The following is a 72,089-nucleotide window of genomic DNA, read 5'->3' on the forward strand; positions in this document are numbered from 1 at the left end:
TTGAACCAGTTATCTGTGTACTTTCACAAAGTATGTACGATCAAAATGCTATAATTTGATTGCAATAAATCATTGAAATATCTCTTTCTAGCCATCCTAAAACCTGGAATGAGCTGTGACTTGGAATGAATGCTAAGGTGACCCAAAAAGCCTTTGTTTCCTCGTGTTGTGGGAAAGAGGACAATCTCAAAGCATATCACTGCTCCAGGTTAATGAAATTAGGATACTCATCTGGACTACATGTTGGGGAGATCCTACAGTTGAAGTTGGCCTTCACTAATAGAGGGTGTATAAAAATCATGAATATTTAATAACTCCTTTATTATTTGTTTTTAATGTACAGGACCATAGCATCATATACAACATATATAGGAAGTGAATTTACATTGTGTGTGAAAAATCAAGTCTCATAAATGGTGAAAAAGAAAGAAAAAATAACTTCAAAAAGTTATTAAAACATCGGACCCCTTCATGACTTTGGCCCACCCCGTACATACGATTATTGACCCACCCTCCATCCTACATATGAGCATAAGGGGTATTATTATCCCCATTTTAGAGAGGAGAAAACTGACATTCATTAAGGTTGAGTGATCTGCTTATGGTCACACAGTTACTAAGTGTCAGAGGCAGAATTCAAACATGAATCTACCTGATTCTCATTGAAACGTTTAACCTTTCTTCTCTCACGAAGGATTCCTGTGAGTAAAGGCTCAAGTTCCCTTACATATTTTGCTGATGCACTCAGTGAATCATGCTCAAAAGTGGCCAAAAAACCTTTTATTTGATGGGCAATAGATAAACAATCTTTCCAGCCACTGAACACAAGACAAGTACAAAAGGTGGATTCGTGACAAATAAAAAGAAATGGCAAGAAAGGAGGGTCACATAGTCAGGCAGTGGAAGAGGTGAGATACAAGTCCAGGCCACTCTTCCTCTTTCCTTTGTACCAGACTGTCTCTTGTGCTCCAAATGGAAGGGACCTTCAGAGACCATCCAGTCAAAGAATCAGAGAATTTGAAAGGCATCATTGGCCACCCAGTACAAGCCAAATAGGAAATGGATCTTCATAATAATATGACTAATGATAATAATAATGATGATGAGTGTTTGTCTCCCCCTTGCTAGAATATCTCGCAGAAGAAAGAACTGACCACTTCCCAAGGTAGCCCATTCCCCTTAGGGACAGCTCTAATTGTTAAGGCTATCCTTGGAAAGACACAAGTCCAATGTCCTCATTTTACAGATGGGAAAATTAAGGCCCAGAGAGGGGAAGGAACTTGCTTGGGATGACCCGGAAAGTAACTGGCAGGGCCTGGACTCCAACCTATGCATCTGGATTCTAAGTCTCAGGATTACTGACTTCTCCAACTCTTCTGATAGTTACCACAGATGCTTTTTCTGATTCCTAGGGCCAAAATTAAAGAATAGGATGAGATGAGTGCATCTCTAGGGGAAAGAAATCACCAGCTAGAATGACCACCACAATGCCAATGACTTCATTCTTCCAAATCTGGGTTTCCACAATGAAACAACATGAAGCCAAAATGCAGCTGATCCCATGGGAACCATAGTCTCTAAGTCTGCACGTCCTCAGGGACTGTTTTGTCTTAATCTTCATCTTCCCAGTACCTAGCACAATGGTAGGTTCTTGATAAATGTTGGTTCCATTAAATTGAGTTAGAAAACTTAAAGTGGCCTGTTCCCCTTAGTTTAGGGGGCTTTAGTATAAACACCTTTCTTCATTTTGTTTCAAACATAGTTTAACAAGGAGAAAATTCTTTTCATTTGTATAGGCTCTAATTACAAATATGTACACTCATATTCTTAGTTATCATTTACAACTGTATTCCTCTCCCACACCTCTCCCATGACAATGGGAGCAGCATGGAATCCAGTGGATGGAGAATGAATGAGAGGCTGGTCTTCAGGAACCTGATCTGAAGCAGAGGAACAACTGAATCTATGCAAAGTAAGCATGGCAGAAGACAGCCACAGTAAGAAGAATGATCCCATTGATGTTGACAATATTCTTCCACAAGGGTTTCTCTGATGTGTCTGTGAGCTTCATCTTGAGGGCAGCCTCCTCCTCCTTGGTCAGCTTGGGCCCCTTCTGCTGGTCCAGTCCACAGAATAAGTCATAGGCCTTCCTGAAGCAGCTCTTATCCTCTTGAGGGGCTTCTGTGTCAAAGAAGCACAAGAGAATTATAGGACATGGGGGTGGGGAAGGCTGAAAATAGCAAAGAGATAGTAAATCTCCTATTAAGAAGGCCACTTCCTCTTTGGTCACCAGCTATCCCAAGGTTGGCTTCCACGGAAATGATATAAAATGTTTTCAGGAATATGATCAACTTGTCACAGTGAGGAGTTTCCCAAAGAGGAATGAAAATAGCCTGAGTTTTTGGACCAGCATCCTTGGGCTCCAGTATAGGTAATGATACTTACACTTCTTTTGGGTTTTGTTTTGTTTGGGTTTTTTGGCAGGGCAATGAGGGTTAAGTGACTTGCCCAGGGTCACACAGCTAGTAAGTGTCAAGTGTCTGAGGCTGGATTTGAACTCAGGTCCTCCTGAATCCAGGGCCGGTACCTTATCCACTGTGCCACCTAGCTGCCCCAATACACTTCTAATGAGAAAATGGAATACTAATAATGAGAGTCAACATTTCTATAGAGATTTAGGGTTTTTGAACTGCTTTATTTTTTTTTTCGCTCTATGCTAACAGTAACCCTGTGAAGTAGCTACTATTATCACTATTTTGCAAATGAGGAAACTGAGGCTCAATTGCCCATAATGACACAGCAGATAAAATTGAGAGGCAGTATTTGAACCAGGTCTCTTGACTCCAATTCAAGCACATATGTGAAAAGGTATTTTGCAGCCATAAAAAACTTTGTAAATGTTTTAGGGCTTTTTCTATTTGTTTCCAGATGTGTGATTTCATTTATGTAGTCAACCCCCAGTGAGGAAATGCCTCTACCAATGAATATTAGAACTTGTCCTACAACTTATGGTTTTAGGGAATTGTTCAGAGCACTGAGATGTTAAGTGACTCATGTAAGGGGCTAAAATTCTAGCTATGCTATCTAAAATCTAATGAGTGGTTGCCAATAAATTATAAGCTTTAGCAAGAGTACTTAAGTGTTTAAGTATTTATTACAGAGCATTAGGATCAAAGAGAAAGGTAAAAATTTAACTATTTCTAAGAGACCCCATCATCTGACCCACCACAGTGAGGTCAGGAACCAAAAGAGAAAGAACCCCTCCACCAGCATCTGCTTCCTACTTCATGTCCTCCTCCCAGAAATGAGTGGCTCCTCAAGTTGATTGGCTGGTAGACTTGATAGATAATACCCACGAGCAAACGTCACTTCCTGACACCAAGGACCTTGACTACATGGCTTGCCCTCAGAGGCCTTCTTCTCATGGCAGAGCTTTTCTACAGTAAGTCTCCAGCAGGTGGCATCATTCCAATCGTTACACTCATCAAGGGTCACACCACCAGCATGAGACAGAGGCAAGGCTTGAACCTAGATTGTCCTGGTGCCAAGGATGGCCCTTTATGCCCTACACTATCACTGATTTTCCTATAGAAGTTAGTACTAATGACTTCTTTATTCCTTCAATAATGTGTTACTCTTGTAGCACATTGGGGCTTGGATGTGACCCTGGGCTCTCAAAGGCTATTATAATGGTGTATAAGCTCTGAAAATTCCTTCCAAGCTGGAGAAGATGAGGGTTGCTAGGTTTGGAAAGATTCCCCAAACCAGAGGGTCCCAAAAGCCTCTTTCAACACTAAAACCTGAGAGACTCAGATGCCTTCAATTACTTTGTGAGATGTTGGCAAAATTGGCTGTAACTCCTGGAAAGTGCTTGAAAGTGCCTGAGAAGCTGTCCATGGTTCTGAAACCAGACCACTGGTCTCCCAGAACCAGCAAGGTTATGCAGAGTCCTCAGGGTGATGGATTTACAAGTGAAAAGTTTGGAGGGGGGTTCAACTTTTCTAAAATACATGTATATGATAATTTGTGATATTAATCACTCTTCTCTGGCTCCTTCATTTAGACTGAATTTATATTATTAGCTGTGTAACCCTGGGTAAGTCACTTAACGTCTCTTGGCCTCAGCTTCCTTGTATATAAAATAAGGATAATCACAGTACCTATCTCATAGGGTTGTTGTGAGGATTAAGTTATATGATATATATATATATATATATATATATATATATATATATAAATGCTTGCTATTTTTTGTTTGTTTTGGGGGGGGAGGTTTGTGGGGCAATGGAGTTTAAGTGACTTGCCCAGGGTCATGCAGCTAGAGTCAAGTGTCTGAGGCCAAATTTGAACTCAGGTCCTCCCGAATCCAGGGCCCGTGATTTATGCACTGTACCACCCAGCTGCCCCAATGCTTGCTATTTTTGTTATTTTTCCCTCTCCTACCCACAGAAGCTCCTTGAGGACAGGAACTCTTTTCTTTGTCCCTTTGTAAGATTCCTGGTGCCTGACACAGGGTCGGCACTTAATAAATTCCTGTTGAAGGGATGGATGCATGCACACATAGATGGATTCTCTGTAAATGTCAAAACTGACAGCCTCTCCAAGCCACCTGAACGTCATTTTGACAAATACTCCTGATAAATGCACTGGGATAAAAAGGGTTATTCTATAGGCACAGTTACAGGGATATGTGCCATTCAACTGGGCCTGGTCTTCCAGTGATAGCTCATTGAGACTGGGGTATTTCAAGGTCTGGTCTTGTCCCAAATCAATAGACTTGATCTTGCCACCTCAGGAATCAGATTCTCTCTTCTGGGACTCCTTATCCACCCTCTGCTTCTCCAGAGAGGATGGGGGGAGAGCCATGCCCACAAAACTGAGTGAGTCCTGCAGTAGGAAGTAGGAGACTAGGGTTCTCCTCTCTAATCTCTCACTCACTAATAAATTAGACAAACTTGGGCAAACTTCTCCCCCTCTCTGGGCCTTCTTTTTCTCACTGAAAAATAAGCAGTATACCCATTTTCCCAACTACCATGTAAGGCCACTGTAAAGACCATATTATACAAACTCATTTTTCATAGGAGAAAACTGAGGCCCAGGGAGGAGAAATGACTTTACCAGGATGACACAATAAGTCAATGGCAGAGCTGGAGCTAGACTCGAGATTCCTCTTCTTAACTAACAAAATATGTAAAGGGAGTTGAAAGGGCTATGACTGCATAGCTAAGCAGCATGTTTCTGACTCTACCTCTGCTCTGATTCTGACCCCACACTCCAATCCAGGCTGAACCACACAGGAAAAAATGGATTTGATTCAAGTGGTCTTACTCTCACTGTAGGAGAAAATAATTGAAGGGGTGTAAAAAGGACTTGGGTCCTAACTCACCTATTTCCAAGTTGTCTTCAGGATCTTCTGGGTCTTCCTTCTCATCAAGTGTATCCAGATCAATACGCTCTTCCTTGCTGTTTCTCAAAGTCCAACATAGGCGATAAAGCTGAGGGGATAGGAAAAAAAGAAGCAGATTAGCAAAGAAAAACAAACAGTACCACTTACCACACAGTTTAGGACATAGCTGTTGGGTTATCTACCATTCCCAAAAGGGATATATCATATCCTAGTGAAGGAGAGATCTTTCTAGGGGCAAGATTTAGTGCCAACTAGATTGTGGGAAATCAGGCATATTGATTCACTGTTGACTGGCAATACTTAATTGTACAAAAATATTCAGTACAGGTAGGGAACACGGTGGATAGAGTTCTGGGCCTGAATTCAGAAAGATTCATCTTCCTGAATTCAAATCTGACCCAGACACTTACTAGTTGTGTGACTCTGGACAAGTTACTTTACCGTGTTTGCCTCAGTTCTTCACTTTAAAATGAGCTGGAAAAGTGAATGGCAAAACACTCCACTATCTTTGCCAAGAAAACCCCAAATGGAGTCACAAAAAGTAAATATTCATAGCAGTATTATTTGTAATGGCAAAAAGTTGGAAACAAACAATATTCCCAACAATTAAGGAATGTCTGAGTCAGTTGTGCTATGTGAAGAAAATGGATCATTATTGCATCATAATAAACAACCTATATTAAGAAATCAAGAAAATATCACAAATATTATAGGAAGTAATGAAGAGTGAATAAAGTACATATACTATATATGGTACACAAATTGACCATAACCATGTAAACAAAGACAATTTTAAACAACAAGAAAACAGCCTCAGTTTCCTCAGCTGTAAAATGTATATAATATGGTCATCCACCTCCCAAGGTCATTGAGGGCCTCAAATTAGATCATATATGTATGTGCATATATATGTACAGATATACAGGTATGTGTGTATACATCTATCTGTAGAGTGCCTTTCAAACCTTAAAGTGATATATCAATATGAGCTATTGCTATTACCAGACTATACTTAAAAGTGTATGACTGAGGGGCCCCTAGGTGGCACAGTGGATAAAGCACTGGCCCTGGATTCAGGAGGACCTGAGTTCAAATCCAGCCTCAGACACTTGACACTTACTAGCTGTGTGACCCTGGGCAAGTCACTTAACCCCAATTGCCTTGCCCCACAAAAAAGTGTATGACCTTCCTTCAAAAAGAATAAAGTACAAAAGAATGAAGTTAAGTGAAGAACCATCCCAGTCACTGTTCAGGATTGTTGTTGTTTTCAGGGAATATATATATACATACATACATATATATATATACATATATATATACATATATATACACACTCTATATATTGTGTGTATATGTGTGTATATACATGTATGTGTGTATATGTATAAATACACATACAAATATATAGCGATTTTACATATATATGGTGATTTGATTGCGTGATGTGATTTCCTTATCTACTTGGTTTTTTTAATTGCCACAAAAATGAAGAAGAAGAACTTTCCATTCATGTCATGAAAGTGTCTGTTCAGTCACTCACTGAGAGACCAAGTGATGTCACAGAAAAAAAAAACCCCTCAGCTTGGAGTCAGAAAAGACCTGGGTTCAAGTCCCACTTATAACATTAACTAACCACCTAGTTTTGTCACTAAAGGCAGATCAATTCATCACTCTGAGCCTCAGTTTACTCATCTGTAAAATGAGGAGTAGAATGCCTGGGCCATCTATCTCACAGTGTGGATATGAGGCTCAAATGAAATATTTTGCAAGGTGTGAAGCACCATAAAAGGTCCCTTACTATCCACAGCTGTCCCCTTTTGGACAGCTCTCACAAGTAAGCAGTTATGCCAGGGGTTCTATTGTGTGAAGAAGAAGCTTCGAAGGACATGGTATAGGTGATGTGTCAGAAACAACTAAGGAACATGAAATAACATAGGACACTGACCCTGCCAGCCCTCTCAGGGATCAGTCTCTCCCAGGTTCAGAATGTTAGCCTTGGTACACAAGGGGTCAGCACCATGGCTAGGGAAGACAGCTGCTGGCTCGGGCATTACAAAGGCTCGGGGTACTTTAAGGCTTGCAAAGTGTTCCATTATCTCACTTGATCCTCACAAGGATCCTGGGAGGTAGGTGCCATTATTATATCCATTTTACAGAAAAGGAAACTCCAGGGTCATATCTCTAGGAAAGGTCTGACCCCAAGTCAATAACTCTATCCACTACAACTCCTCAATGACTTGCTACAATGTCCCTGGGTGGCCTGGGGTCAGAGTCGATTTCTTGTGAAGGCATGCATCTGTGATGAGATCTTTCAGAGACATGTCAGACTGCATTGCTTGATGTGAGATTCTGTCCCATTAACCTCACAGTGTTCAGGAGAGTCTAGATGTTTTGTTAATGCTTCCCTCTCCTCCAATCACTTTGACTTTACTGAGCTGTGTACATGTGGTATCTCCCCTGCAGAATGCGAAGCCTTTGAGGAAAAGATTGTTAAGTTTTTGTCTCTGTATCCCCAGTGCCTAGAGCAGCACATTGAACAAAAGATATATTTAATCATTAGTTGGTGAATTCAATGGAATGGAGTGGAAATAAACTAGAGTGGAGAATCAGATTGAGTGTCTTTAGGACCCTGCTCCAACTCTCCAATAGTTATGTGTTCTCATCATGTAGGCACTCCATCTAACTATGGTCATAAGTCACCCATGCCTGCCCATTTCTTTAAAAGCTGAGTAGATAGAGGCAGCTAGGTGGTGCAGTGGATAGAGCACCAGTCCTGGAGTCAGGAGGACTTGAGGTCAAATCCGGCCTCAGACACGTAACGTTTACTAGCTGTGTGACCCTGGGCAAGTCACTTAACCCCAGTTGCCTCACCAAAAGAAAAAAAAAGCTGAGTAGATCAAAAACTAATGTTGTTGAATTACAAAGAACAAGAGAAATGAGAAGACATCCCCTACTCCTTTGCAGAAATGTGGAGTACGGGGGAGCACAACACTGCATATGTTGTCAGATTTCCCAAAGTAGTGATTAATATGGCTGTTTTTTTCTGTTCTTCCTTTTTTCTTTAAAAATTCTTGGATATATCAAATATCTCTCTGGGAGGAGAGGAGGAGTGATATGCATAGGGGAGATTTAGATGATGTAAAAAAATATAGAAATAAAACATATTTTTTAAAATTGAGCTGGCCCAGGATCATGGCTGAAAGGTTAACCACTGGCACTACAAGTGTAGCTCAATTTTCCAACCAGGAATCTGATGCTATGGTTCTTCGTCAATTACTTTAAGGAATAGACACTAAGGTTAGGAATTCCTTGGGGATATGGCAGGAATACTTTGTGTTTCTAATAGATTCCATAGGTCTTTGTGGAGTAGAAACAAGTATCAATGGAAGACTCTGGCAAAAGAGCTAATACTTACATGCACATCTGGGATGGGCTTGGTCAAGAAGGAGACGATTAAAATGGTGATGACAGATACGACAAACAGAATAATGGCAAAGTAGAGGTAATGAATACCACAAATGATCGTTGGACAGTTACTGGGCTCCATACAGCTGCCTGTTCCATAGGCAAACTCTGCAATCATTCGAGACAGTCCTATCAGGAGTCCAAGAACCAACCCCCAAAAGGCACCCTGCAAAAGAAGGACAAAGAAGCCATGTTTACTGTGAAGATAGACTTGTTTCCTGGGCAGTCATGTTTCAAAGATTGAGGAGGTGGCTTAATGTCATGGATAGCACTAGATTTGAAGTCAAAAGATTGAGATTTGAGTTCTGGCTTCAGGTGAGTCATGGAACCACTCTGGACCTCAGTTTCCTCATCTGTAAAATAGAAATGATGACACTCTAATATGTACTTCACTTTAGTGCGATATATATTTAAGTCTTGTCTTCTTAATGAACTGGAAAGCTCCTCGAGAGAAAAGAAACAAAGTATGTCTTACACTTTTGTAAAGAACAATTAACTTATAGGTGTGATGGTGATCTTGGATGAAGAAGACTTACTAGTCTCAAGTGCTTACTCTGACACTAACTAGTCAGGTGATCCTGGATAAATCACTCAATCTCCCTAAGTTTCTAGTTTCCTCATTTGTATGTGATTTGTCATCACAAAATCTCAGAGCTGGAGGAAACTAGCTGAGCATGAATCCCTCCTGACACAACCCTGATCACCAGCCTCTGCTTGAAACTCACTGGTGAGGAGACTCCCAATCTCTCCCCAGATAGCCCATTTGATTTTTTGATATTTATGATTTTTAGAAAGGTTTTTTTCTTACATCAAACTTGTCTCTGAAACATCCATGCAGTGTTCCTAGGTCTGCCGTCTGAGGCCATGCACAATGAATCTAATCCCTCATACATTTAACAACCCTTCAAGTATTTGCTGACTCGCCTCAATGAATACTGCCCCGAGATCATTGCTGTTGTTGTTGTTGTTGTTGTTGTTGTTGTTGTTTCAGAAGACTGGACAATGGCTATGGTTATGTATCCAATGGTTTTGTCTATTTTGATACAGTGAGGTTTGATTCTAGCCAAAGACACTCCTACACCAAGTTGGTGCCAGAAGCTGTTGGGGATCAGAAAGTCCTCCAGGAGGGAAGAGACCTGAGTATTTTAGCAGATCGATTTTAAGTGAGAGACCCCATCCAAATGGCTTTGCTCTCTAGAAAGCTTCCAAGCCTGGAGAGTCATCCTGGGAACATCCTGGGAGAAAGAGCCATCCTGGCTGGCACATTGAGGGTTCCGCCATGGCTGAGACTATTCTGGGAGCTTTGATGGACATCCATGCAAGAGTGTTTGACCAGTCAGGGGCATACTTTGAAAATTAGATACTTCCTTTACACCAGTCCCTTAACCATCGCAGGCTGTAAAATGTCAAAATCTTTCTAAAAAATTTCATCACCATCAAGGACACCTCGAAAAACCATTCAGCAGGCCAGCTATGCTTGGCGTTTCTAATGCACTCTTGGAAGGATACACTAGGTCACTCAAGCAACACCATGGAGTCTGACATTTAGTACGAGAGATTTAGGAATGAGTTTTTCTTAAATGTTAAGAACATTCTTGGGGCAGCTAGGTGGCGCAGTGGATAGAGCACCGGCCCTGGAGTCAGGAGTACCTGAGTTCAAATCCGGCCTCAGACACTTAATACTTACTAACTGTGTGACCCTGGGCAAGTCACTTAACCCCAATTGCCTCACTAAAAAATAAAATAAAATAAAAAATAAAAAAAGAACATTCTTCATGCCCCTGCTGATGTGATGGCCCAGTTTGAGAAATGGAAAAATTAGGAGCTCAAGTTGAACAAAGTTTTTTATAACAAGAAGACAATGATTCACGAAGCCCTCAATGATAATTATGACATACAGTCATAGAGGAAATGCGAGCTCAGGTCAGCCAAAGCAATCTCTGCTGCCCAGAAATCCTCTGGAAAACTGCCAAATCATGGTAAGCTGGAAAACATCAGCACTTACATCACCCACATGCTGAAGATCTTTGATGCCATAGAAAGGGAGGATACACCGGGCTTTCCACCTGGTATGCACCTAGAGTCAACAGCGATGCCTTAAGGAGTACAGAAAATCATCCGAGGTGCTCCGCCCTACAAAAACCCCCCTGAGATTGGAGTGTGACTGGAAGACCCTGAAGGCCTTGGACCAGGGTTAAATTGGTGGACAGAGACACCTTATTAAAGGAGAGAGAAGGAGAAAGAAGGCTAAAGAAGAGAAAAAGAAAGAGGACACAGCTGGGAAGAAGCAGGAGCAGGAAGTGGCGAAACTTGGAAAGATGAAGATTCCACCAAGCAAAATGTTTCTGTCAGAAAATGATAAATACTCCAATTTTTTTTGGTGGGGCAATGAGGGTTAAGTGACTTGCCCAGGGTCACACAGCTAGTAAGTGTCAAGTGTCTGAGGCCGGATTTGAACTCAGGTCCTCCTGAATCCAGGGCCGATGCTCTACCCACTGCGCCACCTAGCTGCCCCAATACTCCAATTTTGATGAAAATGGATTTCCTACCCATGATATGGAAGGCAAAGAACTCAGCAAAGGACAAATAAAGAAGCTAAAGAAACTTTCTGAAGGAAAGGAAAAAACTCCATAAGGTGTATTTACAGCTGATTCCAAATGGCAGCTTAAAATGAGAAGAGAAGGCAGATTTTCTTGAAATAATCCAAGGTGAAGGAGTTATTCCTCTGTGCCTGCCAACAACTATACAGACCACCTCCTGGAGCTTTTGTTGTGGTAACTATTTCTCTGGTGGTCAAGACTGGGAGTTTAGCACAGATACCCATCATGCACTGTCCACTGTAGAATTTTAGAAATAAAATGTCCCTAAGACCCCTGAAACTGAGCTAGCTTTCCTCTCCCACATTTCCTGTGTGGCAGTCCCAGATGATGATGCTCTGTCAGCAGCTCCAGATAAGGGAACTCCTGAGTGTGACCACTTCAGCCAGCTGAGAAAACTGTCTCCCATGCTGATTGTTATCCAGCTAATCTCAGCTTCAGTCTGAGGACATCCATCTGAGAGATGTGAGGAGGCGAATAAAATGTGCAACAATTGTATAGCAGAACTGACCAAGACATCCTAAACAAAGTTTTCCCTTTCCAATCATAATGAAAAAATCCTTCACCACTAAAAAACACACACACACACAAAAACAAAAACAAAAACAAAACCACCAGACTGCCGATTCAACCTGGATCCAGGGCTGACAACTGTCTCCCCTGCAGCAGCTAGGTGGTGCAGTGGGGTGTGGGAACTCATATTCCTGAGTTCAAATCTGACCTAAGGCACTTACTAGCTGTGTGACCTTGGGCAAGTCATTTTACCTTTTGGTCTCAGTTTCCTTATCTGTAAAATGATCTGGAGAGGGAAAGGACAAACCACTCCAGTATCTCTGCCAAGAAAACTCCAAAGGGGGCCACCAAGAGTTGGACATGACTGGAATGACTCAACAACATCAATCTTCATGCCATCAATCCCCAGTTCCTTCAATTGATGCTCATATGGGGTGATCTATGAGACTGGCAATATCCAGGTTGACTTCTAGATACTGCTTATCTAATCTGTGTCTTTCCTAAAATATGGTCCCCAGGACTTAGCAGATGCAGCCTGACCAGGACCAGATACAATGAAACTATTACCCCCTTGTTCCTGGACTCTAGGCCTTTTTATTTTTTTATTTTTTGACAGGGCAATGAGGGTTAAATGACTTGCCCAGGGTCACACAGCCAGTAAGTGTCGAGTGTCTGACGCCGGATTTGAACTCAGGTCCTCCTGAATCCAGGGCCAGTGCTCTATTCACTGCACCACTAGCTGCCCCCTCTAGGCCTTTTTTAATGTAGTTAAACAGAGCATTGACTTAGGAGCCGCCAAATCACACATCGACTTGTATTGAGCCTGGGTTACACCTAAACCACTAGAAGTTGTTTGTTTGTTTGTTTTCAGACAAATGTAACCACACCTCCCCTAAGCTGGGCATGGGGACATTGATGTATTGAACTTGTCAAATGTTTTAACTTTATCCCTATGAAATTTCATCTTATTAGGTGTGGCCCAAAGTTATAGCTGTTAAAATCTTTTTGAATTCTGAATTGAACAAATTAACTATCCCTTCCCATTTCCTATCATTAACATACATCACGTTTGATGAGTAAATGATCTAATCACCCATACAGTCACTAATGAAGATGTTTAAAAATACAGGAGCGGGGAGCAGCTAGGTGGTGCAATGGATAGAGCACCAGCCCTGGATTCAAATCCAGCATCAGACACTTGACACTTACTAGCTGTGTGACCCTGGGCAAGTCACTTAACCCCCATTGCCTCGCCAAAAAAATAAAAATAAAAAATACAGGAGCAAGTACAGATCCTTGGAGCATTTCAATGGAGACCTCCTTTTGAGTTGGCATTGAACCATTATTCATTGTATAATGTTGTATAGCCCATGTCTCACCATATTTCACACACACACACACACACACACACACGCAAGAATTTTGGAAGACACTTTGCTAAAATCTAGGTAAACAGTAACCACAACATTCTCCTGATTCAAGTCTAATTGTTTTGTTTTTGACTGGTACCTGTGTTTATATCAGTGGGGTTACCTTGTCAAAAAATGGAAATTAGAGGATTTTAGCACACTCTGTTTATGGTGAGGCTATGCGGGCTCAAATGCTGCTTTTTATGTATATGTGACTTATCTCCTCAAGACTCCACCAGTCTTATTTCCATGAGACTGTAAGTAAAAATAATGCTTTAAACTTCTATTGTATCTCTCCCAGTGCCTAATATCGGCTCACTCAACACAACAGAACAGATGCTCACTCAACACTTCTTTGATCCAAGTCTCAGATGAGGTCATTCTGGTGCCCCCTTTATTGGACTTTCATAGATATTTGAAACTGGCTCTTACAAGATCACCAAGGGATCTGAGGCCATGAAAAGTCGTTTCAGGGTATTTGTTGAGTGCAGGGCACTCAATATTGGGTGGGAAGACACAAAGAGCTCATAGGATCCTACAGTTTTAGAACTGAAGGAGACCTCAAGGTTCAACCACCTGATTTTGCAGATGAAGAAATTGAGGCCAAGAGAGAAGTGACTTTGGCCAAGATCACAGAGCTATTAAATAATAGAGCCCAGACAGAATTGGGTCTGTGAGTCTTTCCTTACACAATATCCTGTCCCTGATTGTGGTTGCTTCACTTACAGTCTCTAAGAGTGGTTCTTCTTAATCCTTCACCACAGCTTATAGCTAAGAATTCTGGGGATGGTCACAACCTTGACAAATGCCCCACTGGCATAGGGAGAGATCTGGGTTCAAGGGAAAAGGTCCAAAATTTCTGAGTATAATGACATTTCTCCAAGGTTTGTACACACCGGCTCATTGACTCTCTTGCAGAAAATGGCAAGCAGGAAAACGGCACCGATGGGTGGCCCCAGGTAACTGGTGATCGACTGGATATAGTCAAAGAGCTGCCCACTCTGAGCTGACTGCACGATAGGCACCCAGGCAATGCTGATGCCAAGTAGTGCCAGCATGAACACCCTGCAAATGAAACCAGTACACAAAAGTCAGGAGACGTAATCATCTTAATGAAGCAATCAAAATGTGTTCAAGTATTCGAGGACACAGAGGCACCTAACGTTGGCAGTAGAGATGAATAATGAGCAAGTCTATTAATGAGCAGCCTGCTGTCCTGACTGTTTCCAAGGCTAATCACTTGTTTTGAATGAAATGTTCTGCCTCTTTGGAAGTCATATGTGCCTTTAGTAAATGAATATGTGTTTAACTTTCCCCAATAACCATAGTTTCTTGCAGGAACTCAGGCTCAGTGATTGCTGGCCGGTGCAGCCAAGGCACGGAATCTTAAGTTAATTAACTATTAACCTTCACGGAGGGAGTTCTTTGTCTCATGCCTTTCTACCTCTACTGAGATCATGTGATACAACTCTCTCATTTTACAGATGAAGAAACTGAGACACAGAAAGTGGAAGTGGCAGAGATCCCACAATCGAACATCAACTTCAAGGAGATCAAAGACAGAAAGATGGGTCCCATACATATGAATATATATCATAGCAGCGCTTTCTGTGACAATAAAGAACTGGGGGGGGGGAAGAATATGCCCATTCATTGGGGAAAGACTAAACAAATTTCAATACATGAATGAATGGAATATTGCTGCACCAAAAGACATTCTGAATATTAAAAATACATAGAAGCATAAGAAGATTTACATGAACTGATGTAGAGTGAAGTAAGTACAGTGAGGACAGTAATCTATACAATGAGTAGAACAATGAGGCTTGGGGGAAGAATCTGAAACTGAAAGCTATGTGATTATAATGACCACGTTTGGTCTTGTAAAAGAAATGAGAAAATGCATCTCCTCTCTACTTTGCAGGTGGGATATTATGAGTGTGGAACATTGCATATGCCATCGGCGTTGGTTAATGTTTGGTTTTGGCTTTGCTGAAATGGGATTTTTTTCTAGTCTTATTTTAGGGACAGCTCTTTGGGGAAGGGAGGGATGAAGGGCATCATTAGAAATGAAGAAAGCAATACAACTTTCATTTAAGTCATAAAAGGAATGGACTACCTCAGGAGGTAAGGATTTCTCCATCAATGGAGGTCTTCTAGCAAAGGCTGGATGACCCCATGCTGGAGATGTTATGCCTGTCCTGGTATAATATATAACATACAACACATAACATAATAGTCATCCTTGGGTTGCCCTGGGCACTTTCTAAGTTCCCTTCAAACCCTGAGGTTCTAGAATTCTATTAAATGGATTAAAAAGGACATTGTGGAGCAGTGGGAAAAATACAGGGCAAGGAGCAGTGTGGTACAATAGTAATAGCTGATATTTATCAAGCACTTTCTATGTGCCAGGCAATTGTGCTAACTGCTTTACAATGATCACTTCATTTGGATCCTCAGGAGAACCCTGGCAGGTAGATGCTATTATTATTTTCATTTAACAGATGATGAAACTGAGGCAGGCAAAGGTTACATGACTTGTCCAGAATCACACAGCTAGTGTCTGAGGCTGAGAGCCCTAGATCTGGAGGCAGAGGACACAGGTTTGAAATGATACTACCTGGACGATCTTGGGCAAATGATTTCTTCTAATTAACCTCATGGGTTTATTGTAAGGAAATCTCTCTTTAAAGTACTATATAAATGTAGTTTACTATAAAAAATTGATGAGCAGGATGCTATCAGAAAAATCTGGAATGACCTACATGAGCTGATGCAAAGTGAAATGTACTGTATACAAAATACCAGCAATATTGTAAGATGAACTGCTGTGAATGATTTGGTTATTTTCAGCAATGCAATGATCCAAGACAACTCTGAAGGTCTTATGAAAAATGCAACCCATCTACAGAGAGCGAACTGATGGTATTTGAAAACAGATTGAAACATAATTTTTGTTAGTTCCTTTATCTGAAGTCTTGGTTTTTGTCTGTTTTCTTTCACAACCTGGCTAATGTGGAAATGTTTAGTATAACTGCTCATGTACAGCTTAAATTGAATTACTTGAGTTCTTGGGGGACGGAAGGAAGGAGGAAGAGAATTTGGAATGCAAAGTTGTTTTGGTTTTTTTTGTCGTTTTTTTTGTTTTGTTTTTTTAGTGAGGCAATTGGGCTTAAGTGACTTGCCTAGGGTCACACAGCTAGTAAGTGTTAAGTGTCTGAGGCCGGATTTGAACTCAGGTACTCCTGACTCCAGGGCCGGTGCTCTATCCACTGCACCATCTAGCTGCCCCCAAAGTTGTTTTATTAATTGATGTGGAAATTTGTATTTTACGTGCAATTTGGGAAAATAAAATTCTAAATATTGAAAAGTAAATTATTTCTTCTCTCTGGGTCCCCATTGCTCACTTATACAGTAAGGCATTTGGACATGGAGTAGAAATAGGCATGGAGTATGAAGATTTGTGTGAAGTCTTAGCTATGACACCTACTAGGTGCAGGTCCCAGCACTTTTGTGCTTCAGTTTCTTCATATGAAAAATAAGAGCAATGCACTAGCTGCTCTCCAAGAAGCCATTCAAATGTATTTTTATTCTATGACTACATGCCCCCTTCTACCTCTAGACCCAATGAGCTCTAAGAACCTGGGCTATAGCCCTGACTCTGCTACTAAATTATCATATGACCTTGAAACCTTCCCTCTCTGGGTCTCATCTTTTTATCTGTAAAATGGGGTTGGGGTGGTTGATGAATGAGTGATTTCTGAGTTTATTTTTTCCTCTAGAATTCTATGACTTGGCCTAAGCTGTGAGGTTGAAAGTAACTCCAGAAGGATGCCTTCAAAATGTCCACATAAAAGCAATGTTCAAGGAAGGACCAAAAGTAGCCCCAGAGGGACACTCATGTTCCACACAAGCCCTGCCCAGGATGGGAGACAAGGGTATGAGAAGTGAGTGGTTGTGGGTCTATCTGGGTATACCTAGTTTTAAGGTCCCTCTTAACCCTGGTTTGCTGTCCATCAATAAATATGAACTAAGCCCCTACTATGTGCCAGTCACTGTTCTAAAATGCTGGGGATATGAAGAGAGACAAAAGACAATCCCTGCCCTTGAGGAGCTCACAATTTGACAACGTGCAAACAGCTATGTACCAATTAACTATAGAAGGATAAATGGGAAATCACCAATGGAGGGAGGGGCCTAGAATGGAGGGCTTGGGAAAGGCTTCCTGTAGACAGTAGGACTTTAGCTGGCACCCAAAGGAAACCAGGAAAGCCACTAGATGCAGATGAGGTGGGAAAGCATTCCAGGCATGAGGAATGCCAATGAAAATGCCTGGAGGGGAGAGATGGAGGGTTTTGTTCAAGGATGGCCCAGAGCTCTGTGTCACTGGATCAAAGAGTAGGGTAGAGTAGGAGGAAGTATAAAACTTGAAGGGGAGGAGGGGGTGGAAGGGCTTTGAATATCAAATAGAGGATTTTGTATTTGATGCTAGAAGTGACAGGGAGTGACTGAGTTGGGAGGGGAGGGTGACATGGTCAGACATGTGTGATGGGAATATCACTTTGGAGATGAGTAGAGTATGTATTGCAGTGGTGATATACTTGAGGCAGGCAGGACCACACCCCCAGTAGCTATTGGAATAGCCCAGGGGTGAGGTGATGAGGTTCTGCACCAGGGTGGGGGCAGTGTCAGAACAGAGATGGGAGCTTATCTGAGAGATGTCACAAAGATGAAATGAATGGGTCTGGGAAGCAGCATGGCTATGGGGAGTGAGGAAAAGTAAGGAGCCTGAGATGACTCCTAGGTTGGGAGCCCTTGGTAGTAATAGGGAAGTTTGGAAATGGGAAGGGTTTGGGGGAAAAGATAATAACTTCAGTTTTTGAATAAGGTTTCTTCCAGCTCACTCTGCATTTTCAGGCATGAAAGTAATCCATGTTTTGACTTTTTTTGTTGTTTTCAGGACCCTTCCAGCTCACACCTTCAATGTTCTAAGGTCCTTCCTCACTCCAACATTCTACAGTCCATCCAGGTCCTGACCTAGTCTTGTTCTAAGATCCTTCCCAGCTCTGACAATTCATGTTCTAAGCCCTCTTCCAACTCTAACATTCTATGTTCTAAGGTCCCTCTCAGTTCTGAGAATGCTGACATTTTATGTCCTGAGCCATGCCCCATCACCTTCCCCCAACCAGTTCTGACATCCCCTGTTCCAAAGCTCCTCCAACTTCTGACATTCCATTTTCTAAGGCTCCCAGCTCAGACATTCTGTTCTAAGGTCCTTCCCATCTCAGACTGTTTGGATTCTAAGGTGCCTCCTAGTTCTTATATTCTCTGTCCTTCCCATCTCAGTCTATTTGGGCTCCAAGGGTCCCCCTGGCTCTGACACTGTGACCTGTTAGATTTATGACTCAGACAAGAAAAGCAGACAGTCTCACCTTCCAGCTATCATAAGCTCCTTCTCAGATGCCTTCTTCCGGATTTTGGTGTAGATGTCCATGGTGAACAGAGTGCTGGCACTATTGAAGATGGAGGTGAGGGAGCTCATAAGGGAGGCCAGCATGACAGACAGCATCAGGCCACGAAGACCTAGAACACAAAGGAGGCTCCTGAGGTGGGGTCCGGGAGAAGCTGCTATGAGAGGCTGGTCACACAGCTGAGAAGGGTCCAGCTCATCACTTTCCCCTCATCCCCCTTCCTCTTCTCTTCCTCTTCCCCCACCCTGCCATGTTTGTTGCTGTTCCTGTAGCTGCCTAATGATACCACCTTGAGTGCTCTGTGCTCTCACCCGGAGGAGGCCCCTGGGATTTAGATACCAGAAGTCCACCTGTGTAGTTCTCCAACCACATCACCACCACAAGTGCCCAAGTCCAGTCCTGCCTTGGCTACTACTTCACTGAATAATAAGTAAGTAAATTGTTATTGACTGACTGATTTTAAGAAAAACACTTCCCCTGTCTGGGCCTCAGTTTCTTCATGTGTATAATCATACCATCTGATCCCTAAAGTCCCTTCTATATACCTTCTGTGTTCTGTGGTCCAATGTCTCTCCCAGCATTGGCATTCTATTATCTAATTTCCCTCTAAGGTCCCTCCCAGATCTCACAATCCATGTTCAATCTCTCCCAGCTCTGAGGCTTGTCCCAGCTCTGTCATCCACTATTCTAAAGCCCTTCCTAGATCAAAGATTCTCTGTTCTAAGGGCAATTCCAGCTTTGGCATTCTGTGTTCTAAGGACCCTCCCAAATCTCTCAATGCAGCACAGTCCCTCCCTCAATGAGCTTACAGTCTAATGGGGGAAACTTAACCTATGTAACCTTTGTGTCCCCCCCCCCCCACTAGAAGGCAAGCACCCTGCAAGCAAGGCACCTATATCCCATTCAGCATTCCCCAGCACAGTAGCTGCTCAACAGGCTTTCTGATGAGCAATTATGTTTGCAGTACCCCTCAGGAGAGTGTCCTTGAGGGTGACCTCATCCAAGGGGTCGAAGCCAGGTTTGGTAGAAATATGCCCAGACTGGGGGACCAGGAGACCCAGAGGAAAGCTAGGGCTCTGCCCCTGTGTAAGTGGTCTGGAGAGGGCAATGACTTCTCTAAGGTCACACAGGGAGTACAGCTCTAACCACTATACCACACAGCCAGTGCTCCTTACTCCCAGCTCTATGGCTTTCCACTGCCCCACAGCATGTGCTGACCAATGGCTATCTTCACTTGAAGCCTTAGTTCCTAGCATGGCTTCCCAAAACAACTCCTTTCACTTTGTGCCTCACTTTCCTCATCTGTAAAATGGAGATGGTAAACCTTGCCCTGTCTACTTTAGGAGGATATGATAAAGTTAAAAATCAGGTCATGCATCCAAGCCATCCCCAAGTATGGATTAGCCACCTATGGTGATTGAGGCAATGTAGGGAACCTAGGGCATGGGAGAAAGCTTAAAGGGAAGGGAGGGCTTAGCATCTTCCATCAATCCAGGTAAACCCACAGTACATGGAAAGAGCCTTGGATCTTGAATCAGAGGTCCTGGGTTCCAATCCTGACATTCCATCTCTATGTGATTTGGTAGGAAGTTGTAACTCCAGCCCAGGCACTTTTCCCCAGGGTAAGAAACAACAGAGGGGTTATCACCTTGGGGGATAGTTTCTTCCCTCCCCCATGGCCCTCCCCACCCCCATCCCCACTGATAGCATCAGCCTTGTTGAATTCTAGAAGGGACCTCAAAGGCCGAGTCCAACCCCTACTTTTTACAAATAAGGAAACTGAGGCCCAAAGATGGGAAGGGCCTCACCCCAGGTCACACAGATAAGGAAGGACTAGACTCTGGAACCAATGTTCTTCCTACTATACTCCACTGCCTCATACCAAACCATTCCAGTGCCCGTTCGGATACCATCACCCACATTCTTGGCCAATAGGCAGCAGCTGATCTACATGGAGATCACTGTAGCCCTAACTGGGACCCACACAGGCACTTTTTGTTACTTATGGAGCTAAATCAACAGGCAACCACAGTGATTAATGATTACCTCTAGCTGTTATAGCATTATAATGGCTTGCCCAAGGTCATGAATGACATCTATGTGGAAACACTACATGTTCTTCCCTCCCAAGCCCAGGCAGAATGTGCCAGGCCAGTGTGTTGAGTCAATAACTCCCAGTAAGACCTTCAGTAAGTTCCTTTCCCTGTCCTGAGCCTTACTTGAGTACAAACAAGCACAAGATGAAAGAGGCATGGTTAAATAGCAGTATGTCTGAAGACGATCTCAGGACCTTAAGGGACTCCAAGTTCAATATGAATCAGCAGAGTGATGCAGGGACCAGAAGAGGAAAAAGTAATGGAATGTTGGTTTTCATTCAGAGAAGCCAAGTTTCCAAGAACAAAGAGGTGACAGCCCCACTGTCCTCTGCTCTGTTCAGAGCTTGTCTCAAGTCTTCACTTCAACTCTGGGTGACACAATTAAAGGATGTGAATAAGCCAGGCCAAAGAAGGGCCTTGAGACCATATTCTAGAAGGATCTGAAGGAAGTGGGACTGTTTAGGCTGGAGAAGAAAATACTCTGAGGGGGGAGATATGGAAGTTTAATACAAGCACTGAAGGGCTTCATGTGGAGCAGAGGTTATATTTGTTGTGTTTGGCCACAGAGGGCAGAGCCAGGAAATGGCCCAGGAGCCAATTCAGGCTTGATGTCAGGAAAAACTCATGATCCAGGAGATCTGCCCCAAAGCAGCAGGGACCAGCAGAGATACTGAGTGCATCCTCCTTGGAGGTATTCAAGCAGAGGCAAAATAACCTCTTGTCACTGGGCATCATTTCCATGTGAGTCTACATTGGACTAGACGGCCGTTGAGGCCCCTTCCAACTCTGAAGCACTGACCCCATGAGTCTTCTTACTCTTATGTGACCTTGGGCAAACCAGTTAAACTCTGGGTCTCATTCCCTCATCCATAAAATGAGGTCATTGGACTTGACAGCTGGTAATGGACGCTCCAGTCCCAAATCTGGGATCTAGAGCAGGGTGGTCTCTGGTGTCCCTTTGATGTCCAGACTCTATAGATTCTTGGCCCTGGTAGCCCCGACCAAATGCAAACACCCCCATGGAAAATCCCTGGGGACCCAGTCCCTCCAACAGCCCTTCCTTCCCAAGATCCCACTGCCACCTGCTCTCCCAGAACTGGCCCTCCCAGCCAAACCGGGTCCTTACCATTTGGCATGAGTTCCACCACCAGGGTTGGGTAGGCAATGTTGGTACAGCCTACTTTGGTCCCACAATAGGCTTCACATTCTGAGGGGACGACACAGGCCACCTTATCTGAAAAGAGAAGCAGCATGGCAGGGATGAGCACTTGTCCCTGGAACTCCTACCCCACTGGGACCTCTTCAGATCATTCACTCCCCTACTCAGAAACCTGCCTTGGGTCCCCACCCCAAGATCCAACCAACCCCTGTGCCTGGCATCCTTGGGCCCCCACAATCTCCCTGCATCTTCCTCAAAGATCCAGCCACCCCTATGCCCATCCCAAACCTTGGATGAGAGCAAATTTAGCTCCTGGGCAGGGGCAGAGGGAGAGAAAGGATTGAAGGTGGAGTTGGGGAGGTGTCCTACACCTCTTTGCTGTGGGGACAATTGTCTCATTTCTCCTGAGAAATGCAATCCAGAAAATCAATCCAACAAACATTGCTACATACAAAGGCCAAGAGATGCAAAGATGAGCAATGACAAAGTCCCTGGCCTCAAGGACATTCTATCCCCTGAAGTGCCCATCCCACCCCTGTCACTTCCACCTGTTGAAGTCCCCTCTCTTCTTCAAAATCCTCCACAATCTGGCTCCCACCTGTCTTCCTGATCTTATCCCCTTTTATTCCTCTTCATTCACTCTCTCTGTCCCTGTCCACTTGGCTGGCTGCCTATTTCCTATACAGAACATGCTCATCTCCCACCTCTGTGACTTTGCACAGTATTTTCTCCACTCCTAGAGTGCCATCACTTCCACAAAAATCCTTGGCTTCCACACAGGTGTCACCTCCTACACTACAGGAACCTTCCCTCCTCTGTCCAGGTGTTAGCACTCTCTCCTCCTTAAAACTGTTTTGTATTGATCTTGTGTAGAGTGGTGTGTATAACATTTGCCTACATTCTATAGCCCCCTGTAGAATGTAAATGGTTTAAAAGCCAGGATTGGCTCATTCGTGTCTTTGTATCCCCAGTGCTAATGACAGTCCCTGGCACAAAGCAGGTGATTAATGTCAATTAATTGGTGGATCTAATCTAGTCTCCCCTTGAGGACAGGGACTGATTCATCTTTTGTCTTTGTATCTCAAGGCCTTGCATACATAGGAATAAGCCTGCCCTCTTAGAAGATGGGAAAAGGATCTACTGGAAAAGTCAATTTATGGCACATTTAATTTGCTATGAAAACAAAGGAGAATAATAGGCATTTTCAAAACCACATGTTTGTTGACTACAGGTGCATTGCATTGGCTTACAGGCCCCCACAGATGGGGGTTCCTCTGAGCAGACAGACTTCTTTGACCCCTTCCTTTCCATTTCCAAATGATCACTTCCTCCTGGAACGTCTCAGAGAGCTTTGACTTTTTTCCTTCTCCCTGGACTCCCATCAAATCTCCCCCTGCATCAGACTTATCTCAGGCATGGATCACCTTTCCCTATAAGAAGGTCAAGTTTCATGGGGACCAAATGATGGGTAGGAGAGAGGAGACAGGAACAATTCTGGGCTCCTGCCAGGAAAAAGTGTCCAAGTGTGGGGCTAGCCAGCCTCACTTGGGAACCAAGTCAAGAAAGAAGGAGGCCAAGGAAGAGCAGAGGAGAAGGGGCCAAGATTCCTTGCAGGTGGACCTGGTGCTAGAGGGGCTGGGTACCTGTGTAGAGTATCCGACTGACCATGCCAGTCATCACCATAAGGAACATGGGCGTGAGCTTCAGATAGCCACACATGATGCATCCGGCCTTCACGTGGGACATGTTCTTGGCTGAGAGGCACCGCTGCACAATGACCTGCCAGGAAAGACCAGAGGATGAGGAGCACACGCCAGGGACCACACCCCCCAACCACCACTCCTGCCACCTCCACAGCTGAAGCCTTTTGGGACCTCCATGGAGAGGAAGGTCATCCAATGGCTTCTCAGCAGCAGAGGGAAAATGACTGCACTCAACCCAAAGAATAGTTAGTTTGTGTAGGACTACCAGGTGCTGCTTCCATCTTCCCACAGCTGCTCATCACCCCTACAGTTCAGGCCACTTGACCCAGAAGCAAACACTGCTAACCATCTTCTAGCCATCTTGTGAATCCCTACATCTATATCTGTCTCTCCCATTAAGAATGGAAGCTTCTTGCTAAACTAAAGGATGGACAGACCTCTGAAGTAAGGGAGATGAGCCCATTAGGCGTGGCTGCTGCCTGATTGGTGCCAGGGGACAGAGATAACTCCAGAAGTCGGAACCATCACCCCTCACTCAAGCTTTCTCCAGCCCAAAGGGAACTTTCCATAGTCAGGTGGATACCCCATCAGTCCTGTCCCCCCTCACCCATCCTTTATAAAGGCTTTGACCTCCCTTCAGTTAGAGAAAGTTTTCCCAGAGAACCATGTCTCTAAGACACCTCATCCCCTTAAGGTGAAGTCTTTGATTTCCCTCTTGGTCACTTTCTCTAAGCACCCAAGTAAAAGACCGTTTTATTATTTGTTTTCCTGTGTGTGTGTGTGTGTGTGTGTGTGTGTGTGTGTGTGTGTGTGTGCTCGCCACGCGTGAATGATGGTTAAGTGACTTGCCCATGGTCACACAACTAATAAGTGTCAAGGGCCTGAGGCCAGATTTGAAATCAGGTCCTCCTGAATCCAGGGCCGGTATGCCACCTAACTGCCCCCCAAGACCATTTTATTCTTTAAAAAAAAGAAAATAAGAAGAATGTAAGCTCCTTGAGGGCAGGGTGTGTTTCCATTTGTTGGTCCTTGCAGCCCCAGTTCCTAGTTCAGTGCCTGGCACAAAATAGGAACCAATGTAGGGAATTCTCTTCTGCCAACACAACTCTACTCCTTGCCTGTTGCCCTGAAAAGTGCCCAGTCACCCAGTCAGTCCATGGTAGTGTTGGGCTTAAGCACTTGTCTTCCTGACATGGAGAGTGGCTCTCTAGTCACTGTACCAGGCTCTCTCTGTTAAGTGTCCATAAGTAGTAAAGTCTACTTAATAAGCATTAATTAAGCAAATATTAAATGATAAGCTTTGGGGATGCAAAAAAAAAAAGGCTTTTTAAAAAAACCTTACTTGTTCTCAATGAGTTATGGAAACCACATGCAGATGACTCTGGACAAGCAAGATAAAAATAGGGAAATGGGGAATAGGGAAATAATCCACAAAGGGAAGGGAATAATCTTCAAGGAGAGTCAGAAAGGCTTCTTGTAACAGGTGGGATATTTGCAGGGAGTTGAAGGAAGCCAGGGAATGCAGGAGGTGGAGACAAGGAGTGAGAGTATTCCAGGCATGGGGCACAGCCAAGGAAAATACCTGGAGTCTGGAGATGGAGGGACTTGTTGCAAATCAGTGCCCATGGATAGAGGAATATGTGGATGAGGGGAGTGAAAGGCATAGGAAGACTAGAAAGATGAGGACAAGTTATGAAAGGCCTTGAATGCCAAACAGAGGACCTTATGTTTGATCCTGCAGGTCATAGGGAGACAGTGTAGCATATTGACATGTTCAGACCTGCACTTTTTGATTTCACAGTTGAGTGGAGGATGGGCTGGAGTGGGGAGAAAGAAACTCAGGACAGGGATGGGCACCACTTAACAAATGCTTGCTGATTAGCTGACTGTCTAGGTTATGTATGTCCCTACATAGATACATATTATCTGTCTCAGAATGTAAGCTCCCTGAGGTCAGGGACTGATCCCTTTCTGTCTCCAGCATCTACCTCAATAAATAAATGCTAATTGATTGATTGATTGATTGATTGATTGCTGCTCAGACCATCACCATCGCCACAGCTCTTAGGCTCTGTTCCATGAGACCTTAGGAGTCTAACTCCAGAGCTGGAAGGAACCTCAGAATCCATTGAGACCCATCCCCTCCTTTTACAGGAGCCCAAAGTCACCCAGGTAGTGTCTGAAGCAGGACTGAACTCTGCTCTTCCTGACTCCAAACCCAGCACTCTATTCATTAAACCAGTGTTTCTCAAAGTGTGGGCTGGGGACCCCTGGAAAACTCTGACATCCTTCTGGGGGGGGTCCTTGGGGTCAAAACTATATTTATAATAATACTAGGGTGTTTCAATTCCTAATCTCGCAAATATTGACAGACATAACCCATGGAAACAAAAGCTCTCGTTGTGGGGCTCAATCATTTTGAAGACACTAATGGGTTCCAGGGACCAAAAAGTTTGAGGACTACTAGATTATCCCATACTTCCCCTTAAGGGAATCTCAATTCTTTTGATGATTTGTTTTTCCCATTATAAACCTGACATTCTCAAACAATAATTAATAATTGATATCACATTGCAACTGAAGCTGTAAAAATGCACACTGTTTGAATATACAGAGTATGTGTTTTAATAGGAGAACAATGGTGAGAGGCAACGTAGCATGAGGGAGAACCAGACTCAGTCAGAAAGACCTGGGTTCAAATCCCACCTCAGACAGTCACTATGTGAACCTGGGCAAATCAGAGAACCCCACTCAGCCTCAGTTTCCTCATTTGTAAAATGAGGGGGTTCGACTCGGTGACCTTGATATCCCTTTCTAGACTTAAACCCTGTGGTCCTACTATTGTCCACCAGGGAAAGAAATCAGGACGGAGCCACTGACTTTCATACTGATCTGGGCCATTGCAGGAGTCTTGGGAGAGGGCCCAGAATGCAGCTTGCTAAGAGATCCCCAACCAAGCCATTGGCTGGGCAGCATTGAAACACACACACACACACACACACACACACACTCACTCACTCACACACACACACTCACACACACACTCACTCACACACACACTCACACTCACACACACACTCACACACACACACACACACACACACACTCACTCACTGGAGCCTCTTACCTGATCAGTGCACCAATACCACAAGGCTAGGATGCCCAAGCCGAAGATAAGACCTGGCCAGGGGATGTCCCCAGTTATGGGATCACGAAAGATGTGAAAGGAGTCTGCCCTTGGGGTGTAGCATGTGGCGCTGATGGTGATGTTGTCGCCGGAGACTTTGCTTGGAATAGCATTCATGTACTTTTCCACAAAGGCATCATAGCCCCCAATCTCATTAAAGGCTTAAGAAAAAATCACAAAACTCTGGTGAGCAGTCAGCCCCCCACAGCAATCCATTAACATCCAAGGAATACCAAAGAGGAAAGGGAACTTGAGCAGAACACAGATAATAGGCAAAACTATGGGAAACCTGAGCTTCAGTCCTGAATGGGCAAATCTTCTAACCTCACTGGGCCTCAGTTTCCCTATCTGTAGGATTGAATTGCATTGTCTTTTAGGCCTCCTTTCAGCACTGGCATTCAAAGTTCTGTAGGTCTCTGGTGAGGAGAGGGTGCCTACATTTAGGGAAGACCTTGGTAAACAGGAAAGGATCCAAGGGAGGGCAACCAGAATGGGGAGAGAGTTGGGGAAACATGCCATATGAGCCCAGGTGGTAGGAAATGGGGAAGTTTAGTGAGACTCATGGCAGGATGTAACAAGTGATCTTATCATGGAGAAAGGGTTCAACTTATTCTTCTTGGAGTCACAGGGCTGAGCTAAAAGCAGTGGGTAGAAGCTGGGGAGGCAAATTTAGGCTTGATTTTTTAAAAAAATAGTATTTAAAGCACTGTCCCAGAGTGGGACAGACCATCTTGGGAGGCAGCGAATCTCCCCCTTGCTGGAGTTCTCCCAGTAAAGCCTGGATGACCACTTATTCCATGGAGGGAGAACCTTGGTCAGGACCCAGTTGGACTAGGTGACTTGGAGGGGCCTTTCCAACTGAGGTTCTGACAACAGGAAAATCTAGGCTGTTCTCTGGACTAGTCCCATCCTGAGCCCTGATGACCCAAACTTCAACCATGAGAAAAGGTGTCTCTGTCCCTACATGACTAATTATTCACTCAGTTTTGTATATAAAAGACGAGGTCATCTTCCTTCTTGGCATTAAAAGGGATGTGTACTTCTTTTTTTTTTTTTTTTTTTGCAGGGCAATGGGGGTTAAGTGACTCGCCCAGGGTCACACAGCTAGTAAGTGTCAAGTGTCTGAGGCCGGATTTGAACTCAGGTACTCCTGAATCCATGGCCGGTGCTTTATCCACTGCGCCACCTAGCCGCCCCCGGGATGTGTACTTCTGAAGTTTCTTTCTTGTTGTTTTTTTCTGAGAAGGGAACACTGAACCATCCCATTCCCTTGTCTCACTCTTTGTGTCCCTAGGGGACAAGTAGCCTGCCGAGGGATCAAACCCACAAGATCATGAGTCCCACAGCCCATCTTGCCCTACTCTATCTTCAGTCTGTCCCCACATACAAATCCCAATTCATAAGTGACCAGTGTGTTCAGGATTTCCCTCCCCCTGAAACCTTCTCCAACCTCACTTACCAAAGGCTGTCAGGATTATAGACCCCACCATCATGATCGCAGTCTGTAAGGCGTCTGTATAGATCACAGCAGCCAGGCCCCCTGTTGAGCAGAAGGAAATAAAATTAAACCCCATCAGAGGACTTTTTCCTAGAGCCCTGGTCTTGGAGTCAGGACAACCTCCACAAATCATATCAAAGCCAGCTGTGTAACCCTGGTTTTCACCTCAGTCTCTTCATCTCTAAAATGGAGAGAATAATAGCACCTACTTCACAGGGTTGTTCTGAGGATCAAATCAGTGTCCCCTTGGCTATTAGGGACAAGTTTGGAGACAATGGAAATGAACAAATAAGTAGAGTCAGGGAAGAAGAAGAAGAAGAAAAATAAGAAGTAGGAGGAGAAGGAGAAGAGGAGGAGGAGGAAGAAGAAGAAGAAGAAGAAGAAGAAGAAGAAGAAGAAGAAGAAGAAGAAGAAGAAGAAAGAGGAGAAGAAGAGGAAGATGCTGTGTGCCAGGCACTATACTAGGCACTTGACAAATATTATCTCATTTGATCTTCACAACAACACTGGGAGGTTGGTGCTATTGATATATCTATTTTATAAATGAGATATGGTAGAGAAAACACTTAGCAAACCTTAAAGAGCCACATAAATTAGAGTCATCATTATGATGGCATAACAGCCAGAGAGGGAGCTGCAGAATCTGTCTGACACATGCTAGGTAGCTAGGTGGTGCAGTGGTTGGAGCACCCAGTATGGAGTCAGAAAGACCTAAATTCAAATCCAGCCTCAGACATTTACTAGCTGTATGATCCTGGACAAGTCACTTAGCCTCTATTGGCCTCAGTTTCCTCCACTATAAAATGTGGATAATAATAGCACCTCCCTTCTAGGGTACTGGTGAATTTCAAATGAGATAATAATTGTAAAGCACTTAACACAGTCAGGCACCTAGCAAGTGCAATGTAAATGTTAGCTGTCATTATTATTAGCTGTGTGACAGTAGGCAAATCACTTAACCTCTCAGTACCCAAGGCAACTCTTTAAAGGTGCAAGGTACAAACCAGTCTGACCTGCATCTGCTTTAGTGAAGATAGTTTCCATCCATACTGGGAATCCCCTACATCAATTAAATCATAGATCAGGACTCTCCCCCCCATATATACATACATATATACATACATACATACAGATAAATAGATAGATAGATAGATAGATAGATAGATAGATAGATAGATAGATAGATAGATAGATAGATAGATAGATAGATAGATAGATAGATAAATAGAAAGATAGAAAGATAGATTGGAAGCAACACAGATGGAGGCAAAGCCAAGATGGTGGAGAAGTTGGAATCCATAGAACTAACTAAACCTCTCTCAGTAAAACTCCAAACAGATCTAAAAAAATACACCAGACCAAACACTGATGGGAAAACCTGGAAGCAATGGGGGACAGTGGAGACAACCCTTACTGCAATCAGAGGGCCTGGCTTCAAATTCTAATTATGCCATGTGCTACCCAGTGACCTAGGGTGATTCACTTATCCTCTCAATGCCTCAGTTCCTCATATCACCTCTAACATTACCTGTGTGACCTTGGGTGAGTCCCTTCCCTTCCACCTCAGTTTCCTCCTTTGTAAATTTTGTGGATTGGACTAGATGGCCTCTGTCTGATTAGTTCACTATCCTTCTAACCCCTCAGCTTCTGCTTTCCCCTAGAAAAGGCTTCAAGACCACTGGTGTGGGGGGCAGAGAATAAGGAAATTGGATCTATTCTAGAGGGTTCCTCAGCTCTCCCTCACCACCACCACCATGCTTGCCTCCAGGCAACCCACCACTCTTTGAAGGAAAGACTGCATTAACGGCTTGGCCACAAGAGGGAGCTCATGTGTAAACAAAGTGATAAGATTCGTCTGTTGATCAGGGACCATTGTCCATCTATGGGATCAAAGGGCTCATACAGGAGCATAGATCTTATGTCAAGGGGACCTTAAAGGCTATCTGGCCCAACCCCACATTTGTCAAATGAGGAAAGTGAGGTCCAGAAATATTGAGTGACTTGCCCAAGGTCACACAACTACTAATAGTTAAAGGCAGGGGCAGCTAGGTGGCGCAGTGGATAGAGTACCGGCCCTGGAGTTGAGTACCTGAGTTCAAATCCAGCCTCAGACGCTTAACACTTACTGGCTGTGTGACCCTGGGCAAGTCACTTAACCCCAATTGTCTCACCAAAAAAAAAAAAAAAAAGAGTTAAAGGCAAAATTTGGACCCAGTTCCTCTAACTATAAATCCAACATTCTTTCCACTCAGTCTCATTTTATAGATGGGTAAACTAAGGATATGACTGAACGATGAACAGGTTGCTTAGAATGTAGTAAATCTCCCTTCCCCTCCCCCAAAAGAAATTCTTTAAGCAGAGATCGGATGCTGTTGTTGTTATTATTATTAGTTGTTGTTGTTGTTTAACCATGTCAGTCATGTCCACCTCTTCATGGCCCATTTGGGGTCTTCAAGGCAAAGACAGTGGAGGTTTGCCATTTTCTTCTCCAGCTCATTTCACAAGATGAGGAAACTCAGGGTATAACTAACTGCTGAACAGGTTGCCTTAGAATGTAGCGAATCTCCCTTCCCCCTACACCTAACAAGGGTTAGATGGCATAGAGGGGATCCAATTAAAGTCTGGATTCAACTCAGTGGCCCCTTCCACATGGGACACTGCTCCTTGTCTATCTCCTTTGCTGAATCTTCATCCAGGTCATTCCCACTAACAGTGGGAGCCCCCAAGGCTCCATTCTGGACAATCTGATTCTCCTATGATCTCCTTTGGTCATCTGTTTCCATGGGTTCCATGATCACCTCTGTGCCAATGCTTCCTAGGTCACTATATCCAACTCTAATCTCCAGAGCCCCATGCCACCAAGTGTCTATTACCCATCTCAAACTGGATGTCCCACAGTCAGCTCAAACTCAACATGCCCCAAACTGAGCGCATTCTGTTCCGGCCAAATCCAAACTTCCCTAATACTGATGAGGACACCCCCTTTCTCCTAGTCACTGAGGCTCCCAACCTCAGGGTCATCCTCACTCCTCACTCTCATACGTCCCCCAGATTCGATCTGTCATCCAATCTTGTCATTTCTATACCCACATCTTTGACATTTATCCCCCTCTCCTCTGACACTGTCCCCACCCTGGTGCAGACCCTCATCATCTCACACCTAGACTACTGCAATAGCTGCTGGGGGTTGGGAGAGCCTCTGCCCATCCCACCCACCCTCCATTCGACTACTAACGGTATGACCACGTCATCCCCTCCTCTTCAGTAAAATCTAGATGCTCTGTAGCCTCCAGTATCAAATATAGAATCCTTTGTCTGACAGGTTGTTTCACCTTCCCAGTCTTCTCATACCTCTGAACTCTTGGTGATCCAGCTGCATTGGTTTACAGGCTATTCCTCAAACACAACACTCCATCTCCCATCTTTGGGCCTTTGCACTGGCTCTGTCCCCTGTCTGAAGTGCCCTCCCTCCTCCTCTCATCTCCTGGCCTCCTTCAAGACAGCTCAAATCCCACCTTCTGCAGGAGGCTTGTCTTGGATCTCCTAACTGCTCATGCCTTCCCCTCTGAGATTACCTCCCATTTGCACTGGGTAAAACTTGTATGCCCTTCTTTATTTGTGTGTCATCCCTCTCCTTAGACTGTGAGCTCCTTGAGGGCAAGCACTATTTTTTGCCTTCCTCTGGATCCCTGGCTGCCAATTCTAGTAATATATACTTAATAAATACTCGTTGACTGGCCCAATGGTGGGAGTTCTGAGATTCAGAAGTGCCCAGCCCCAGGTTACAAATGAAAGTGACAGAGCCAGGAGTGGTACCATGGAGAGAGCATTGGGCTTGGAGTTTATATCTCACATCCTATCCAACCTCAGACACTTGACACTAGCTGTGTGACCCTGGGCAAGTCACTTAACCCCAGTTGCCTCACCAAAAAAGTAATTAATTAATTAAATATTATGGTTATTAACTCATTAATAATTAATCACCTGGGGGCAGCTAGGTGGCACATTGGATAAGGCACCGGCCCTGGATTCAGAAGGACCTGAATTCAAATCGGGCCTCAGACACTTGACACTTACTAGCTATGTGACCCTGGGAAAGTCACTTAACCCTCATTGCTCCATGCAAAAAAAATAATAATAATAATAATAATAATAATAATAATAATAATTAATCATCTGTAAAATGGGGGTGATGAGAGCACCCACCTTCCAGGGTTTTCTAGAAATAATATAACAATTGTAAGATGCTCTGAAAACTTTGAGGTGCCATATAAATGTTGGCCGTGATCTTTGCTGATTGCTACCTGGCATCTGCTTCTGACACCAGGTAAACTTGGCCAATGCCGGTCTCATCCAGGCTTGCTGTCTCATTCTAGTTTCCCCAGTCCACAGTTACCTCTTCCTTCACTGCCTTTAGGCACGTGGCCTCTGGGTACCTTCCAGACATTCAGCTTAGGCCTTGTCTTATGTCAGTGCCTAATGACTTTTTAGAGGTAAGCTTTCTCTTTCCAACCAGCCCTTGCTCATTAAGAACAGAAAGTGTGTCTCCCACTCCTCTATGGCTCTCCTAAATGCCTGGCATGGAGCTGGTCACACACAGCCAACTCCTAGGCTGCAACTCCTCCTCCTCCCCATGTCTCACCTGTGATGGTATAAATGCCCGTGATAACCAGGAGGAGAAAGATGGCCAGGTACAAGTTGAGCCCCAAGGCCAAATTAATGAATATGGCTCCTGAGAAAATATCAGCCTGAAAAAGAGAAAGGACCATTAGAGTGAACATATACACAAAAGAACTCCCAGTATTTTGGCGCCATCCCAACACCAGACTCATCCATTTCACTTGATGGAGCTACCATTTTTTCCCAGGCGCCCACGCTCACCCCCTCAGGGTTCTCCTGGGATCTTCCTTCTCTGTTGTCACCTAGTCTGTCATCAAGCTTTGTTGGCTCCCCCTCCACACCATCTCTCTCATCCTCACCATTCTCTCTGCTCACACTGCCTCCAACTGAGTTGAGATAGCTTGGGTGCATCCTCCCACCTGCATAGCGCCTCCCTCGACTCCCCCAAGTAATCATCTCTATTTTGTATATGAGAAACAATGTTAGGTAGCAGCCAGGAAGACCTGGCTTTGTGTCCTCCTCTGACATCCTGACTGTGTGACCCTGGGTAAATCACTTATCTTTCAGAATGATAGCCGGTTTGGGGGCAGCTAGGTGACAAAGTGGATGAACCACCAGCCCTGGATTCAGAAGGACCTGAGTTCAAATCTGGCCTCAGATACTTGACACTTACTAGCTGTGTGACCTTGGGCAAGTCACTTAACCCTCATTGCCCTGGGGAAAAAAAAAACAAAAAAAGAGAATAATAGCCAATTCTCTTCTCTTATAAGTTGGGGAGGGCACACTGATTTGCATTGGTCCGGAGTTTCCTCATCCAGGAGGTCCCTAGGCCAATGAAATCGTTAATCCAGGCTATATTCTTGTCCTCATACTTAGGAACAAGTTGGAGTATACAAGTTGTACACCTCAGCATAAAGTGAGTATTCTGAGGGCAGGAACAATCTCATCTTGTTCTTTATGTCCTTAGCATCTAGAACAGTACTTGGCTCATCACAGGTCTTTCATAAATGCTTGTTGAAAAGATGGCTCTTGGGCAGCTAAGGGGTTCAGTGGATAAAGCACCAGCCCTGGATTCAGGAGGACCTGAGCTGAAATCCAGCCCTAAACACTTGACACTTACTAGCTGTGTGACCCTGAGCAAATCACTTAACCCTCATTGCCCCTCAAAAAAAAAGAAAAGAAAAAGAAAGAAAAGATGGCTCTCATTCCTGGGACCCAGGTGTTGCCAGGAATCACTCAAGTGCACCTGTGGAACTGGGATGATTGATTATAGAGCCCCCTAAGGTTTCAGGTCATTTCTTCTCTACCCCCACAAATCAACAATGCACCCCCACCTGCTCCTTAGCTAAGATGTCATGATTACATTTTTTTTAATAAAAGTATTTTATTATTTTCCAGTTACATGTAAAGATAGTTTTCAACTTTTGTTTTTATAAGATTTCCAATTTCAAATTTTTCTCCCTCCCTCCCCCCCTCCCCTAGACAGCAGGTAATCCGATATGGGTTTTTTATATATATACATTAAACCTATTTCTGTATTAGTCATGTTATAAGAGAAGAATCAAAACAAAAAGGAAAAACCTCAAAAAATAAAAACAAAAGAAATAGCATGGTTCAATCAGCATCCATATTCCACAGTTCTTTTTTTTTCCTAGATTTGGAGAACTTTTTCCATGATGAGTCCTTTGGAACTTTCTTGTACCATTGTATTGGTGAGAAGAATCTAATCTATCACAGTTGATCAACACATAATGTTGTGTGTGTACAATGTTCTTCTGGTTCTGCTCATCTCACTCAATGATTTGATATGTCTTCACAGAATTATCACCTAGCAGAGCTGGAAGCTGCCTTGGGTCATCAAGTACAATTTTTTGCCTGATAATGGAATCTAGATCATGGGAAGCATGTGCTTGAAGACCCCAGTGATAGGGAACTCACTACCTTCTAAGCCAGCTCATTCTACTATAGACAACTCTCATTGCTGAGAAACAGTCCCCGATAACTAGGTGAAATCCATGTCTTTGCAACATTCATCTAAAGGTCCTGCTTCTGCCCTCTGGGGCCAAACAGAAGACCTTTCTTGCTTCTACAAGGTAATGCTCCAAATGCTTGAAAGCAGCTCTCAGGCAGCCCCACCAGCAGCATCACTCAGAGTCCTCTCTTCTCCAAACTAAATGTTTTTATCTGCCAGGCTGTGCCTTTCCATCCACTCTATACCTGAGCCATCTTTATGTGTTTGTGAAAACACAAACTAGCTCCCTGTGATGATTTTTACCCCCAGCACTTAGTGCAGTGTTTGGCACATAGTAAGCACCTGATAAATTCATTCAATCTTTCAACTTCTGTTGAAATCATTCTTTTCAATCAAGGCCCCAGCTCAGTTGCCAATCCCTCAAAGAAATAACTCACTCTCTCTCTGTCTCTCTGTCTCTCTCTCCCCCTCCCTCCCTCCCTCTTTCTCTCTCCTCACTCTCACTCCTCTCTTCTCTCTCTCACTCTCATTCCCGCTGTCTTTCTCAGTTGTCCTAAAGGACTTTGTCAGACTTTCTCCTTTGTACCTTTTGTTGTTCAGTCATTTTCAGATGTGTCTGACCCTTCATGACCCCATTAGGGGTTTTCTTGGCAAAGATACTGGAGCGTTTGCCATTTCCTTCTCCAGCTCATTTGACAAATGAGAAAACTGAGGCAAACACGATTAAGTGACTTGCCCAGGGTCACACAGAGAGAAAGTGTCTGAACCAGATTTCAACACAGGAAGAGGAGTCTTCCTGACTCGGGCCAGCACTCTATGCACTATGGTGCCATCTATCTGCCCCACGTTTTACCATATTTATCTGTGTATGAGTCACAGATCAGTTAATCACCAGCATTTATTAAGCACCAACCATGTACCAAGCCTTGTGCTAGGCACTGGAGAAACAAAAGCAAATGTGGGATAGTCTCTGCCCTCAGGGAGCCTACATTCTATCAAGGGAAAGTGTCCACATATAAATACCCACAATAGCTAGAAATCCCTTGGGGATGCATGGGAGGGTGGCGCTTCTCATATCAGTCATGATGATTCATTTAATTTTTTGCTCTATCTGTGGTCATTAACATTCAGTCCTTGCCCTCCTCTCCAGCCTTGAGGCATAAGGATGACTATGAATTCCAGAGAGCCATGGGGCAGAGATACCCTGCCCTCCCCCAGGCTGGCCTGGGAACCCATGGCCTCCCAGACAAGCCAATACCTCCTGTTTGTGCCTCCTTTCCTTTAGCAGAAGGCTTTAATAGACCTTGAAAGGTAACTGGCATCTTCCCCCTTCCCAGGTCCACAAGCAGTGGGGTATGGATTATCAAAGCAGTTGTAAAGGCAGAGGCAGCAGCATCAGTCTGAACACTAGGGTAAAAGAGTCTCCCACAAAGGGAAAACACACCAGAAAGCAGGGGCCACTTGGCATTTATCGACTGAATTCACTGAAGGTGAAATATAAAAGGGTTAGTGAGCACCCCACTGCAAGGATCCAAGCAAGGCTTCTGAACCGCCTCTCAATGGATGATGATTCTTTAATATTTAGCATCCCCTCTCTGTGTGGGAATAAAACTGCCCCTTAAGGCACTGGCTGACCCCTAATGTTTCTTCCAGCTTGAAACTGACGATCCTAGGAGCCCAATGCATTGTGGTTCATCTTTGCCTCCCCAGGCTTGAACATGGGGTGTCACACATAGTGAATGTTTGTTGAATTGGCATGGAGTAGACTAAGTATCCCCCACTCACTGTAGTGAACTGGAAAGACAAGAGATCTCATCTTTCCTCTGCCACCCTTGGGTTGCTGAGGACCATCCCTTCCAAGACTCTGCCCCCAAAGTGCAGTGATCTCAGTTTTTTTGTAGCATAACACACACACACACACACACACACACACACACACCTACAACTCCCCATTATGGCGGAGTGCTGAGCATGGAATGTCCTTAATTGCCTCTGTTGTTGATTTCCTAAATTAATCAATAAGGGAAACATCAGCTTAAAACAATAACAGAGCTACTACACCAGAGTGCTGAGCGGCTTGTTGCCAAGTTGTTCATTGTTAAAGTTTTAGGAGGACTTAGTGTATCTCCAGCTTGGGCTTTCCCTTTCATTTTTTTCCTGGAGTCTCTAATCACCAACAGGTGCCTCCCAGCTCTTATAAATACCCACGCAGGGAGTGGGAGCCTCAGGGATACACTGTCTTCAGAAGGCTCTATCTTTTGCTGATAGGAGTCAATAATTTGTTCTAAGAAGAACCTCTCCCTCTTGTGACTTGGGGAACCCGGGAACAAATTCTTCCTTCCTTGACTCACACTGTGTGCTCCAAGGACAGCATCTGACCTTGGACTTCCCAGTATTCAAAATACACAGAGGGCAATGAGTGGCGTTGGGAAACGATTCCAGTAAGAGCTGGAAGGGAATTAAAAGGTGAAGTCCAGCCTCCTGCCTTTGTATAATTGGTTTTCCAACCCCTTCCCTCTTCATTTTAATAGAGGAAGAAACTGAGCCCCAAGGAAGGGAAAGGACTTGTACAAAGTCACACAGAGAGGAGGTGGCAGAACCAGAATTCAAACCCAGAGCCTCTAAGTCCATAAGCAAAGATCTTTCTACTACATTGCTATTATCACCGCCACCCCTGCAGACTGAGATTTTTCTCCTTAAGAATTCTAGCCAAGATATGTCATGATGCCCTAAGGGAACTGAATATTCCAGGAAGGAGAGTTTTTCACATGTCTTTTAGCCTCTGATGGTCTGCCACCTGTTTCTCAACTAAGTCATTTCTTAATTCAATGATAAATTTGCTACATGTTGACTGGAGATATACTCATTTCACAGAATCTCAGAAATAAAAGGAGACTTGGAAACCAACTAGTTCAACCAACCCACCCAATCTAAAAAAAAAAAAAAATTCATCTACAACATCCCCGGAAAGTGGTCACCAGCCTTTACATGAAGGTCTTGGTTTGGGGAAGCTCACAATCACTACCCCAACCCTTTACACTGGGGCAGCCCATTTCTCTTTTGAACAACTGTGTTAAAAAGTTTTTCCTGACACCAAGACAAAGCCTACCTCAACAATGTCTTCCCCAGTTGCTCCTGATTCTGCCCTTTGGGACCAAACAGACCAAGTCCAATCCATCTTTCCCCATAGCAGCCCTTCAAATACTTTAAGACAACTGTTGCATTCTGACTGATCCCACCTTCTTCTCTTCTCTTCTCTTCTCTTCTCTTCTCTTCTCTTCTCTTCTCCAGCATAAACATTGCCAGTCCTTTCAACCAATCATCATGATGTAGGATTTCTTCCCATAACACATTAGACTCATAGGATCTCAGGGTTGAAAAAGAACTCAGGGAGCATCTAGTTTGATGTCCCACCCACCTGCTACTGAACAGTTCTAGTGACCAAGAGATATCCAAGGAACCTCATCCTGGACAGCTCCAATTTTAGAAATTCTTCCTCTATAAGATATCTTCTTCCAACTTTCCTCTGGTTCTAGTCCCTCCTTCTTCTCCTCTAAACTTAGACAAGATTAGTCTGCTCCCTTACAGACCCACAAAGATGCGGGTAGTTTCAAGTCTTCTGGACCCTAATTTCCACATCTGAAAAAATATGATCCCAGAATCACAGAAAGAAACCTGAGGAGCCATCTACCCCCAATACTTGTCTTGAAGAGAAATCCCCTCTCCATCATCCTTAACAAGTGGCCATCCAGTCTCTGATTGAAGACTTTCAGTGACAGGGAGCTCACTACCCCTCCAAGGTAGTTCACTGCACTTTCAAATACCTCAAAATGATAGTGTTTTCTAATATCAAGCCTAAATTCCTCTCTTTGAGACTTTTTCCAATGCTCCCAATTCTGCCTTTCGAGGTCAGAGAGTACAAACCTAATCCTTCTTCTATATGAGTCTATCAACTGTCTTTCAAGACAGCTAGTGTGTCTGAGTCTCTCCAAGCATGATCCTACATGCCTTCATTCTCCTAGCTTCCCTCCTGTGAATCCTTTCTAGTCTATCAATGTCCTTCCTGAAATATGTCACCCAGAACAAACACAGCCCCCCAAATATGTTCTGATGAGGATAGAATACTGGGTAGGTACACTCTGCCTCTCTTAATAAAACCTACAGTCACATTAGCTTTTGGGAGGTAGCCATATCACTATTAACTTAAATTTCACTTGTGATCTACTCATACCCTCAGATCTTTTTCAGATAAATTGCTATTCAGCCATAGCTCTCCCATTGTATTTGGGAAATTGAGTTATGGAATCCAAAGCTGTCATTCCTATAGTCATCTCTTTAGCCCAGGCAGAGGATGAATGAATAGCTTAAGAGTCAAGGCTCTTGAGGACTCAAAGTGTTCACTATGGACATTGTAAAAGTTTATAGTGGCTATGATTGCTGATAACAGTTGTAGGAAGCCCCACTAGTGCCATTTGAACATCACATGCAATTGATAAAATTATAGGCTGAATCATCATTGACCTGTGCCCCCAGGTCTATGGAAAGAACCCACTCGTGTGAATGTTTCCTGGGAAAGCTGGGACAATTCAGGGATTTAGTCAATAAGTCAATCAATAAACATTTATTAAGTATCTCTTATGTGCCAGGAACCATGCTAAGCATTTAGTTTATGCCATACTTCCCAGGGGCAAACAAAGCAATATTTTAAGAACATTACAGATATAGGATAAACACTTCAAAGAACAGGAATGTCTGCATACTGGGCAGCCACACCCAGGAGGCAGTGTGCCATAGTGAACAGAAGGCCAGACCAGGAATCAAGAAGACCTGCATTCTAATTCTACCTCTGATACTTAGTAGCTGTGTGACCCTAGACAAGTCCTTTCTCATCTCTGAGCCTCAGTCTTTTCATCCATAATAAAGTAATAATAATAATATCATATGGTTGATGTGGGCAGCTAGGTGATGCTGTGGATAAAGTACTGGAGTGAGGAAGACTCATCTTCTTGAGTTCAAATCTGGCCTTAGACATTTACTAGCTTGTGACCTTGGGGAAGTCACTTAACCCTGTCTGCCTCAGTTTCCTTATCTGGTCATTCGGGCTGTGACCCCCTACCTTTCACCAGCCAACCAAGTCCCCAACTCTCTCACTAGGCAGACACTGCCTGAGATGCCATAAATCTTCCAATAAATCTTCCCAAATGGACCACAGATTCACAGTATTGGAGAGTTGGAAGAGACCTTGGTGGCTATGAAGTCTGACCCATCCATGAAAGGAGAAAAGAAAGAAGAAAAGGGGATCAGAAAAAACCTGTTGCTTCCTCATTCTTCATCTAAAAAACACTCAACCTTGGCCTGGGTGGGATGTAAGTATCTTATTTTCTTGATTCACTCATGTTATTCTTCTGATGAAAAAAATGGGGATTCCTAACCCTCCTAAGACAGAAAGGACTTCCTAAGGAGGTAGTGAGCGCCCCATTGTTGCAGATGTTTCAAAAACAAGATGGCCACTTGAAAAGGATGCTATAGAGGGGGCTGCTCTTCAGATATGGGTTGTCCAATGCCCCTTGTAGAATCTCAGGGGCCCACCAGGAACCTCAGACTCCATCTAGTCCAATCCGGGCCTGAACAGAAAAAAATCCTTTCTACAACAACCCTGACAAGTAGGCATCCAGCATGCTCTGGAAATCCTCCCATAACCTCCTGAGGCAGCCCATGCTAGGGCTGATTATCTAGAAGTTTCCCTTTCCATCAAGCCTAAATCTGCCTCCCTAACTCCTACTTGATGTTCCTACCTCTGTCCCCAGGGGCCAAGCAGCAACAGCTTAATCCCTCTTGGATCTGACATCAAATACTTAGAAGCAGCTTTCCCGTACTGTCCTGAGTCTTCTCCAGGCTGAATATGCCCAGTTTGTTTCAATGATCCTCATCTGGCATGATGCTAAGCCCCTCCATCATCTTGGCTTCCTTCCTCTGCAGCCTTACCATCTTATCCATGTCCTGCATAAAACATATCTCCTAGAATTAAAACCCAGCCCTCCAGAGCAGGGCATCAAAATTCACTTTGGGGGGACATCAGCCTTTTCTTTCTGTGTCCCTGTCCCCTAACTTCCCCACTCCTTTGGGTAGCCAAGGTCCTCCTATTCATTTTCTCACTGTCTCTGTCTCTATCCAATCTCTCTCTCCCCTCCCCTATCCTCTCTTCACCCCCCCCTCTCTCTCTACCCCCCCCTCCTTTTTATCTGGAACATTGATATTGAGCTGGGATCACTCAGCCATAGAATTCAGAACTGACTCTTCCTCCCTTCTCTGTAGAGGTGGGGAGCTATAGGTATAGAGCACAGAATACAGTGTCGGACACACTTGACAGCTTGGTTGGTTTTATTGATGAATTTTCTCTTTATTTTTTATTCTTTTTTTGATAAGAGATGGTTCTCTGGGTGGGAGAAGAAATATATTGCGAAATAAATGTATTCTTTTTTAAAATAATAAATACAAATAAGATTTTTAAAGAATTTAGAGACAAAAGTGGGTCCCAAGGATTGAGTCCAACTCTTTCATCTTACAGAAAAGGGAAATTGAGGCCCATAAAGGAGAAGTAATGTCCAGAACTCTAGCCCTGTCCATGAAATTTCAGGCTCTGATAGTAATCATGGAAGGGGTGCTTTTGTGGGTCCCCTGGATCCCATGAAGAGGAGCCAGAGGGGGGTAAGCAGAATAGTGAAGGATATCAAGTCCAAACCATGAGGACTGATTGAAGAAGGTGAGGGTGATTAGCTTGGAAAAGAGAAGACTCAGGCATGGGCAGAAATGATAGCTCCTTCAAGCACTTGAAGGCCTATCTTGTGAAAGAGAAACTAGCTTTGTTCTGCTCGGCTACAGAGAGAGAAACCAAGAGCAGAGAAGGAAGAAGGATAGGCTGGACAGTTAGGGGGGCCAGAGTGCACCGAGTACTAGAAATTGAGGCAGAAAAACTCATGTTCCTGAGTTCAAATCTGACCTCAGACACTTCCTAGCTATGTGACCTTGGACAAGTCCCTTCACCCTGTTTCCCTCAGTTTCCTCATCTGTAAAATGAGCTAGAGAAGGAAATGGTAAACCCTTCAAGTATCTCTGCCAAGAAAACCCCAAATTGGGTCACAGAGAGTCGTACACTACTGAAAATTTACTGAACAAAAAAACCAGGATAGACTTCCTGGCAATAAGAACTGTCTAAAAGTGGCTGCCCTGGATGTGTGTGTGTGTGTGTGTGTGTGTGTGTGTGTGTGTGATTACTTACCATTTTAAGAGGGGAGGGGAGGTAGGGAGGGAGAAAAATCTGGAACTCTAAATCTTGTAAAAATGAATGCTAAAACTACCCTTACATGTAACTGGAAAAAAACTAAATAAATTTTTGTTGCACACACACTCAAAAACTGCCAAAGGAGTCCATGAGCTGAAAAGGGACAAAAGATTTGTACATGATACCCTTCAATCAGAATTTCACAAAAAGTTCACGGAGACATATATCAAGTAGTACATTTTTATGTGTTTAATTATTTTAAAATGACTCATTCAAAAACAAAAACAAAAAAAAGAATGCTAAAACTGTTGGTGGAGCTGTGAACTGATCCAACCATTCTGAAGAGCAATTTGGAACCATGCCCAAAAGGCTTTAAAACTGTGCATACCCTTTGACCCAGCAATACCACTACTAGGTCTGTATCCCAAAGAGATAATAAACAAGGGAAAATGACCCACAAGTACAAAAATATTTATAACTGCTCTGTTTTGTGGCGGCAAAGAATTGGAAATTCAGGGGATGCCCATCAATTGGGGAAGGGCTAAACAAGTTGTGGTATATGAATGTAATGGAATACTATTGTGCTGTAAGAAACAATGAGCAGGTGGATTTCAGAGAAACCTGGAAGAACTTACATGAATTGATGCTGAGTGAGATGAGCAGAACCAGGAGAACATTGTACACAGTATCAACAACATTGTGTGATGATCAGCTGATAGAATCAGCTCTTTTCAGCAATACAATAATCCAAGATGTGCCAAAAGACTTATCATAGAAAATGCTCTTCACATCCAGAAAAAAAAAAAACTGGAATCTGAATGCAGATTGAAGCATACTTTTTTCACTTTTGTTGTTGCTTTCTTGTTATTTTTTCTTGTTTATTCTTGCATGTTTTTTCCTTTCTGTTCTGATCCTTCTCTTATAACATGACTAATGTGAAAATGTGTTTAAGATGATTGTAATGTACAACCTATATCAGATTGCTAGCTGACCTCAGGAAAGGAGAGGGAAGGGAGGGTAGGAGAAAAATTTGGAACTCAAAAAAAATATATCTTTACATGTAATTTGAAAAAAAATAAAATAATTTAAATGAATGATAAAAATTACATATGATTCGGGGGAAATAAAATACTATTTTTTTTTTGGCAGGGCAATGGGGGTTAAGTGACTTGCCCAGGGTCACACAGCTAGTAAATGTCAAGTGTCTGAGGCCAGATTTGAACTCAGGTACTCCAGAATGCAGGGCCGGTGCTTTATCCACTGCGCCACCTAGCCGCCCCCAATAAAATACTATTTTTTAAAATATGGCTGCGCTGGGAGGCAACAAGGGCTGGGTGACCAGTTGTCAGGAGTATAGTAGAGGGGATTATTGTTTAGATACGGGTTGGACTAGATGTCTCTAAGGGTCCTCACAACTCAGAGAATGTGACATTGTGTGAAATCCCACTAGGAGGGCAGTCACCCACACCAACCACCTTGAGGATGGCACCATTAGCATCCCAGTCTTCATCAAACCCAGAGGACAAACCCATGTGCATCCAGATAGTCTTTACCAACATCCAAGCCTGGGCTAGCCCTACAGGTGGTTCGAGGTGCTCCAGGGCGACCAGCTTAATCAGTAACCAGAAGAAAGGGGTTGGAAGGAGGGAGGTGAGAAAGGCCAGTACTTTTAGGTTAATTTCTATTCTTATCCCAAGCACAGGCTCAGAGGGCAAAGAATGGTCTGCCATGGCAACTGTGACTCACAGCCCCTCATCACCAGCTGAACTGTGGACTTGGTGGTTTCAGAGAAGGGTTGAGCCCAGCTGCCCTCCTACAACGTGCTTGTTACACACGCATCAGTAAGCAGATCGAGCCAGGGCCGTTCTCGTGCTACCTCATAGAAGATCCGCGCTGGAAGGGATCTCCAAGCCCATTGAATCCAACCCTTTCATTTTAAAGGTGGGGACACTGAGCCCCAGAGAGGGGAAGCAACTTGGCTAAGGCCACACAGCACAGAGATCTGAACCCTAATGCTCTGAGTCCAGATCTAGTTTCTCTCCTTTCTTTCTCTATTGATTTCCATATTTCCATATATGCATGCAGTCTCTCCCATTAGACTGGAACTTCTGGAGAGCAGGGATTCATGGGGGTTTTTTGTCCTTTTTATATCCCCAATTCTTAGCAAAATTCTTGGCACATATTAGAACCTTAATAAATGTTTGTTGACTATTGACTGACTTTTAGAGGTGTGATCCTATGATTAGTGCCCATATTAGGCCATTAGTAAATATTTAATTGAATTGAATTGGATAAGATTGAATTGAATTGAGCTTGTACAGAGGCCAAAGCAGAAGAAGCAGGTGAAAAGACGATGAAATGTCAAGGCTTCAGTCTCTAGCCCCAAAAGGAAAACCTCTCAACTGTTTTCATAGCCCCAAATGCTGCCTTGCCCCCTGTTTGGTCATCCTAAATCAACAATAAGGGACAGGGTTCTCCAAGGTCTTGGATTCAAATCCTGCCTCTCCTATTTACTGGTTGGGTAGTTTCAAGCAAGCCAATTCAGTTGCTCTAGGCTTCCATTTTCTCATCGGAAAAATAACAGGCTTGAACTAGATGATTGCCAAGGGCCCTCTGAACTCTGAGACTGAGAGGGGCTGGTTTCTGAATCACTGGAGAAAACCCTCACATCCATAAAGTCACAGACCTGTTCAAATTCTGAAGAAGAACAGATCCTATATCCATACATTTGTGGAAATCCTTTTCATCTCCATTTATAGTTTTAGCCTATGACATTCTAAGGAGATAATGAATGAATAAATAAATGGATGGATGGATGGATAAATGATAAATTCTATCTCTCAACTCCTCTCCTTGTAAGGCAGAATTTTATATTTTTATCTTGCTGAATCCAAGTTCATAGCACTGGGCAAAATTCTTTCTTTTCCCTTCCCTAGAGGAGAGGTAACAATACGGTATAGTAGGAGTCAGGTCACCTGAGTTGGAGGCCCAGATCCCACACTCATTCCTGAGTAATTGGTGCTCATGGTCCACTTGAAGAAATGGATTAGGTACAGGGAAGTCATGACACCTGCATCTCAGTTTTTTCAACAGTAAGATAAGCACAATAATTCTTCCATTATGGGGTTGTCAATGAAGAAAGGACCTTGTAAACTTTAATGTATTCTAGAAATGTATTCAAGAATTAAGGAAGGGGGATGGGAAGGAGAGGAAGGAAAAGAAGGGGAGTAGAGGAAAAGGAAATACTACAAGACTGTAGTTATCATAGATGATCCTAGGACTAGCCCCAGGTCAAAAGAACTCTATGAATCTTCACTCCTAAATTATATAGCTCATGAGCCCCCACCAGTGTGTGGCTTAATTCCCATAAACCAGGGGATACAATTAGCCTAAAACAAAGACATTCACTGAAATGGCATAGTCAGGGAAGAGGAACTCACCGAGATCTTGGTAAAAATATAAATGAACAAAGAAAGGACAGACAGATAGATTTGTATCCGCTTCCCACCAAATCGCTTCCTCAGGTATTCTGGCATTGTCACCACCTGTAATGCATGCAAGATATTTGATCAGTACTAGATAGGGTCACATAGAAATCTAAAAAAAATAGAAAATTCCCTTTATTGGAGGTGGCATCAATCCATAATTCTGAGGTCCCACGTCCTAATTTAGGCATGGCAGGGAGAGAGTCAGTTCTGACTTTTTTGTCTGAGACTGAGGTTTCCCAGTGGCCTGCTTACCTAAAGAGAAATATAATGTGTGTGTGTGTGTGATAAAGATAATATAATAAAAAAACAAGTTTCTTTCATCAGTGCATGTATGGAAATCCACTCTGAATCCTGGGAACCCTGAAGAGCAAAGTATTTCACATACATTTCCCCAAATCCCACAATAACCACTTCCAGCTTCAGGGAGAGGAGCAAAAGCAGAAAGAAAAACTTAAGCTGAATAAGCAGAAAAAGGACATTGTGATCCAAGGGTGGATTGACTTGCAAAGAAGAACAGAGATCGAACTTGGGAAAGAGAAATTTGAGAGACCTGGAGTAGAGACCAAAGGAAAACAACTTACATGAAAGGAGACAGAGGGATCCACCTAAAGGAGCAAAAGGATTTAGAGGGAAAGGTCCTGAAGAGTAGAATGTAGGGAAAGGAGGAGGTAGTTGGTGAGGCAAGTACAACTGGTAAGTAAAACAACTAGGTGGAGCAACCAAACATTTAGTAAGAGAAGAGAAAGGACAACCATACAGCTGGGGAGAGAAAGGAAAGTTGTATCTCACACATTTACACTCCAGCTTTCGAGCATATGCCCAGAATCTCTCACACACATGTAAAACTTCTGAAACCAGCGCTTAGGTGCACATTTACACAAACATACACACATTTACACAATTGTGGAGAAACACCTACACATTCACACACATCCCCACTTGTAGGGACACTCTCCCACACATTTCCACATTATATGCACATACATGGAACTCTTGCACACATTCCCAAAAACACTTGTGTGCATAACACCTCTCTCATGCACACACATCCACTTTCTCACTCATTTGTAGCTTTCCCCACACTGGAAGCAGAGACCAGGTGAACATTCCCCAAGTGTGATGTAGAAGGATTTCTCATCCAGGTATAAGTTGGACTGGATGGCTTCTAAGGTCCTTTCCATCAATGAAATCCTTTAGTTCTGGGTTAGTCAGCACCTTGGGAACCCAGGGCCAAAGGGCAGAAGCCAAGCTTTTTCTACTTCCTTGGAAGGAGAAGTCAACTGTGTTTCCCAGAATGCTATCAGCTCACCTTCAACATTTGCAGGTAGGTAACCAAGTAATAAAGTAAAAATACTCACCCCGGCTTTGACGTATATTGGTACAAACACCCAGCCCAGGACAACCACAAGTATCAGGGCCTGAAACCAAGAAGGAATCTTTTAGAAAACAGCACAATCTCTCTCCCCTCCTGACCTATGCAAGTCCAAAGACTTCAGAGAGTTTTTACTAAGGATACTGATGACCCAGAGATGTCTTTTGTCATCCAGTACAACATAATTCAGCTTTTCCTCCCCTTTGACCATAAAGAACCTTAGGGATAGAATTTCTTGGACAGCAAAATTAGGCTGGAGGGCTCCCCACTCGATGGCCCCAGTGGGGAAAGGACTTAGCAGGGAATGCAGGACTCAGAGGGTTCCACATTCTCAGTAGAGACCCAAGGCTAGCAACATCTCTCCACCATCCTCTGACCTTTAGATGAGGCTACATCCTTGCCTTTGAAAGATAATCTAATGAAAAATTTTAATGTGGGAAGTGCCATATCACTGATGAGAACTGACAGGGTGGATTTGTGGGGTCAAAAGGAAGAAAGAAGGAGCAGTGATATTACTGCAAATTTGCAATATGACAAAGGCCAGGTCATTTCTTCTCTCTGTGCCTTAATTTCCTCCTCTGTAAAATGAGGAGCTTGATCTAAATAAGTTCCCTTCTCCACTCTGACTTTCTCTGTTCTAAAGCCCCTCCCAGCTCTGATATATCCTGTTCTAAGGCCTTCCCTGCTCTGACATTCTCTATTCTCTATTGGAGATGTTCCTCCTAACTCCAATGTTCCATGTCTTCGTTTTACTTACATTCCATTCAAAGCCTCCCATGGCAATGCCTGATGCTGCTCCAGTCCCAGCCAGCCCCACGAAGTGACCACTGCCAATGTTACTGGCAAAGAGAGAGGCGCCAATCTGGAAGCAAAAGATAAGCCAAGGTCAGAATCTGTCATGTTGGACTCTTGGAGATTATCTCATAAAAGATTCATTCATTGGCACTCTGGTCACCATCAGGAGACATGAAAGAGAGCAAGGACCTGGCCAAGACAGGGTTCAATCTGGGCCCTAGCTGGGTCCTAACCTGGATAGGGAGAAGTCTCAGACAATGCTGCTGTGAGATATGAACAGGACTGAGAGAAGGAGGGAGGAGAGGAGCTGGACAGAAGACAATCCGTTGGAAAATCTGTGATTCCTTGATGTCACCACTGTGTCCAGCCCCAGGCTCAGAGAGGGGGCAGGAGAAGTCCACAAAGATGTCACCATATAGTTGGGAAGAAAAGGCCTATGTGTATGAGGCAGAGTACAGAATACGGCTGTCTAGTTTTAAGTGAAAAGTTACATGATTAGTGGAAAACACTAGAACACCAGGTTCTAGGTTCTACTCTGCCACAACTTTATTGTAGGACCTTGGGTTCCCTCTCTGAGCCTCACCTCCCCCTTCTGAAAAATTAGGGAGTCAGATGAGATGATGTCTAAGGAGTATGGCCACCAGTTCATGGGAGCTCCCTGCCTCCCCAGACCATGGGGTTCACTCCTGCTGCCTTCTTGCCAACTACATCAGGTCATCATCAGTCAAAATGACCCTCTCTGTTCCTTATACACAATACTCCATCTCCTCCATACCTCTGCACTGGCTACACCCCATCCCTAGAATTAACTCTCTCCTAACCTCCACATCTCAAGATGGCTCAAGCACTACCTCCTTTGCAAAGCTATTTCTGATCTCCACGACTGCTGGTATCCTTTCTCCCAATTGTGTTGCCATTAACTACTTTGTTTATACTTGTAATTACTCTCTTGATAGTTATACTGAATATACTTCGATCTATCCTGCTTGTCTGCCCTGTTATATTGTAATATCCTTGTGGGTAGAGTTTGTTTCAATTACTGTCTTTGTAACTCCCAGCATAAACTATGCTTAAGCATAGTAGGTGCTAATAAATTCTATCGATTTCTTGATACTCAGCTGTCATTCTTCTAAAGTCTATATTGGTCCCTGCAGAGGACTTAGTTCAGAGGACTTTTCATATCAGTATTGCATCCATCTCCAGCTATTATCTTCCCACTATCACCTTTACCTCCGGATGAATTATTAATCCTAATGCTAGATTATTAAGGGCGCAATTACCAGCAATGATTAACTGTCCTTGATTAATCCCTAATTCTCATGATTCTGTCTCCTTCAGCTTTGACTCTGGGGTTCAATGGGCACCCTGAGCTGTAATCAGCTCAGATGGTAAAAGTCCTTAAGCTTTTCCCTTCTCCCCACCTGTGCACTATGATGACAGCTCTGGATTTGGCCAGGACTTGCTCAGCCAGGTTCATGGAATGGTGGTTCTCTCTTGCCTCTTACATAATACCATTGAAAGAGCTCAGAGTTGGAATGAGAAGGCCTGACTGAATTCTAGCAGGTTGTATCTGTTCCCTGTGTGTTTTGTGTATGTGTGTGTGTGTGTGTATGCACACACACACACACCCATATATATAAATATATACATGTACATATTCATATCTATGTGTTTGCATGTTGTCTCTTCCCCCCCCCCAATTAAAATGTAATCTCCTGGAGGGCAGGAGCTGTTCCTTCTTTACTTTTGCACCCTCAGCACCAAGGACAGTGCCCAGCTCAAGGAAGATGCTAAAAATACATGGACTGGTGGATTGATTAGTTGTGTGCCCTCAGGTAAGTTACTTCCCCTCTCTAGGACTCAGTTTTCTTTTCTGTAAAATAAGGAAGCTGCCTTCAATGATCTCTGAACTCCTTTCCAGCTCCCACAACTTATGATTCTGTGATAATTTTCCTCAGTGTTCTTATAAGGAGAGTAATAGAGATCACAGGAAACCTGGATTCAAATCCTACCTTGGGCAAATCCTAGTTTTGGGATCAGAAGCTTGTCACATTACCTATTGGAACTTCAGTTTCGTCATCTGTAGAATTGGGATAATCATGCTTGTACTACCAACATCACAGGATTATTAGGAGGAAAGGACTTTGGAAGCTTTCAAGTGTGGCCTTGAAAAGGATTTTTTTTTTTGGTGAGGCAATGAGGGTTAAGTGAGTTGCCCAGGGTCACACAGCTAGTAAGTGTCAAGTGTCTGAGGCTGGATTTGAACTCAGGTCCCCCTGAATCCAGGGCCTGTGCTTTAGCCACTGCACCACCTAGGGGCCCCCAAGAGGAGATTTTTTAAAATGTATCTCTCTTCCTTCTTTTGCAGAGGTGGAGGACTATGGGTATGGAACACTGAATATACTGTCAGCCTAAGCTGGTGCATTGGTCAGATTCAATGAGCAGCTTTGTTTCTTTTTACTCTTTAACTCTTTGTTGTAAGGAATTTATCTCTGGGAAGGGCAGGGGAAGGGTGAGAGATATATTAACGATATCCCTTATATATACTTAATATATTATTAAAGCTTAAAGCTGGGCCTAGAGATAGAAACACTCGTGTTCAAATATAACATCAGGTACTTATTGTGTGGCCCTGGGCAAGTCACTTAACTTCTATATGCCTCAATTTCCTCAACTATAAATAATAATATAATAATAGCACCTACCTCACATGGTTGTAGTGAGGATCAAATAAGATAAAATTTGTAAAAAGCATTTAGCATATAATAGGTACTCTATAAATGCTTATTTTCTTTCTACTTTCCTTAAATCTTTAATAAATTAAAACTGCACTAAGACTTTTGGTATACGTTGTATTTAGAAATGAAAGTAATTTAAAAACAAAAACTAGGGGTAGTTAGGTGGCACAGTGGATAAAGCACCAGCCCTGGATTCAGGAGTACCTGAGTTCAAATCTGGCCTCAGACACTTGACACTTACTAGCTGTGTGACCCTGGGCAAGTCACTTAACCCCCATTGCCCCGCCAAAAAAAAAAAAAAAGGAAAACCTTAATGCATTATACAGATAAGAGGTTTTGCTAGCATTGTATTATGATTTTCTCAGGCTTACAACCCTGGAATCCCTCTTCTTTTTCTCCCCCAAGCCCAGGAGACCTTTCCTCCACTATGGCCCTCATATTCATTCCTGTTCATTCCCCTTCTCATTCCCAACCCCCAGATCAGACAGCCATTCTGACTTGCCTAGTTGTTGCAATAGCCTCTGAAATGAGTCTCCTTGCCTCCATGTCTCTCCCCTTCCAATCCATCCCGAGTTGACTGAATTTGAGTTGAAAGGAACCTTAGAGGAACCCAAGCCAGCCCATACTTAAAAATATTTTCCTTGGGGACGGCTAGGTGGCGCAGTGGATAAATCACCAGATCTGGATTCAGGAGGACCTGAGTTCAAATCTGGCCTCAGACACTTGAAACTTTCCAGCTGTGTGACCCTGGGCAAGTCACTCAGCCCCCATTGCCCTGCCCAAAAAAAAAATATTTTCCTTTATCATGCCCCTGATGAGTAGCCATTCACCCTTACTTTGAAGACTTCCAAAGATGGGGAGCTCACTATCTCCCAGCTAGTCCACACCACTTTGGAACAATTCTAATGGTTAAGGAAGTTTTACCTGATTTCCAGCCTAAATCTTCCTCTTTGCAGTTTCCACCAATTACATCTAGTCCAGCTTTCTGGATTCAGATGGAGAAGGTCTCACATAACTACCTTTCACATACTTAAGTCAGATGTCATGGTGCCCCTGAGTCTCCTTTTCTCTGGGCTAAATATTTGCAGCTCCTTTAACTGAACCTCCTAGGCTATGATCTGCAGGCCCTTTATCAATCCTAGCTGCCTTCTTCTAGACTCTTGCCAGCTTATCAACATCCTTCCTAAACTGTGACACCCAGAATGAAGCACAATCCTCCCAACATGATTGATTCAGGGCAGAGGATGATGGAACTGTCCCCTCCTTAGCTTACTAGCAAATTTACTTCTTTGCAGCTACATCATCCTGTTGACTCAGACTGGTGCTGACCCACTTTACAAAGACCAGACGGGAGGCATATAACTGCAGCTCATCTGAGGAAGTTTGAGACTTTAGTGGACCCCAAGCCCCAATATCAGTTATATAAGCCCTTCAGGACCCTGGCTAGCAACCCTGGTATTCATAGCTCCTCTCTTTCACTTAGACATTAGACTTTCACTGGACTTTAGGGAACCCTCTTGAAATGTTAGAGTTTTTAAAAGTCCTAGGTCAGGCAGCTAGGTGGCGCAGTGGATAGAGCACCGGCCCTGGAGTCAGGAGTACCTGAGTTCAAATCTGGTCTCAGACACTTAACACTTAGTGGCTGTGTGACCCTGGGCAAGTCACTTAGCCCCAATTGCCTCACTAAAAAAAAAAAAAAGTCCTAGGTCTAGAGCTGGAAGGGTCCTCAGAGATCATGTACTTCAACCTTCTCATTCTAGAGGAGGACATTGAAGCCCAGGGAGATTTTTCCTACAGGATTAAATAGGTAATAAATGAGTAAGGTGGGCAGTAAGGACAGTTGGATTGATGGGCCTCCCTTCCCACTCTGAATTTCTAGGATTCTAGGATTCTGACTTCCTGATCCCAAGACCTGGCTGCTGCTTCTTGTTGGATAGCCAGCCTTTAAAGGCCAAATCAAACACCATCCAGGATCCAAGCATCCAGGACTCTTTCCATGATCCCTGGTAGGAAATAATGACCTCTGTCTGCCTTGGTTTCATCAACTATAAAATGGGGATAGTATAGTACCTGCTGAAGGGTTCTTGTGAGGATCAAATGAAGTATTTGTAAAAGTGCTTAGCACAGGACCTGAAACATAGTAGGTGCTGTATAAATGCTTATTTCCTCCCTATGTTTGAAACCAAGTGTCCAGACTCCAGATTCAATGGTTTTTTCTTGCCAGTATTGTGCTTATTTTATACATGTGCTCCTAAAGGTCAAGTGACAGGCCCAGGGTTATACAGTAAGTGTGAATTTGAACTTGAGTTCCTTGGCAACAAGTCCAGGAGATTTTACACATACCATGATACTTTCCTCAGATTCTTCCTTTCCCCTTCCATGGGCCAGGCTCAGATGTAACCCTGACCTCAAGTCCTAGACTAACTCCCTATCTCCAGCTGCCACCCAAGCCCTGACCCCAGCTACTGACTGACACTTGCTAGCTAGCTGTGGGTCCCAAACCACAGGGAAGAGAAGGCCTCTGTGGCTGTCAGTCAGCTCTCCTCTTCAGCGGTTCATGCTGGGCTAGACCTCCTACCAACCATGTCTGGGACTTCCCCAAGTCCAAGAGGCACCTCAGTACTTCAACAAATATTAACCAAGCTTCAACTATGTACAGAATACTATGGGGACCACAAAAACAACACAAGGTATGATCTCTGCCCCCCCTACATTATAGGATATGGACACCACAACTGTGAAGAAAGTGCTTTGCAAACATGAAAGCCCTAGAGTGATATTGGTTGGTTGGTTGGTTGGTTTGGAGGGGGTGACCAGACCCATAATTTCATTGATGTAAGGAACCCTTAGTATGAAAATTCAATCTACTAATGTAGACAGATCACTACTTTCTCTGGACCTTAGTTTTAGAGAGTTTCCTGAAGCCTTGAGAGGTTGGGTGACTGCTCAATCAGTATGTGATAGAGGCAGGATTGGAACTCAGGTCTTCCTGCTTCCAAGGACCGCTCCCTGTCCATTATGATGCACTGATTTTCATTATGGGATGATAGATAGATAGATAGATAAAGTAAGTGAATGGAGGGATAGATGGATGGATGGATGGATGGATGGATGGATGGATGGATGGATGGATGGATGGATGGATGGATGGATGGATATATAAATGATAGCTATACACATTATTTTTATTGCTAACAATAAGGGACATAATACACTCTAGTGGAAGGGACAAAACTGTGCACATGAAAAGTTAAACAATCCTTTGAGATAACACTAACAGGAGATATCACAGATTAGCACATGGTAGGAATAGGTGAGTTTTGATGAGAAAAAGCCTGGAGTACAGGACATTTCTAGGAGAGCAGACAAACCCTTTAGGGACATTCTGAATGTTCAGGAATGTAAGCTCCTTTAAGAAGTGACTGCTTCGGGGCAGCTAGGTGGTGCAGTGGATAGAGCAATGGCCCTGGATTCAGGAGGACCTGAGTTCAAATCTGGCTTCAGACACTTGACACTTACTAGCTGTGTGATCCTGGGCAAGTGACTTAATCCCAATTGCCTCACCAAAAAACAACAACAACAAAAACCACCAAGAAGTGACTGTTTCATTTTTTTACCTTCATATGCCCAATGCCTCTCACAAAGCCTGACACACAATAGGCACTTAATAAATGCTCACTGAAAGAATGAATGAAGGCAGCTAGGTGGCGCAGTGGATAAAGCACCAGCCCTGGAGTCAGAAGTACCTGAGTTTAAATCCGGCCTCAAACACTTAACACTTACTAGCTGTGTGACCCTGCGCAAGTCACTTAACCCCAATTGCCTCACAAATAAACAAAAACAAAAACAAAAAACAAAAAACAAGAATGAATGAATCTGAAGATGTTCACATGAATGCTCAATAGGATCTCATCCCCTCACAACTGGATTACTGCAGTAGCTGCTGAGGGGTCTGCCTGACTCATTTTTCCCCTCTTCAGTCCATCCTCCATCCAGCTGTCAAAGTGATTTTCCTAAAGCACAAGACTGACTATGTCACAGCCACCCTCAATAAGCTCTAGTGGCTCCCTATCACCTCCAGGATCAAATACAAAAAATCCTCCATCATTCAAGGACCTTCATAACTTAGTCCCCTCCCACCTTTTTTTCTTCTTACTCCTTACGATCCTCCCCTTCCTGCCCCCCCCCCCCATCTTGTATTTCTCTACCCAATGACTCGGGCCTTTTAGTCATTTCTCAAACCCTCCATCTCTCAGCTCTGAGCATTTTCTTTGACTGTCCCCCATGCCTGGCATGCTCTCGCTCCTCATTTCTGGTTCCCGGCTTCCTTCAAGTCCCACCTTAAATCCCACCTTCTACAGGAAGTCTTTCCCAACCCCTCTTAATCTTAAATGCTTTCTCCCAGTTAATTATCTCCTATTTATCCTGTATTGACTTTGTCGTACAAGGTTGTTCACAGTTGTCTCCCCGATTAGACTGAGAGTTCCTGGAGGGCTTCTTTTTATCTCCACAATGCCTGGCAGATAGTAGGCACTTAAATGCTAATTGAATGAATGAATAAATGTAAACTTATTGAGAATAGCAACTCTCATTTTGGCTTTTGCATGCAAATAATAATTATTATTATTATTATAGGTTTGCAAAGCACTTTACAATTATCATCTTATATGTAATAAATGCTTGTCAGAGTGGGCTGATACACATTTGAGCAGTTCTGAAAAACAATTCATTGGTGATCTTGGGCAAGTCATTCAAGAACATGGGCTCTCAAAAGAGCTGAGTTCAAATCATGCCTCCTTGTGTGATCTCAGACAAATCACTTGACCTATGTGGGCCTCAGTTCCCTCCTCTTTCAAATGAGGGGTATGGACCAAGGGTGCCTTGGAGCTCTAAATCTGTGTTGCTATGATACTGGGATCATTAGGGCAACTAGGTGGCACAGTGGGTAGAATGTTGGGCCTGGAGGCAGAAGGATGTGAGTTCAAATCCAGTCTCAGACACTTACTAGCTGGGTGATCCTGCACAGTCACTTAACCCTGTTTGCCTCAGTTTCCTCATCTGTGAAATGAGCTGGAGAAGGAAATGGCAAACCCCTCCAGTGTCTCTACCAAGAAAACCCCAAAGGGAGTCTTGGAGAATCAGACACAACTGAAATGACCCAACAACAACATGTTTCTGGAACTATTTAGGCCCCTTTTGAACATTAGGTAAGACCATCTGTGGATGTTCAGAATGGGGCATGTGCCCTTGGAATAATTGCTATTTAGGCATGAAGCTCCCTACAGCCCATTCCTTTCTGGGAGACCCTAATTTTCCTGAGACAGAACAATCGTTTTGTCTTAACCAGATTAAGATGATTACAGCCCTAATGAAAACCAAGTCAGGCTAATTTCAGAATGTTGTTTTCCTTTGTTAACATACTCCTTAATACCATGGTGCCCAGAGTTACCAGGTGATGCCAAATGGTCCCTGGTTCCTGTGGCTAGCATCACCCTTGAGAAGTGAGATCTAGAAACTCCAGGGGCTGAAGGAATGGGGGTGGGGATGGGGAAAAGAAGGGGCTCCCTCCACCCTATTTTTCTCCTTTCTCCTGCATGGATCCAGACCTGGAAAGAACTTTAAAGATTCTTTTGGGGGGGGGGCGGCTAGGTGGCTCAGTGGATAAAGCACCGGCCCTGGATTCAGGAGTACCTGAGTTCAAATCCGGCCTCAGACACTTGACACTTACTAGCTGTGTGACCCTGGGCAAGTCACTTAACCCCCATTGCCCTGCAAAAAAAAAGATTATTTTGTTCAATCCCTTCATTTTACAGATGGAAACAGAGGCAAGAGGCGCCAAAAGACTCATATAGGTGGTGTCCAAGGTGGCATTTGGACCTAAGTCCTGTAACTCTAGGCAGAGCCCTCTCTCCACTGGACCATGAGAAATGGGCAGTGGCAGTTCCTCCTGCCCACCACCACCCCTGGGGAAGCTTTCCTTGGCCCATGGAATGATAGGATTTAGAGACTAGATAAATAAGCTTCTCATTTGACAGAAGAGGAAACTGAGGCCTAAAGAGAGGAAGAGACCCAGCTGTGGATGCAGGGCTAGACCCCAGGCTTCTCTTCAAAGCCCCTCTATAGTTGTCTTTCCTTACCTGGGATTCAACATTTCAGCCCAATAGGCCTGTGTATATCATCAATCAGTGAAGTAACATTTATGAAGCTCTTACTGCATATCAGGTTCTGCACTGAGCACAATCTTTCCTGGCTCTCTCTTTCTGAACTTCCCTGAAGACTAGAAGAAGCCTCATCTTGTCCTCCATCCCTCTGAATATTCAGAAACATTATTTGTTAGTCCCACGTTAAGCCCAGATTTGCTATCTGAGGAAGCACTGACTCTGTAGGTCCAAATACTGTCTCTGATGCTTACAGTCTGTGTGACCTTGGACAAGTCACTGCTTCTTGGACCACAGTTTCCTCATGTGTAAAATGAAGGTATTAGACTATCTAGATTCTCCGGGCCCTTCTAACTCTAGATTAATGATTCTGTGTCCTTGAATTAGTCCCTTCCCTCCCTCTATGCCTCAGTTTTCTGCAGAAAGATCAGCTTATGCTCGATGACTTCTGAGGTGCCTTCCAGCTTTAGATCAATAGTCCTGGCTGGGCAACCTTGAATAAGTAGCTTCCCCTTCCTGGGCCTCAGTTTCCTCACCTGTGAAATGAGGAGGGGGATCAATGTTCAGTTTCTCTATCATTTGGACAAGTCTTCTTTCAGAGGTTAATATTTGGGGCGGCACCTCCTTTGACCTTGGTCTAAACTCCATCGTGGATCACCTAGCAGTCAAACCATCTAGGTCCCTAAAACATGGCTAGACACAGAGTCAGTATCTAATAAATGCTTATTGATAAATTGAGTGCTTATCAATTGGGCAGATGACAAGCTGGAGAATGTCAGTTCAGTACATTTCATTTCTGAGACTCGAATAAATATTTAGACACCAGCTCAGAAGCTGTTTCTCTGATTACTTAAGGGCAAATAACTCCCTCCTGAGTACAATGGCTGGATTCTACTCTGGCAGAGCCTGCCCTTCATGAACACCTCACCTCCCCAAAGAGCCAAAGGGTTAGGAACTTGGGAAACTGGAGTTTTGCCATCAGCTTGGGGACAGAAGACACAGAGTCGTAGGAAGAAGCTGCACAGAGACATATTTAGCCAAGACGACAGGGAAAACTTCCTAACCATCAGAACTATAGGAAAGAGGAACTGATTGCTTTGAGAAGTAGTGAGTTCATGGTCACTGGAGGTCTTCAAGTGAAGGCTGAAAGCAAGGGTATGAATTGAGATGGTCTCCAAGGTCCCTTCCTAACTCTGAAATTCTGTGGTTCTGCAATTCAGGCTTCTGAGAAGCTACAGGTAGGGCCTGATCAGTGTGAATAACAAATTCTATGAAATAGTCAAATTACTTTAAATCATATTGTTTATTTCCATTGGTCTGAAACCAAGTACCATGTTTTATATAATCATGACTCAGAATAGTATAAATGAAAATGTATGCAATTACTTAATCAGATTTGTTATTCACACCCTTTGGGACCTGGCTGTATAATTTTGTCTTCAGTATAGGTATGCCCACTTTAACTTAGAAAATGGCCTCACTTTTACAGAGGTGGGGAAGTCCACTGGTGGAGAATAGTGCACAAAATATCACCTTCCCTTGATGTGTTGGCCAGTTTTGCTCAGTTTTTTGTCTTCTTTTCTCTTTAAAAAAAAATCCTTTGTTATAGAGGAAAGCTCTCTTGGAAGGGGAAGAAAAAGGATGGGAGCTGGAAATTTAAGCAGGTAAAAAAATAATAATAATTAATAATAATATTAAAATAATAAAATAATAAAATAATAAACATTAATAATTAATAAAATAAAAAAGAAATTTAAGCAGGCTAAAAACAGAACAAATGTGAATTTTTAAAAAGAAAATAGCCTTTGAGACTTTCTATGGCCCCCAAAATTCATCACCTTGTAGGCAGGCTGGTAATGAGCCTCCCCAGACTTAGTGAGGTTGGGCAATAGGCAACAGTACTTAGCATAGCACCCGGCATCTAATAAGTGCTTAATAATGTTGAGCATTTGATTGACTGATTGAACAGACATCCCCTGGCTCACACTGTAAGTCCTTCCAGCCCACCAGGACCTGCTAGATTTTGTCCTCTGCCGACTAGGTTCACCTTTATGCTGACATGAGGCCTCAAAGTAGAATGAGGACCCTTGATTTAAGGTTGGAAGGGACCTCAGAGACCATCAGGTACAACTCCTCTCCAGACAGCAAGGGACCAGGTTGGGATTTGTCCTGTCTTGGGTCATCCAGTGCTAAGGCCAATGACCATCAGTGAGCAGGAAGCTGTCAGGTCCTCACCATCGTACAGAGAAAAAGGAGGCCTCTGGAGCCATTGCCCCACTTAGGGGTCCGGGGAGGGGGAAGAAGCAATCTCCTTTCTCCAGCCTCATTCCTTTTAAGGCTTTGCTTTTTCCTCCCTATGGGTTTGGGCCAAACTGCACAGTAGAAGACAGATTCTCAAAGAGTCCACCTTTGGGATGCTTCAGGGGGTTCTCTAGGTCTTCTGGGTGGGGATTGTAAGGATCTTGGCACATATGCTACCCCATCGTGTGTCCCATAGAATAGTACAAGGGCGTGTGTAAACAAAGGCCTCCAGTAGTGTCAATGGCCTGGCCTTCACCCAGGAAGGTGCCCTAGAAGAGGTTGGGAATGGGAAGGAAGCCACATGGCCAAGAGGCCCAAAAAACAGGTCAGACACTCCTCTGTCTGATGTTTCCTCACAGGATTGCTAAGAAGGAAAGAAAAGCTAGGCAGTACCAAGACCTTTGAAAAGTATGGATCATTAGGGCAGCTAGGTGGCATAGTAGATAAAGCACCGGCCCTGGATTCAGGAGGACCTGAGTTCAAATCCGGCCTCAGACACTTGACATTTACTAGCTGTGTGACCTTGGGCAAGTCACTTAACCCTCATTGCCCCACAAAAAAAAAAAAGAAAAGAAAAATATGGATCATCAATTGGGAAATGGCTAAAAAAGTTGTGGTATATGAATGTAATGGAATATGACAAAAAAGGAAATATGAATGTTGGAGAAGCTGTGGGAAAATTGGAACACTAATGCATTGTTGGTGGAGCTGTGAACTGATCCAGCCATTCTGGAGAGCAATCTGGAATTATGCCCAAAGGGCTATAAAGCTGTGCATATCCTTTGACCTAGCAATATCACTTTGGGGTCTTTTCCCCAAAGAGATCATTAAAAAAGGGAAAAGGACCCACATGTACAAAAATATTTATAGCTTCTCTTTTTGTGGTGGCAAGGAATTGGAAATGGAGGGTTTTCCTATCAATTGGGGAATGGCTGAACAAGTTGTGGTATATGAATGTAATGGAATTCTATTGTGCTGTAAGAAACAATGAGCAGGAGGAGTTCAGAGAAACCTGGAAGAACTTGCATGAACTGATGATGAGTGAGATGAGCAGAACCAGAACAACATTGTACACAGCATCATCAACATTGTGTGCTGATCTACTGTGATGGACTAGATTCTTCTCACCAATGCAATGGTACAGAAGAGTTCCAGGGGACTCATGATGGAAGAGGATCTCCAAATCCAGGGGAAAAAAAAAAAGAACTGTGGAGTAGAGATGCTGAATGAACCATACTATTTCTTTTGGTTTTGGTGCTGATGTTTTTCTATTTTGAGGTTTTTCGTCATTGCTCTGATTCTTCTCTTATAACATGACTAATGCAGAAATACGTTTAATGTTATTATGTATGTATGTATGTATGTATATATATATATATATATATATATATATATATATATATATATATAACCTATATCAGATTACCTCCTGTCTAGGGGATGGGGGAGGGAGGGGAGGAAGGGAGAAAAATCTGAAATTGGAAAGCTTGTATAAACAAATGTTGAGAACTATCTTTACATGTAACTGGAAAAAAATAAAATACTTTTATCAGAAAAAAAAAGAAAAGAAATGATGAGCAGGAGGATTTCAGAGAAACCTGCAAGGACTTACATGAACTGATGCTGACTGAGAGGAGCAGAACCAGAAGAACATTGTACACAGTAACAGCAACATTGTGTGATGAACAATGGGGATAGACTTGGCTCTTCTCAGCAGTGCAACAATCCAAAACAATTTCAAAGAACTCGTGATAGAAAATGTTCTCCACATCCAGAAAAAACAACTGTGCATTCTGGATGCAGATTAAACCATACTTTTTGTACTTTTTGGCTGTTTTTCCCCTCTTTTTGAGGTTTTTTTCCCTGTGCTCTGATTCTTCTTTCACAATATGACTAATGCAGAAATATGTTTAATGTGATTGTACATATATAACCTATATCAGATTGCTTTCTGTCTTTGGGAGAGGGGGTGGGAAGGGAGGGGAAGAGAAAAATCTCGAACTAAAAATCCTATGAAAACAAATGTTGAAAACTATCCTTACCTGTAACTGAAAAATAATAAAATACTTTTATAAAAGAAAAAACTAAATTTTTTTAAAATTTTAAAAAGAAAAGTATGGATTGACAGAAATTAAGAACGAGGATAAGAATGATCTCATCAGGTCACCACAGAGTGAATAGTGTCAGTTACAGAAAGGTACACAAAGAAGGGGGAAGGACTGGGGATTTGTACCAGTTGTAGTATACCCAACCAAGGAAATCCCACAGCAAACCTCCACGGATAGAACAGAGGACTTGGGTGCTACAAGGACCCCGGCAGTAAGTGGGGGAACACAAAGCTGCACCAAGATCCAAAAGCAGAGCCAGAAGGATGGAAGGCACACTGACAGCGACTATCCAGGAGAGGATGGGGACAAAGAAAGAAACCTGATGTCATCTCCAAGGGCAGGACAGAAATCCTATTAAACTGTTCAGATGTATGAAAATTAATTCATTGAAATGTAAACAGTACCCAAGCTAGATTGTTTGCCTGGGCTGGTGTTTGACATGATAAATACCTAGGAAAACATTTGGTGATAAATAAGTGGCAGAGTGGATGGGGCACTAGAATGGGCCTAGAATCAGGAAGATCTGAGTTCAAATGTGGCCTCAGACACTTACTAGCTGTGACTTGGGCAAGTCACTTCACCCTGTTTATCTCCATTTCCTCATCTGTAAAATGAGCTAGAGAAGGAAATAGCAAGCCACTCCAGCATCTTAGCCAAGACAACCCCAAAGGAGGTCACAAAGAGTTGGACACAACTGAAAACAACTAAAAAGCAACAAACTGTGGTGCCTTGGGACAAAGCCCTAACTGTACCACACCAGTTTCAGCTCTGGGCATTGGGCAAATCTATACTCTGGGCCTTGGTTTGTTCCTCTGTTAAATGAATGGCTGCGAGGGCAGCTAGGTGGCACAGTGAATAGAGCACTAGGCTTGGAATCAGGAAGTCATCTTCCTGAGTTCAAATCTTGTTCAGACCCTGGGCAAGTCAACCCTGTTTGGCTCAGTTTTCCCATCTGTAAAATGAACTGGAGAAGGAAGTGGCAAATCACTCCAGTACCTTTGCCAAGAAAACCCAAATGGGGTCATGGAGAGTCAGACACAACTGAAAAATTACTGAACATAAGCATTTTTTTTTATTTTTATTTTTTTTTGGTGAGGCAACTGGGGTTAAGTGACTTGCCCAGAGTCACACAGCTAGTAATTGTTAAGTGTCTGAGGCCGGATTTGAACTCGGGTCCTCCTGAATCCAGGGCCAGTGCTCTATCCACTGCACCACCTAGCTGCCCCTGAACATAAGCATTTTGAGCCCCTAGGGATGGTCTAGTTTTATATTGATATTCCTAGCACTTAACAGATAGGAAGAGATATATGATTTTTTTCATTCATTCATTCAATGAAACAAGCTGATATATTGACCGTATCTGACAATGAATATCTAACTCAGCATCTATAGTCCTCCAACACTTTGATGAGGGTCTAGAGAAATACTTTTAATGGTCCTCTCTATGTTCATGATTCCTGTATCTATATAGCCACCCCAGCCTCTCCCCTGACCTTCAATCACGAGTCATCATTGCCTAAACTCATTACCCTAGCCCCTCCCCAAATCTTTTCTTTTTCAGAACTTCTGTCAAAGACAGCGTCATCTTTCCAGTCTCCCAAGTCCATAATATCAGCATTATTCTACATGTCTCCTGCCTAGAGTGCCCTCCCCCACCAGGGCCCCTCTCTTCCCCCTCCAACCACTAGTGCTCTCCTTCCCCAACTTCTTTGTCTTTAACTATTTTGAATTTATTTGCATTTTCCTTTATAATTACTCTACCCCTCACACTCCTGCTCCCACAGTGCCCCTTTCTATAACCCAGTTACCTTTACAAAGTGTTTTTTCCACAGCATCTCTACTGAAGTAGTCAGTCCAAGAATAATTTCCCCCATTTTATAGATCAGGAAACTGAGGTCCAAAGGGAGGAAGGGTCTTGGCTACAGTCCCACAGTTAAATCTCAAGCTCTTAGCTTTCCTGGCCTTCTTTCTTCCAGTCAGCTGGCTTTTATTACATTTATTAAGTGCCTAATATGGGCCAAGCACTGATGATACAAAGGCAAAAGTGAAATTATCCCTGCCTTCCCTCAAGAAGCTCCCATTCTGCTGGGAGACACAATCTGCATACAGTTCTGTTCACCTCAGCACTTACTTATATCTCAGCTAGAGAAACATTATGTTACCATGGAAAGTGTTCTGGATTTGTAACCAGAGGACCTGGGTTTGATTCCCTGCCCTGAAACTTAAAAGCTAGCTGTGTGACTTTGGGCAAGTCACTTCCCCTCACTGGGACTCAGTTTCCTCACCTATAAAATGAGAGGGTTGGATTTTATGATCTACCTCTAAGGTCCCTTCCCCCTCTAAATCGATGCTCCCATGATCCCTTACTTCCATAAAGTTTCTGGTGGTTTCCTTCTCTTTGATTCCAGCCCCCCAGGCCAGTCGTGGCTCAGTTACACATTCTTATATACAAACTCTGACATTGACCTTGGCTGACTTTGTTTGCTTCCCCTGGAAATCATTTGCTTGTGGGAAGCGAAGGTTAACAGGGAAGAAAAATCTCTGAGAGGAAATGGGAGTGTGAAACAGGGGGACCCCTTAGAAGCACGGATGAGCAGCGGGAGAGAGGGACCAGCCTGCTTACACACTCTGCCTCCCACTGGTGCTGACTGGGTGCTTGGGACAAGGTTTACCTTGGAATGTCCTTCACTGTTTAACCACAAGTCATGTTTTAAAGAGGATTAAGAAAATGGGACACATAAAAATTCATGCCTGAAAATAATAAAACAGGGAGGGACTGCTCCCAAGAGATGCAGGCATCGTGTTGCAGAAGGATTCGCTTTAAGCTTCTTCCCTTTTTTTAATCTTAAGGCTCTCTAAGGGACATTGCAAATACAGTTCGGTGAAAAAAGGCAAAGGCTCTGAAATCAGAGTAACCTTGGTTGAGTCACTTGATTTCCATGAATCTTGGTTTCCTCATTTGTGAAATGAGGAGGTTGGAAGAGAGGGCCTCTAAGGTCAGCACTAAGTTCTACGACATCCCTGGGGCTCAGTTTCTTCATCTAATGCACCTAATGACTGGTAAGGTCCCTTCCAATTCTTGATCTAGGATGCTATTAATGAATACCCACTTATTCTCCTGCCCCCACTCTGCTCTCCCCAGCCCACCCCAGGTCCCTGCCCTCAGTCTCTTTCCAGTGGACAGGAGAAAATGGGAGCTAGTGTTGAATGGGACCCATTCACCACTTCAGAGGACAGCAGGGCTAGAGTGCTGAGTTACCTGGAGAATCAACTCACATCCCACTTGGGTTGGCCCATTTTGATATACATCCAGACTAAATGTGTGTGTATATGTATGTGTGTATTGTACATGTATGTATAGGTGTGTGTATGTGTGTAGATAGTATATATCATTTATAATTAATTGTATACAATATATTATTTATTTATATTGTGTATCATATATTTATATATTTATATATACACACACATACAGAGACAGAGACAGAGAAAGAGGTGCTACCTCCCACATGAGCCCCTTTCTGATCCTCCCAGTTATTAAAACTTTCTCCCTTTTGAAATGCCCTTGTTACTTGGCATCTGTTAACTTGGATACGAGTCTTTTAAGCATGGTGGAATGTAAGCTTTTTAAGGATAGGAGCTGTTTTGCTCTTGTTTGTACCTCTCCAGTGCCTCCCATAGTGTCTCTACCACACAGTGAGCCCTCAAGAGATGTTTATTGGTCATAGCACAGTGCCTGACATAAAGTCTGCACTTGATAAATGTTTATTGACTTAATTGATTGATCTAATGAAGGGCAAGGAAGATGTCAGGCTTCCTGGTAAGATGTGAGCATGAGAAGAAATGACTAAGGATTAGTTTGGCGTTGAGGGTTGAACTTTCTCAGATGATATGTGAATGGGAGGAAAGAATGGGAAGCCATTTGTTCCAAGTCTGAATATGCTCGTGAGTTCCTCTGGCCAAGACCAATGCAATGCTGTTGCCCTGGGTACCATACTTCTTCCTGGGTCCCCAGTTTATGTGTTTGTAAAATAAAGGGATGGGATTAGATCACCTCAAAGGTCCATTCAATTTTCTCTTCTAAGGTCCCTCCTAGCTCTGACATTCTATAATTCTTTGATGCCAGGGGGAAAGGTCAGAACATCCTGGGAAGGCTGTCTTGGAAGTGTGTGTGTGTGTGTGTGTGTGTGTGTGTGTGTGTTCCCTCTGAATTCCTGCTTTAAGCTTACTTTGCTGGAATTTTCCTCTTTCTCCTTGGAGTTGAACAAGAAGTGGGAGGGAAGGAAGATGGGGAGGAGGAAAAAAAGGAGAAGGAAGGGATAGATAACTAGTTATCTTGGGGCTCTGTTTAATCAAGGTTTTCGTGTACCGCTTTCCGGCCATCATCTTATCATCTGATGGGGCTGAATCTGCCTCAAGAAGATTTTCAAGAACAATGGAAGGGATAAACAGATACACTGTTATTAAATTCTCTTCCAAAGGATTATGGGGCCAAAGAGAGACTTGTAGCTCATCTAGTCTAAGGTCTCATTTTGCAGATAAAGAAACTGTGGCTCATGGAGGCAAAGAGGATGGACTAATGCAGTAGAAGACAGAGGGAAACCAGAAAATCTAGGATGCAAAAAGTCATACATGCAGCTAAATCCAGGACTGGAGAGACAAAGTGATGTTAGTAGAAGGAATTAGAAGACCTGAGTTTGAATCCCAGCTCTGCAGCTGACTAGCGATGTGACCTTAGCCAAGGAATTCACCCTCCCAGGGCCTCAGTTTCCTCATCTGTAAAGTGAGGGGGTTGGATTCGATTGGCTCTGGGGTCGCTGTCTGGACCCGACTCACAATGCTGTGAATGTGGACCAGGGAGAGGAGACAATGTTCCTGGCACCTTCCTCTCTCCCCGACCCTAATAACACCTTCAGCACTTTACATCAACACACCAAAGACCTATCATTTCACTGGAAGAGACATCAGTGATGCCTATAAAATCTAGGGTTCTAGTAGATAGAAAAGAAAGAGATAACATTCTGTCCCCCACCTCCCTTGGTCTTCCAGTTCCTCTCCTCACACTCTGATGCCTGTGGCCCAAGAAGGAGAAGGAAGGATCACGCACCAGGGCTCATCCACAGGAAAGGGAGATGCTTCAGAGGGGTTTTCCTGGCACCAAGACTCTGGCCACACTGGTTTCTCTCCAGAATTGACTGAATCTTCTATGTAATCTGGTATTATCAAGGCCCAGCCTTTGAGGTGACCTTTGAGTTAGCTCCAGAATGAACAGAGTTTAGCAGTCAAGGTCCAGCCCCTATAAACTAACCCTAGACATCTTTTTGCAAGATGAAATGAGAAGACTGATTAATGCCTTGGGAGAAAACTATAGAAAAAAACTAGGAAATCCAAGAAATTTTGCAAATGTTTCTTCCATACCTGCTACAAAAAAGTCCCTGGAGCTAGCTAAAGAGAGACATGACCCAGATCTGATTTTCAAGGGGGTTTAAACCCAATGGTTGGGAGGAGGGGGAGGACAAGGGCATTAGTAACTTTGCTAGAATGGAAATTGGGCAAAGGGCAAGTGAAGATCAGAGTCAAATACCTGGCAGCTGAATTCAGATGAAACGCAGGGGACAGATGAGGAAATGCACCTCTCTCGGGAGGGAGGTGGAAGACCATGGGTGCTAAGTGTTACATTTGCTGCCAGTGTACACGGTCACTAGTGGCTCTTACCCCTAGGCCAGATCTCCTCTCTTTGGTACACCTCACGGAATTCTAGTCACCCGCTTCTTCCTCTACACTTCTCACAATGACTCCCAATCTCTCCTAATTCTTTCTCTTCTTCCTTCCTCATCCTCTCATTCGCAATGTCTAAAGCTAGGCAGCCAGTGGACTTGATCTATTAAGTTCAATCTAATTCCAAAACCTTCAATCAAATCAGCCACATATTTGACTCCCTGCAACTCATCGTTTCATTGATTTAGTTGAATCTACTCAAGAGGACCAAACAAGTAATGACGAGCAGACCCAAATGAGGGGATGTCACCTGTTCCTCAACTATCTACACAGAGCCCTCGCTTTACATTTCATTTGTTGTTGTTGTTTGTCCTGCGTTCTCAAAAAGGACCACGACATCAGGGTGATGTCATGACTTCCAGTGAATTGGATTTAAATGAGGCAGGGCTGTGCAAGGTCACCAACCTCACTCTCTCCTCCAGAGTCATCTGGAGCCAGTGGCAAGATATATAGCAGGATGACTAGAGATGGCCCCGGATGTTTAAGGCAATTGGGATTAGGTGATTTGCCCAAAGTCACATAGCTAGTAAGTGTCTGAGGTGAGATTTGAACTCAGGTCCTCCCAACTTCAGAACCAGTGCTCTATGCACTGCAACACCTAGCTGCCCCAAATTCTTAATTTAATCCTAAATAGAAGATAAGGTCTTAGACAACTCTAAATCCTAAAGTCCTAACAAAATATAGAAATAGTTAACGTCATAGGGCTGTGGAAAGACAGGCACACTAATATACTCTTGGTGAAACCATTAATTAGCTCATCCATTATAAAAAGCTAATTTAAATTATTTTAAATTTTAAAAGTGACTAAAATCTTCATATTCTCTGCCCCAGAGATCCTACTATTGGAGAGTATAGCCCCAGGCTGTTAAAAAAAAACAGAAAGAAATGTCATATATACTGCCCACCTCCTGACAGAGAGGGGTGCACACAAGATGAAGAATGAGAATTACATTTTGGACATGGCCAATAAATGGACTTTTTTTGTTTGATTCTGCCTACTGGTTTCAATGATTGTGCTTTTACCTTTTTCACAAAGGGTAAGGGGTTTTAGTAGAGAGGAGAAGTAACAATAATGTCATCCTCAGAGAAGAAAAATGGCCATTGGAACATATTTTTAAATGCATAGAAGAGAACAGAAGGAAATTCAGAAGGAAGCACAGATAAGCAGGACAGATTTGAAAGTAACATGTTTAATTTATTCTATATATTTTTAAAAGCAAGATGTACATAATAGGATTTGTGGTTTCATAGATAATTTTTTTGTTCCACGTTGCACATAGAAATGATTACTATTTGGGGGTATTTTATTCAGTTAACCTTTAAAGAAAGAAAGAAAGAAAGAAAGAAAGCCCTCAGGCATACCAAAATGTTCATCAGATAGATTCCTTAGAAGAAAACACAAATTGAGACACAGCCCAGTCCCCAGAAGGGGAATAAGGACCATCTCTGGTAACACTCACCGGCCACCACACCATACTCCGTCCTGCTAAGAAGAAGCCTCCAACAGTCCCACGATTGGTTGACAGCATGGCCTAGAAGGATAAGATCAGAAACTTAATAGGTACCCAGGAGAATACAATGAGATCCTCAGGAAGAAGACCCCCTTCCCATTCTATACCATACACCACCTCAGCTCCCCCAAATCCTGCTCTGATCCCTCATGGTGTGTGGAGGTGACCGTGGGCCTTCAAAGGCTACACTAATGGCGTAAGGGTCCTAACAAGTCCTGCCAAGCCAGAAAGGCTTCAGGTACAGGGCCAACAACTGACTAAGTGTAATGTCTCCCCTGGCCTGCCTTTCTCCTTGTTATCTCCTTATGCACAGACTCTATCTCTCTGCCTAGACCTGGTCTTTCCCCCAGGCTCCCCAGACCAGCATCTCCTACTGGCTCCTGTCACTGCACCCAGTCTGTGCATCAAGATGAAGCTTCCAAGCCAACTAGCCCCCACTCTCCTCCCTCCAATTCCACCTTCTTACACGGCCATCTTCCTAACACACAAGGTGCCATGGTTTGAATCCTGGGTCTGCTGCTTATTCCCTAGGTAACCTTGGCTCATATCCTGGGCCTCAATTTTCTTCATCTGTGAAATGGAGAGATTGGACTCAGTGACTCTAAGATCCCTCCCAGTCCTAAATGTTTGATCCTCAGCATCACCCCTGGGGGAGGCTTACTGCCTAGATGACCTTCAACAAGGAAGCCACGTAATCTCCCTCATCTCTGTTTCCTCCCCTGTAAAATGTTTGTTGGAGGGAATGGAATGATCTCTGAGGTCTTATGGTTGTAACATCTGAAGACACGAAGCTCTTAGCACTCTATGATTCTAAGAGAGAGATGACTAGGTGGTTGAATGGTTAGAGCACTAGGCTTGGAGTCAGGAAGGACTGAGTTCAAATCCAGCCTCAGACACCAGCTGTGTAACCTTGGGCAAGTTGCTTAACCTCTGTCTGCCTCAGTTTCTTCAACTGTAAAGTGGAAATAATAATGGCAGCTCTCTCCCAGGGTTGTTGTGAGAGTAAAATGAGAAATGATTTAGAAAGTGCTTAGCACAATGTCAGGCACATAGTAAGCACTTTACAAATGTTTGTTTCCTTTCCTAATATGTGATAACTCTAGGACATTCGTGCCATCAAAAGAGATGGAGGGGGCAGCTAGGTGGTGCAGTGGATAGAGCACCTGCCCTGGAGTCAGGAGGACCTGAGTTCAAATCCGGCCTCACATGCTTGACATTTACTAGCTGTGTGACCCTGGGCAAGTCACTTGACCCCAATTGCCTCACACACACAAAAAAAGAAGAAGAAGAAGATTGAAAGGTAGAATATCTGGGCTCAAACCCCACCTCACTTTGCACTGTGACCTTGAGTAAGTCATTTCCCCTAAGCTCTCAGGAGCCTGGACCTAGAGCTACAAAGGACCCTAGAGCCAGTCTGCTCGTTTTTCAGATGAGAACAAGTGACCCCACAGAGTGACCAGCCCAAGGTTATTCAGCTATTAATTGTCAGAGGGGAGATTTGAACCAAGACCTTCCCTGACTCACTAAGTTCTGTCCTTTATCCAATGCTCCATACTGCCTCTCTGTCCTCTGTTTCCTTCCTTGTAAGATGCTGGGAGGGGGAGGGGAAGGGGGGGGAGGAACCAGGTGGCCTTGAAGGTAACTCCCAGCTTTGAATCTCCCATCTACACAATATGCTGCTGCCAGGAAGGCTGGGGGAGGTTTGTCAAATCGATACAAAGGGCTAAGGAAGAGGACGCTGGCAGTGTGGGAACAAACAGACCCAGGCGCTAAGGGGTCATTATCTATGTGACAGTGAATGAGAGAAGGCCCAGAAAGAAGGGCTGGGGGCTGAAGGCCCTGGGGAGAGGCCAGGAGGGGGCAGTCCTGGGTCCTCCTTGGAGAGGGAGGGAGATAGCACCTCTCATGGGGGATGTTCCTTCTCAGGACTCTCCAAGCAAAAAGAATGGGAACTGGAGGCTATTGGGGGCCATAAAGTGAGGCAGCAGGCTCTAGAGAACCCAGTTTATGAGCAGGAATAAAAGCTGAAATGGTCATCATTGGATGAAATGGCCATTAATGAGGCATGAACATTGGGAAGGTGTAAACACCTCAGGGGCAGGAGAGAGCAGATGAGCTGAGGAGAGATTAGCAGAATGCATCTGGAGGAGTTGGCCCTTGGAAAAACACCAGCAGGGCTGGGTTCGAAGAGCCCTGGGGCGAGAACAGAAGATGGGGTCCCATCAGTGGAAAACCTGGCTCTGACCCTGACCTGGCCTAGAGAAGGCTCCATGTCCTGCCACTGGGGGACTCCAATAGCCAGAGCCCAGAGCTGGGAACCAAGGAATCTAGGTTCTCTGCTCCTGGGTCTGCTGCTAACTCCCTAGGTAGCCTCCAGTTCTGCATCTCAGTTTGCTCCACTTTAAATGGAGAAAAGCACGAGGGAATGGCATGATCCAGAGGAAAGCAGGCTAGGAGTCCAGTGATATACTGTGGGATCTCCCTGTGCCTCGGTTTCCCCATCTGTAAAGAGAGGGAGTTAGACTTGCTGACTCCTGAGATCTCTTCTCCCATCGATGAGCCTGGGATGATCCCAGGGGCCAGCTGGGTTAGAGCCACAGCCCTGTCTGGTTTGGACAATTTCTGAGTAATCAATTCAGTACTGTCACTGACTCCTGGGGGAGTTGGGAGGGGGGAATCCTCAGTGATTCCTGAAGAGTTAATTCTCAATGCCCTCATCTTCTGAGCCACCCACAGTTAAGCAAGGGAACCACACTCACCCCTGCCTCCTCACTCAGCCACCTTTGCAACCAGCGAACACACTTGGGAAGTTTGCTGGCTAACCACCCCCCTTCCCTGTCCCCTGGGTGTGCCCTGAGAACAAGTTTCTCTGGTTAGGTGCCATGTCCCAGTAGTGCCTCCCTTGAAAGAAAGGCTTCTCTCATAACCTGGGAAGAGTTGTGAGTGTCTGAAGGACCCTTCTGCAGCCCCAGGCCCCTAGGCATACTGGCCCTCCTCACTGGGATCCACAGGGCACTGGAAGGCTTGGCAGCCCAAGCGGACTCCTCTCCATTCCCAGACATGGAACACGGGCTAGTTTCTGAGGACCATGGCCTCCCAGCTCCAGACCTGGCCCTGAGCCACTGGGCAAGCCCCTTTCCAGCCTTTCCTGGCTTTGGTGCCCAGTCCCCACCCACCCCCCAGACTCTCCCCTCCAGCCCCTAGCTTCTTACACTGTGGGTTGTGACCCATATGGGGGGTGTCACATAACTGAATTTGGGGGTTGCCAAAACCTTGGCAACAGTAAAAGGTTGTGTAGACCTATTTTCTATACCTACATATCCGGGGCTGAAGAAACATTTCTCAGGGGAAGAGGTCACAGTGGAAAAGGTAGGAAAAGCCCCGTTCTAGCCTTCTCTAAGTTCCCCCTCCTTCTTTTGGATTCTATGCCCGCTTTCTGCTTCACTGAGCAACTCTACCTT

The 72,089-nt window shown here is 43.8% G+C and overlaps 1 protein-coding gene and 1 pseudogene across 5 annotated transcripts; one reads left to right on the forward strand and one right to left on the reverse strand.

The window, feature by feature from the left end:
* Positions 1 to 1,886: 1,886 nt before the first annotated feature.
* SLC5A1 (solute carrier family 5 member 1) lies at positions 1,887 to 45,924 on the reverse strand. 5 transcript variants are annotated; one of them, XM_043972580.1, is made up of 12 exons: positions 45,820 to 45,924; positions 33,148 to 33,253; positions 28,467 to 28,547; positions 26,948 to 27,168; positions 23,761 to 23,896; positions 22,085 to 22,192; positions 18,824 to 18,974; positions 14,288 to 14,456; positions 8,823 to 9,038; positions 5,387 to 5,495; positions 3,268 to 3,273; positions 1,887 to 2,181 (listed from the first exon to the last, which is right to left on the reverse strand). In XM_043972580.1, the coding sequence occupies exons 1-12, from the start codon at positions 45,913 to 45,915 to the stop codon at positions 1,964 to 1,966; spliced, it is 1,617 nt and encodes a 538-aa protein (XP_043828515.1). In that variant the 5' UTR covers positions 45,916 to 45,924; the 3' UTR covers positions 1,887 to 1,963. The 5 variants fall into 5 exon arrangements, with proteins under 5 accessions (XP_043828515.1, XP_043828506.1, XP_043828488.1 ...); XM_043972571.1 differs by lacking the exon at positions 3,268 to 3,273 and adding an exon at positions 4,106 to 4,114 and having other exon boundaries at positions 1,887 to 2,178; XM_043972553.1 differs by lacking the exon at positions 3,268 to 3,273 and having other exon boundaries at positions 1,887 to 2,190; positions 5,390 to 5,495.
* LOC122736607 lies at positions 9,705 to 11,241 on the forward strand (annotated as a pseudogene).
* Positions 45,925 to 72,089: the final 26,165 nt, after the last annotated feature.

The sequence above is a fragment of the Dromiciops gliroides genome, chromosome 1 (genome assembly GCF_019393635.1).
Source record: "Dromiciops gliroides isolate mDroGli1 chromosome 1, mDroGli1.pri, whole genome shotgun sequence".
Taxonomy (NCBI): domain Eukaryota; kingdom Metazoa; phylum Chordata; class Mammalia; order Microbiotheria; family Microbiotheriidae; genus Dromiciops; species Dromiciops gliroides.

Bases quoted from the DNA above. Each gene is read 5' to 3' on its own strand.
- SLC5A1 (XM_043972553.1), bottom strand. From the start codon at position 45,915: ATGCCAGAATACCTGAGGAAGCGATTTGGTGGGAAGCGGATACAAATC. The intron at 33,254-45,819 runs GTGAGTTCCTCT...TCTCTTTTTCAG, and splicing joins ATATTTTTACCAAGATCTCG to GCTGATATTTTCTCAGGAGC. The intron at 14,457-18,823 runs GTGAGACTGTCT...TTTCATTTGCAG, and splicing joins GAGCTTATGATAGCTGGAAG to GGTGTTCATGCTGGCACTAC.